Source organism: Hippopotamus amphibius, chromosome 1 (genome assembly GCF_030028045.1).
Source record: "Hippopotamus amphibius kiboko isolate mHipAmp2 chromosome 1, mHipAmp2.hap2, whole genome shotgun sequence".
Classification (NCBI taxonomy): Eukaryota; Metazoa; Chordata; class Mammalia; order Artiodactyla; family Hippopotamidae; genus Hippopotamus; species Hippopotamus amphibius.
This window is the reverse complement of record NC_080186.1, coordinates 5,730,232-5,802,320: the sequence shown is the minus strand read 5'-3', so window position 1 is coordinate 5,802,320 and position 72,089 is coordinate 5,730,232. Positions and strand designations below refer to the sequence as shown.

The 72,089-nt window shown below is 43.3% G+C and overlaps 1 protein-coding gene across 2 annotated transcripts; it reads left to right on the top strand.

Moving 5' to 3' along the window:
* Window positions 1-40,424: 40,424 nt before the first annotated feature.
* On the top strand, window positions 40,425-54,213 carry ERRFI1 (ERBB receptor feedback inhibitor 1). Of its 2 annotated transcripts, none has more exons than XM_057695255.1 (4): window positions 40,425-40,577; window positions 50,335-50,528; window positions 50,638-50,714; window positions 51,538-54,213. In XM_057695255.1, the coding sequence occupies exons 2-4, from the start codon at window positions 50,407-50,409 to the stop codon at window positions 52,743-52,745; spliced, it is 1,407 nt and encodes a 468-aa protein (XP_057551238.1). In that variant the 5' UTR covers window positions 40,425-40,577; window positions 50,335-50,406; the 3' UTR covers window positions 52,746-54,213. The 2 variants fall into 2 exon arrangements, with proteins under 2 accessions (XP_057551238.1, XP_057551229.1); XM_057695246.1 differs by having other exon boundaries at window positions 50,617-50,714.
* Window positions 54,214-72,089: the final 17,876 nt, after the last annotated feature.

Here is a 72,089-nt window from a genome sequence, read left to right as displayed (position 1 = left end):
ACCTAGTGGATTCAGGAAAAAGAAGATTGCTTAACAGAGCTCAGTATATCAGCCTGATATTTAAAACTCCCTGACTCTGTTTCCAATTGTACAATTTAAACGTGGACTTTGCAAGGGACAGCAGGGCAATGTTCCTGCACGTACACACAGCGTCCACAGGTCCCCGCCAGGAACCATCTCAGAGCTTATGCTACTCTTCCTCCAGAGCGGACACTGCCCTACTGTTTTGGTGGCCACAGCTGCACCCTTAACATATCAGAGCCCCGCTTTGTGGATCAAGCCTTTGAGCCTCAACTAACCTCTTTTCTACCTATAAACACACCTATGCATTCTCCTCGACTTATAGGATCCATGTTTCTGATTCTAGTTGCCATATATCCCCTGATATATTTTTTTCTTTTTTTCCTCTCTTTTTAAAAAAGTTTTATTAGAGTATAATTGCTTTACAATGTTGTATTAGCTTCTACTGTACAGTCAAGTGAATCAGCCATATGTATACATACAAGGGTGAGTCAAAAATTATCCACACTCTGGCTGTAGAATTTATTTTAACTTTTAGAAAAGACAAATACATCCTTTTTCGACATAATCTCCTTGCTTTTCAATACAGGTTGTCCATCTGGCAACAAGCTTTTGTATTCCTTCATTAAAAAATGTTTTAGGCCGAGCTGCGAGCCACGAATGCACTGCGGTCTTCACTTCTTCATCAGAAGTGCATCTTCATCCTCATGGAGCTGCTTTCAGGGGACCAAATAGGTGAAAGTCTGATGGAGCAAGATCAGGACTATAGGGAGGATGCTTTCACACCTCAAAATGAAGTTTTTGCAGAGTGTCGACAGCGTGGGCAGACGTGTGCGGACGTGCATTGTCATGTAAGATCACAGCACCCTCGGAGAGCAGTCCTCTGCGTTTAATCTGAAGTTTAGACTTAAGCTCTTCAATAAGCACCTCACTGTAACAAGTACTGTTGATTGTTAAACCTTTTTCCTGATAATGTTCCGGTACTGGCCCTTGAGAGTCCCAGAAAACTGTAAGTATCAACTTTCCAGCTGATGGTTGGCTTTTGAACTTTTCCTTGGTCGGTGATTGAGGATGTTTCCATTCCATACTCTGCCGTTTACTCTCAGGCTCGTAGTGATGAATCCATGTCTCGTCACCAGTGATGATTCTCTTGAAGAAACTTTCACCTTCCTTAGAGTATCCGTCCAAATTTTGTTTGCAGTTATCCAAACGCTTGTTTATGCTCTTCCGTGAGTTGTTTCGGTACCCATCTCACGCAAACTTTTCGAAACCCAAGTCTGTTGTGGATTACGCACACTTCTGCCCACATTGTTGACACTCCGCAAAAACTTCATTGTGAGGTGTGAAAGCATCCTCCCTATAGTCCTGATCTTGCTCCATCGGACTTTCACCTGTTTGGTCCCCTGAAAGCAGCCCTACGAGGACGAAGATTCACTTCTGATGATGTATTCACGGCTTGCAGCTCAGCCTAGAACTTTTTTTAGTGAGGAAATACGAAAGCCTATTGCCAGATGGACAAAGTGTATTGAAAAGCAAGTGTATTGACTTACCTTCGTACATCCTCTTTTGGATTTCCTTCCCATTTAGGTCACCACAGAGCATTTAGTAAAGTTCCCTGTGGTACACAGCATCCCCTGTTGTTTTTGATTTCTTCCAGCTCGCTCTCTCTCTCTCTCCACTGCTCTTTCCCTCACCTACAATTAAGCTCCAGCACCCAGCACCTGGAAAAAAAAAACAAAAAAAACTTTACTTTTTGCAGGATGTCCCTAAATCACTGTGCTCTCCCTACTATCTTCTGGTGCTAATTTCAGCTCCAACCGAGTTCCGGAACCCATCTGCTTCTCTTTATCTTCACTGCCAGGATGCTGGTCCAGGCTCTCATTTGTTCTCACCTGGACTCTTGATTTCACAACACAAAACTGCATTCCACCCTCCCTTTCTCCTGAGTGTTCTCAGGCACAGATCCTCCCTATCCTTTAAAAGACCCAGCGTGGACTCCTGTCCCCCCCCCCCCGCCCCCTCTTTCCGCATTGCCCGGAATATTCTGCTCCCTGCCCCCACCCCCAACTGTTTCACTCCTACTCATCCTCCAGGTCTGAGCTCAGACATCCTCAGGGACCCTTCCTTGACCTCAGATGAGGTCATGCTCCGTGCGGGGCACCGTATCTCTTCCCGCAAAAGCACTGACTCAGTTTGTGACGATTCATTTACTTTGGGTCATTATTGGAGCAGTGCCTACCTCTCTCACAAGACCCTAAGGTCCACAAGCACAAAGCTTCTGTCACCTTGCTCACATTCATGTCTACACTGAATGGTACGGGTCCTAGCCCTTCTCGGGAACTCAGTAAATATTCACTTTTGTCCAATGTCAACCTTCCAGAAGGAGAGTGCTCCTGATTCCCATTCTCTACTCATCACAACACCCCTTCCAGTCACACCGATTGCTGCCTCACGGTCACTCCTACCCACCTTCGAGACACCATGCCCTCCACGTCCTCCTGACTTCCGGGACAGATTTCTGCCCTCCTTATCTCTTTGGCCTGTTTCCCTGACTCCTCTCTGCTTCCTCCTTAAATGCTGATTTCCCCTCAAGTCTGACCTTTTTGCTCTTATCTGTTCGTATCTATTCCCACTCTACACCACTGATTGTTAACCTTTGGATACCTCTCATAATCGGATCAAAGTTACGGACACACTCCAACCCAGCATGCCGAGTGGAAACTCACAGAACACATTGCTTATAATGTCTGCTGGTTATGGTGCCTTGAATCCTACTGGATAAAGGCACTATATCACCGTGGATTCCAGTTAAGGACCCCCCTTCCACCTGCTCTCCTGGCACCGTCTCCCAGTTCTACCAACTACCTTTATCTGCTGAATCTCTTTCCAGCTCTGAATTCGCTTGAAATCAAGCCCTGATTTCAAATGGTTCTTTCTATTGCTTCCTAGATGTCCTACAAGCACGATCAGCAGGGAGACTCATTTCCTCAAACCTGCTATTTTTTCCTGCTTTTCCCATCTCAAGCAGTTGCCCCAAGCTAGATATTTTTCTGAATTTAAAGAATATCTTTTTTCATCCATGGCATTTCTACAAAACCAGCCAGGATGCTTCTCAGGAAAAAAAAAATAAGAAAAGAAGAAGAAAAAAAAAGAATCATTAATTTTCTCAATCCAATTTTCTTTTTGTTGTTCATTTTTAATTGAAGTATAGTTGACTTACAATCTTCTGTTAGTTTCAGGTGTCGATCCAATTTTCAAATAATTTTTCAGCGTGCATTCAACCTCCTGCCTGAAAGCAAACCAATTCCAATACAGACTAATGAATAAATTAAACATACACATGCAAAGAAAGGAATGATGAAATCATATTAACTAACCCCACCCATCCCTTAACACCACCTAGAATATAATAAATGTGCTAAAGAACAATTGAAGAAGAAGAGAGTGTCCTGGGCATGAAGTAGGGAAAAAAAGAACTGCCATGAATGCAGCCCGCGTCCCAACCACAGCACCTCTGGAAGCCCTCTTAGTTTATAAGCCACCATAATATGTCACCTAACGCTCCAAAACATCTTGGCCGGCCTCCTCCCTGACCCCTTATTTTGTCAAAGTAACCCTTAGCTCTGCTGTGGTCATTCCACCAAGCGTGTGTCTCCACTCCGTTTTGACTTCTCAAATTCTTCTCGAGGCCCAGGGCAGATGACTCATGTATGGGCGGCCTGTCACCATCCAATGACCCCTCTTTGTCTAAAGCAGAGCCCAAGCTCCACCTTCCTGAGAAAGCCTTCCCCAATTCAATTATGTCAGCAACTGCTTACCGAGACCTGTTGTGTGTACAGAGCTGTGTCCTATGGGGCGGGGGGGCTGCTGAATGTACTAGAATAGAGAGGAGATAGAAAGATGAAAATGATGTAGCCTCCAACTCAAGGTGTCTAACATCCAGGAGAACAGTTTTTTAGAAACAATACTAAACCCAGTGAAATCTAAGCTGAAAGTCACAGGCATTATAGTCCAAGTGGAGGCAAAAATAGCTTCTCCTTTCTCTGAAATTGCACCTTATTTGTACTCCTTTGTGGTCCTATGATTCTCATGTGTTAAATATCCACAACTGGTTCGGAAAGCTTTCTGAGGGCAGAATGTACATTTTTCCTGTCTCTAAAGAAGCCTCAAGAACTGGCCTTTGAAGGGAAGAGAGGTAAGGGGGAGAGAGAAGAGATCAGAGATCAACCCATTCAGAGGACAAGTGCTGGGACTTCCCTGGTGGTCCAGTGGCAGAGAATCTGCCCTCCCATGCAGGGGATGTGGGTTTGATCCCTGGTCGGGGAACTAAGATCCCCACGCCACAGGGCAACCCACCCGTGCGCCACAACTACTAAGCTTGTGTGCCTTAACTAGAGAGCCCACCTGCTGCAAACTATAGAGCCCACACACTCTGGAGCCCACGCACCACGACTACAGAAACGCACATGACCTGGAGCCTGCAAGCCACGACTAGAGAAGAGAAAACCCGCACACCACAACTAAAGGGACTTAAATTTAAAAAACAACAAAGGAAAAGTGGTAATAAAGGGAGTTCAACTCATACTCATCCTGAAATAGTAGCAAATAATAACCGAGCCTCAAATAGACCATAACCTTTATTTTTCAAGCAATGCATCTTTTACGCGCCGAAGGACACGCATCAGAATTTTCAACCGTGACATTGTCAATTCCCTGGGCCTCAAAGCACCTTCAGTTGAAAGTTAAGAGAAAACGTGTCCTTCAAGATCTCTCAGTAGCGATGGAGAACTACATTTGAGGAAACATGAGTCAAAGTATCCGCGTGTAAACTCCACCGTTATTATCCCGTGAAGGTAACAGCGGTGGTCCAAAGCAAAGCAAGCCACGTCAAGCTGGAGCAGAAGCTGCTCTGGGCGGCCGGCCCGGGACGTGTCCAGCTGGTCCAGTAGGTGGTTTGCTCTGGCCTGTGAATCACTCACGACGGAAACTGCAGTTCTCCACCAAGACTGTAGGCGCTAAGATCCGGTATTTGCTTTTAGACCGTGGGAGCGAAGACTAATAAGGAAAATACGGCAGAACAGCTGGGAAACAAATTCCCTTCTGACTGCACAGAAAGCGTTACTGCCAAGACATTTTCCATCCTAGGGACAGGGGTCTACGAGGATGTGTGCTTTCCTGTTCTTCAAATTCATGTCTTTGGCCTCACATCGCTTTACACACACCCCTCCCCTCCCCCTTAAAATGAGACGGCGCTTCGCCGCTGTTTTGTAACACAAAGCATGACAAAGACATATCGTTGGACAAGCAAGTAAAAATGTTTTCATTTCAGTGTTTTTCTTGTCTCCTTCGAACCCTGCCCATTCAGCAATTTTGAGAGCTCAGATATAGAATATGTCAGTGTTAGCTTGTAGAGTGGCATGTGATTTTACCTGTTCCTACCAAGACAATTTCCTAACTTCATATGATTCTTGCCATCTGTGCAACTGAAATGAATATTTGGTCCTCATCAACCACTACCGGACAGAGAGAGAATTCTATAAGCCTAAGAGAAGGTAAATTAACACTCACCCTTTCTCTTGATTTCAAGAGAGGGTGAACAGCCTTGCCAGGAAACCATCAATTCTCTTGGAAAACCACTTGGATGCCAGTAAAACCCCTGAACAGCTGGAGTAAACAAGCTGTCGGAAGAATTACGCGTTTTAGGAACTATAGTTGATCGTTCAATGCTTTGAATTAAAAGGTTTTTTTCTTTTGGACAAGGCAATTGGTTTTTAAAAAATTGAGCTCAGTGGTAAATCCATTTTTCTGGGTACAAAGATCTAGCAACGCATTTTCCCTTACTAACATTCATTTTTGCGGCGTATGCAGTCCTGTGATTTCAGCACCACTTTTCCTGAGCTGGTTCCTCCTGTGAGGTGTCAGTTATCAACAATATGCATTGGGGTGCTCCTATGGAAAGGATGCTATTCTTGTAGAGAATCTGCAAAATGTAAGCCTAGTTGAGGAAAAGTATACAAACCAATTATGCCTAGACATAAATTATTTTTTTATCCCGACAGATCTGACTGACTTGAGCTTTTCAGCATAATCCTAGCTGTTGCAGCTTTCCTGGCCTACAGTTTTGCTAAAATGAAGGAGTAAAGCTGCAGAAGAGAAAATGCAAAATTAGTAATATCTCACATGGCAACTTCAGTTAACTGGAGGTCTGCTGAGAAGAAGGGAAAGGGAAAACAAAAAGATGTGTGGGTCAACAGTCAAAACAGGGACTTCCCTGGTGGCGCAGTGGTTGGGAATCTGCCAGACAATGCAGGCAACACGAGTTCGATCCCTGGTCTGAGAAGATCCCACATGCTGCTCAGCAACTAAGCCTGTGCGTCACAAATACTGAGTCTGTGCTCTAGAGCCCATGAGCCACAACTACTGAAGCCTGCACATCTAGAGACAATGGTCTGCAACCAGAGAAGCGACTGCAATGAGAACCCCATGCATTGCAATGAAGAGTAGCCCCCACTCGCCGCAACTAGAGAAAGCCCGGGTGCAGCAGTGAAGACTCAATGCAGCCAATAAATAAAGAAATAAATTTATATTTAAACAAGCAACAAACAAACAATGACAAAAGAGTCAAAACAGTAGTGACAAAAGGGAACGAAGTATCATCTATGTGGAAGAGCAGACACAAGGAAAAGAAGTGGTGATTCCCTGGGGAAGAAAAGAAACCTACTGTGGAACAAGCCAGTTTGGAGGCAAAAAGCTCTAACACTCTCCAGAGACCTCACACACCTATCCCTGTAACAGGATAGAAAAGCCACCAGCACATAGTAGGCCCTCAGGATGCCTCATTGATGAATGATGGAAAATGACTGTCTCCTGGAAAATGACTCTTCTCATGTGTCCCAAAACTTGCTCTCCCTGCAGCCTCCCCATCTCCTTATTGGCAACTCCATCCTCTGGCCACCCAGGCCAAAACCCTGGGAATCATCGCTTTTCCCTCATATCTCACACCTGATCCATTAGCAAATCCTCTTGGCCCTTCCTTCAAAATAGATCTAGAATCTAACTGCTTCTCAGCACACCCACCGCTAACACTCTGGGTCAAACCACCTCCATCTTCCGCCTGGATTATCGCAAAGCCTCTCCATGAGACTCCCTGCCTTCTGTCCTGCTCCCCTGAGTCAATTCTCCACACTCAGGTCAGAGGGATCCTTTAAACATGTAAGTTGGGTTTACACCCCTCTTCCACTCAGACCCTCCAATGGCCCCCTTCTCATGCAGAATAAAAGTCAGAGTCCGTGGTTCCTCCTGCCCTCTCCTCTTCCACTCAGACCCTCCAATGGCCCCCTTCTCATGCAGAATAAAAGTCAGAGTCCGTGGTTCCTCCTGCCCTCTCCCCAGCCACTCTGCTACACCCCAGCAGCCTTCTTGCTGGTCCTTGAAAACGCCAGCTCTGCTCTGCTGTTCCTTCTGTCTGGAATGTTCTTTCCCAAATATCCCTCTAGCTCACTCCGTCACCTCCTGCAAGCTCAAATGCCACCTCCATGAAGCCTTCCCTACTAACCTATTAAAAACGGAAACATGCCCCCTCCCATCTCATCTGGCGTTCCCCATCCTCCTCTCTTGCTTTCTTTTTTTAATTTTTAAAAAAACTTTTATTGAAATATAGCTGATTTACAATATTGTGTTAGTTTCAGGTGTATAGCAAAGTGATACATTTGTATATTCTTTTTTAGGTTCTTTTCCATTATAGGTTATTACAAGATATTAAGTATAGTTCCCTGTGCTATACAGTAAGTCCTCATTGTTTATCTTTTTAAAAAATATTTAGTTAGTTTTGCCAGCTCTTTAGTTGTGGCACGTGGGCTCCTTAGTTGTGGCATGTAAAATCTTAGTTGTGGCGGGGGTGTGGGATCTAGTTCCCCGACCTGGGACCAAACCTGGGCCCCCTGCATTGGGATTGCGGAGTCTTAACCACTTCACCACCAGGGAAGTCCCCTGCTGTTGTATTTTGTATATAGTAGTGTGTATATGTTAATCCCAAACTCCTAATTTATCCCTCCCCCACTTTCCCCTTTGGTCGCCATAAGTTTGTTTTCTATGTCTGTGAGTCTGTTTCTGTTTGGTATATAAGTTCATTTGCATCATGTTTTTTAGACTCCACATGTAAGTGATATCATATGATATTCATCTTTGACTTACTTCACTTAGTATGACAGTCTCTAGGTCCATCCATGTTGCTGCATATGGCAATATTTCACTCTTTTTTGTGTCTGAGTAATATTCCATTGTGCACCTATATTAATATTACATCTTCTTTACCCATTCATCTGTCAATGGACACTTAGTTTGCTTCCATGCCTTGGTTATTGTAAATAGTGCTGCTATAAGCATTGGGGTGCATGTATCCTTTCGAGTTAGAGTTTCCATCTTTTCCAGATATATGCCCAGGAGTGGGATTGCTGGATCACATAGCAACTCTATTTTTAGTTTTTTAAGGAACCTCCATACTGTTCTCCATAGTGGCTGCAGCACTTTACATTCGCACCAACAGTGTAGGAGGGTTCCCTTTTCTCTCCTGCTTTCTTATTCTCCAACACTTGCCATCAAGTAACAGACTCCGTGTCTGGCTTCGTTATATCAGGCTCTCCCTACTAGGATATAAACCCCGCGAGAGCAAGAACACGTGGCTGTGTGTTCATCACTACGTCCCCAGCCCGCAGAACAGTGCCTGGAACAGAGTCAGGGCCTCAGTAACTGAGTGAATGAGTATGTGATAGACTCAACGTTCTTTCTTGGGCTGGGTGACTGTACCACTTCTATTTCAATGAACACATACCCGGTACCTCCTGCGTGAGGCACACCCCGTACTCTGCAGGAGCTGGGGGTGTAGAGGTGACCAGTAGAGGCATGCTGCTGTCTTTGTGGAGCTAACAGTCTGGTCTAGAGAAGGAGACATTAGAACATAGCAAAGTGTCAGGAACAGAGATGTCCAGGAAGCAGGTCACAAGGACCCTCAGTCTAACCTTAGCCTAGGGGGTCCGGAAAGTCCAACCATGAAGAAGTGACATTAACACTGAGACCCAGTTGACAGTACAGTTGGCCAGATGCGAAGAGAGGAGAGGCTATCCCAGGCAGTGGAAAGAGCAGGACAAAGTCCGGGGTTGAGAGAATTAGATCCAACTCATGGGAGGATGATGAGAGAGGACAATGGCAGAGATGGAGACAGAGACACAGGCACAGACAGAGACAGAGAGACACAATATAGAGAAACAGCTCCAGGAGGATCCTGGACTTTATTCTTGGGCAGTGATATGATCAGATTTGCAAGTTTTTAGCATTTGTTCTGTATTATGAGAAATGAATTGGAGACAGGCAAGAATGGATGGAGGGAGATAACTTAGCTGGCCAGAGCTGATAAGAGCTTGCGCTAGGCTAGTAGGTGTAGGAAGGACGTACCAGGAATGTAGTATGGGTTTCTATAAGACCATCATCCTACTCAGGTCCTCTGTCTCCCTCAAACCATCATGATTCAAATCAACCGACAACCTGAACATGAGAGGGTGGAGTTGTAGATGAACTAAGATAAAAATGATTCTATTATTACAATTTTGTGTTATTTTAGAAACATATTGCAAACTATGTTAATATTATCTTATTATTCATATTGCAGGAATAATCCAAACAAAATGTTTTAGAGCATTTGCCAAATTAAATGTGCCATCAACAAAGAACAAAAATGGTGCTCTTAGTGGTGCTGGAGAAGATAAAGCCCAGGGCTTCCCTGGTGGCACAGGGGTTAAGTATCCGCCTGCCAATGCAGTGGACGCGGGTTCAATCCCTGGTCTGGGAAGATCCCACATGCCGCAGAGCCACAACTACTGAGCCTGTGCTCCAGGGCCCGCAAGCCACAACTATTGAGCCCACGTGCCACAGCTACTGAAGACTGTGTGCCTAGAGCCTGTGCTCCATAACAAGAGAAGCCACCACAGTGAGCAGCAAGGAAGTAGCTTGCAGCAAGGAAGACCCAACACAGCCAAAAATAAATAAATAAATAAATAAAAGAAGGTAAAGCCCAGAAAGGCATTTTATTCCATTTTACAATTGAGGAAGGTCAGAGAGGTTAAGTCACCTCCCCAAGGTGATATAGCAAAGAAGGGATAGGGTTAGGACTTAAACCTAGTCTTTTGGACCCCAAGCCTGGTTTCAATCCACTGACTTTTCCATACAGAGTCCATCAGAGACCTTTGATGTATGACCCTGTCTCATTTAATGCCTCCTTCAGGATTTTACTTATGAAAAATAATTTCACTTGTTTATTAAGTAAGGCTCTGTGGACACATGATGGGTAAGACCAGGTTCTGACCTCAAGGGACTTAGAGCCTTGAAAACAAACAATGATGACACTGCCTGCAAAATGCTAAGAGTACAGGATGGTAGGAGCGAGTCTGGGGAGCACAGATCTGGGTGGAGGAAGGGGGAGGGTCTAGGGGAAACTTCCTTGGGTAATTGTCATCCAAGTTACCCAAGGGGGCCTCTTCCCAATGACCCCTAAAACCTCGCTCCAGAATGAATTCCCAACGAGGATGCAATTTGCTGCCTGTCTCATATTTTCTGTCCAAAATAGTAATTACATGTTATTTCTAGAAAGAGCTTTAGAAAGTGATTTTTGCAAAGTGATTTTTAAAATAAATTTATTTATTTAATTGATTTGATTTATTTTATTTTTGGTTGCATTGGGTCTTCGTTGCTGTGTGCGGGCTTTCTCTAGTGATGGTGAGTGGGGGAGGGAGGGTGGCTACTCTTTGTCACTGTGCTTGGGCTTCTCACTGCAGTGGCTTCTCTTCTAGAGCATGGGCTCTAGGTGCACAGGCTTCAGTAGTTGTGGCACATGGGCTTAGTTGCTCCACGGCATGTGGGATCTTCCCGGACCAGAGATCAAACCCATGTGCCCTGCATTGGCAGGCAGATTCTTAACCACTGTGCCACCAGGGAAGCCCCTACAAAGTGATTTTTGCATAAAGTATCTCATTGGATTCCCACAACCATTCTAGGGAAACAGGCCACACTGGTGTTATGATTTCTATTTTTTAAGTGAAGAAAACGGGGACTTGAGAGGTTGGATGACGCTGTGCAATTTCACATAACCAAGCAGAGAGCTCAGCCTGGAACCTAGGTTTCTAGACTTCTGGTCTACCACTGTTTCCATTAAATCCCAAATGTCTCAGGTAGTTACATTCTCTCCTCCCTGACCAGCTTCTTCCCACCTATTTTCTTCCCTTCAGGCACTGCGTACAGCCTGGGCCCTTAAGCCTGGGAGCTGGCTGGCGAGAACATTTACGGAATAATTTACAAATGACCGGAAGATAAGTTAGTGCTTCGTAGGTAAATTCCTAAAGGAACCAATCAATTTAATTCAAAATAAACATACCCCGGTCTCACTACCATTAATTAAGAACTTTCCAACAAGACTTTGGATGATAATTGGGAAGGGAAGGGAGGGAGAAAGAATGACAGGAATGGGCAGTGCGATTTACTCCTTTTTCTTGGCAGGGAACAAGACGTACTCCTCAATTCTAGGAGTACATGTTGTTTTTATTTAACTAATTAGTCACAGGTTAAACGAAGCCACTGAAAAAAAAAGTGGCAAGAAGAAATCCACACGCAGATCCTGAACATCAGAGATAGACATACTCGAATTGCAAACTATGAAAAGTAGGAAAACAAAATCATCTGAAATAAACATGGTCACCTCAAGGGCACTTTTACTTTCAGGGCAATCTCACGACAAATGTGAAAGGAGTCCACAGCTCTTAGAAAGGCTAAGGTTTGTGAACTAGATCACTAATGTTTCCAAATTTACTCCCAGTATGCGTGGGCTTTGCTGGGTCAGTTATTATGAGTAGTCTTAGGAAATGAGGGGATACCGTCTTGGATTTATGGGGTAAAGACGGTTCAAGGGACTTTGGGGCCCTGGCCTCACCTGCTAATGCTAGAAAGCACTAGAATTCATTTTCTACAAGTCCCGTCTGACAGTGCAGTCAGATCCAAGCCCTTTTTCTTTTGAACAAAGGAGCAGCCATGCCCAAAGCCCAGTCCAACCTGAAATACCAGATTTCCTAATGAGAAGTCAGCCCAGAGGCCTGCCCTAGCAACTTCCTACCCTGTTTAACCCCTTCCTTCCCTCCTGCAGGGCCCCAGAATTCTACCTTCAAATACCACGAAGATTACTTGAATTTAAAACACGTGTGTGTCTCAGAAAATTCTCACACTTAACTCCTTTTTAGATACGGCTGCATATCGTTCTTCACACAACAGCTTCATTCTGAACAGTCCCGAGTGAGAACACTGCAGGAGATGGTAAATAGTCCCACACGTCACTACAAAGTGATGTATTCATCTTTATAATTCATGTAGATAAAAAAAGTTAATTAATGGCTCTGATCATTTTTCAAACTATATCACCATGAAATTTTGAGCTGGTTTGCAAATAATATAGGTTAGATGTCTCTTAAGTCACCAGAAGTCTCTCTACTACTAATTAAACTTTACTCACTCCCATCCAATAATTGAAACTGCTAAGTTCCAAAAGGAGTTTCTTTGATTCCAATTGTTGAGATTCCTGTTGTCCTTTTTAAAAGTCATTCTTTAGGCTCTGGAGTTTAAAGTCTTGTGATCTTTCTTAATTTCACTTAATATATGTAATAGCAATATTTCTTTCTCCTCTTCTGTGTAATTTATGTAGGGTTTTTTTTTTTAAGTATTAGATATGAAAAGTTTTGGTTGTTAAAAATCCTGTGAACAGAAAAATAGTAGCATCTGAAGCATATATTTTTTATTAAAACCTAATAGAGAGTGAAATTTTTTCTCCCCTACAAGAGCAAGGTATACCTTCCTTGCTTTTCCTCTTTTCTTCTTCCTTTTTTTTTCTTTTTTTGCCTATGAAATTAGGAAAGATAAAAAAAACAGACAAATACGCTGATAGCAGAATTATAGAGGAAATGAACACTCAAACACTGTTGGTAAAAGTATAAATGAATAAAAACCTATTTGGAAGGTAAGCTAGTAACTAGTATTCAAAGACTCAATCATTTCCTTTGAGTTGATCATTCTGCTTTAATCTACTTATTCTAAGGAAATAATTAAAGATGCACACAAGTTTTGGGTAAAAGATGTTCATTTCAGCATCATTTATAAAGGTGAAAATCGCAATCATCCACGGGAGAACTGAAAAACTAAAGTGCAGTTCCCTGATTTCTAGTGGCCAAGGAACCAGCCCGAAGTCTTTACTTCTTACTTCTGGATCTACTCTGTACATGAATGTAACTTAATCTGTGCACTGGAGTCTTCAGAAACCAAGTCCATAGTTAAATAAACTGTAGATAATCGACCGATCTACCATGATTTTAACATGATCCAATTTGTTACCTTACAAATAAATACAGCCATATTTATTTATTTATAACATTCAACTAACATAATTAAATGAATAATTAAAAATAAAATATTTGTAAAGCACTTTCTCTTATGAGATCTATGCATTTCACGTAACGACTTCCTTGCAGAATGAGCAACGTGACAACCCGCTTGTCACAACCAGTGACTCTTCCAAGATTTTTACATACATTGATTAGCTGAATCTTCACTCCAGCCCCAGGAAGTGGGTGCTATTATTATCCCCCTTTTACAGATGAGTAAACTGAAGTATGAGAGCTTAAGTCATTCACCCAATAACCCAGCTAAGAAATGGCAAAGGTAGAATCAGAATCCAGGCGATCAGCATGGAGGTCTCAGCCACCTGCCACATCGCTATTAAAGTACAATAATTAGCCACAAATGAGTAATTAGAACTTATGTTACTTAGGTTAATATTGAAAACACGGTGGGCTTTTGGTTAAAGTGAAGAAAAGGAAGGAAAGAGATGATCACGGAAGGTTTATCAAGGAAGTGATGATGCCAAAACCTTCACTGGGCCTCAGGGAAGGGAAGTGGCTGGTGAAGAACATTCTAGGCCAACAGCTCCGTGTGATCAAAAGGACGGACTCAGGAGTGGTCGGCTTGTCCCCGAGGCTGGAATACCAGCGACAAGGAGGAAGGATTAGAGACGGATGGCTGTCTTTTGTCTCTATATTTTGTGTCTCTTTATTTTATTTTTCCTTTCTGGGAAATAAAGATGGAAGAATTTTAAGTGGCAGAAGGACATGACCAGGTGTGTTTTCTAAGGAACCATCGCTCTGGCAGCAGTGGGAAGGGTGGGTTGGAGAATGGAAGATTTGAGGGCCAAGAAGGCCAGTTAGAAGGCAAGAAGTAAAAGTAGCTGCAGGGCAGTTGGATTGGAGAGGAAGGGACAGATTAAGAGCTTCATTTAACAGACAGAGTTCAGGGCTTTGATCACCAATTATATCTGAGAGATTAAAGGAACAGTGATGTGACAGATAATTGGTTAATGAAAAATTACTTACATACATATATCTGCATGTATTTCAGAGGCACCATGCTGAGTAAACTACTTTTCAGAAGACCACGTAAGTTCCAAAGAGGGGAATTTACTTTTTTTCCTTCCTCGAATTTCCCCTCCTTATAACATCCTGAATCACAATTGTTCTGTTTTCACTTTTAATTACTGAGTCACCTCAAGATAAACACAGTATGAGAGATAGAATTGGTTTCTCAATCATCTTTCCATAATCAAGTTTCCTTTGAATTTGTTAAGGACCCAAGAACGCACATTGAATACAGACAATTCCTAGTAACCTTTTTTTTTTAAAACCTAAACATTGTTTTTAAAGTATAGACCCGATTCTGACATAGAAATGCAAATACCATAAAAATCCCCATTTTACCTCTTTCAAATTTTATCCTTTAAGTAGTCAGTTTCCTAAAATACATCTAAAGGAATACAATTACAAATTTATGTTCTGGAGGATAAACAATCAGTTTGAGTATCTTAGCCCAGACTTAATGTGCCTTTGTCTCGTCTAATTTGCAATTCTATTCTAACTCAGGAGAGCAAGTTGTCCAAATAATTGTCAAACACTGAGAAATATGTATTTAAAGTAAATAATAAAAGCCTTTGAAAACTACTAAAAACACTAAAAAACAATTATCCCTGAAGAACCAGAGAGCAGCATCTGAAAACACCATACAAGTAAGGATGACACACCAGAGAGGCATGTTACAAATCCACTGTTCTCAGAGACAGGACACAGATCTCTGCTAAAGCTGCATGTCCCGACCTCCATGGCTAGGAGGCTGAATTACAGCCTAATTAGAGCTAGAGAAGAAGGCTTTGTCTCTTTCTTCTCCCAAGAGATGCAAAGGTAAAGCTGGAATTGTAATTTGCTGGGCGGCCTGGACCAAGCATAGTTTTGCACCAGCCTCTAAAGTAAAAGAAAAGTATATAAAGGAAAAGCCTTAATGGAAATATAAGACATCAGAACCCTGACAAAGAAAGCTAGTTCAAAAAAACGACAGAGTACATGTATTTTCTAAATCCAGTAACATTCCCTTTTAGCAATAAATGCTGTTACTGAGTAATAACGGGGTTAAGAAAAAGTACACCAGCTTTGAAGTCAGACAGACCACCACCACTTGGGAGCTGTGTGACCTTGGGTAAGTTACTCAACCTCTCTGACACCTCATTTCCTTCATCAGTAAAATGGTAGTAATTATAATTATAGTTTTCAAGAGATGATATAAAGATTAAATGAAATAATAAATGTAAATAAATAAAGCCTCAAACACAATGCCTGGCATATAACACAGATGGTCATTACAATAGTGTGCCAGAAGGTTCCTCTTGACTTTGTAAAAAATAAGTTATTAGAGATTTTTTTCCCTTTTAGCACCAAGTGAGGCAAAGTTGACTCTTCTCCTCCTGCCTGTCCAACCCTGCTTCATCTTATGATTTGAGTCATGGCAAAAACAAACAAACAAACACACACAAAACTTGAGTGCCTACTGTATACTGCTAGGATTAAGCTAAGTGCTGTGGTAGATATGAAAGAAGAGAAAGGATGATCTCTGCCTCTGTGGGTTGTGCAATACAAACAAGAAAGTGAGCCCTCCATAGATGAAACAACTAGAATAAAGCTCAAAAAATAAAAGGTTCAGAATGAGATTACATGCCACCGACTGAATCATCATGGCGACTCACAAGAAGGAAGCGTCGATGTGGGTTAAAACAGTGATGCTCAAACTCTCTGTGGTGAGGGACCACTTTTGTTTTAATTTCCAGTCCATCATGAACCCACAAGTGGTCCTGTTGCCTGTGGCTGCAGCACAGCTCAGGCTACATCCAATGCATCACTTGAGTTTGACAGCACTCAGGGTGCTCTACACCTCATCAAGACAGATTCATCAGTCATGTGCTTGGATGCTGGGGTGAAGCTCAATTGCCCAAGAGCCTTTAAATACTATTTTCTATTTCTCTGCTTATCCTGTTGCAGACCAGTAATGAACAGTTTCTGAACTAGTTTCGAAGTTGTAGCCTGTGGGCTACTCTCCAAGCTGTCCTGAGCTGGACTGACAGGGCAGGGTTTGGATTGTTCCAGAAGGAGCAGTGGCAGATGGAGAAAGGTCTGGGGGCTGGGATAAGCCCTGCATGTACTGGGATAATTATTTTTATCACAACTCGAACAAGTCATTAGAATTTGTGGCAGAGTCTAAAGAGGTAAAGCAAGCACCTCTACATCTCATACTGTGAGGAAACAATGCATTCAGTAGAGATCCAAAAACAATAAAAAGGAGAGGACTTACAGGGAGGCACCCCCAAACGGCCACAGGATTGGCTTGGGTGCTATTGAGGGGCAGAGAACAGACTTGCGCCCCTCGGGAGGAACATCAACATTCCGTGTTTGTGGATCCGTCTCTTAGTCCTCCCAGGGAAAGAGGCAGGAATGGGTTCAAGGTCTGGAGCATGCTCTGCCTGTTACACACCAATGAGCGCAGGCTCTCAAGCCGCACTACCGGCATTCAAATCCTGCCTCCTCCATGTACTTGCTGGGCCATCTTGGGCCAGCGGCTCCGTCTTCCTTCACTTTGGTTTCTTCAACTGTCACATGGGGGCAACAACAGCACCTTCCGCACAAAGGGTTGTTGCGAATGAGGAAATGCACGTAGCTCCCTTGGAACAGTGCCTGGCACACCGCGAGGGTTAATGCAAGGGTTGCTACTATTATTATTGTTATTAGACTTTACTCCTCCGACAGGTTCATCCCCAAGGCCAATTTTAGAGGTATTTTTCTGAATATTATTTATTTATTTAATTTATTTTGGCTGCTCTGGGTCTCAGTTGTGGCACACGGGATCTGGGCTCTTAGCTCTGGCAAGCATGTGAGATCTAGTTCCCCAACCAGGGTTGGAATCTGGGCCCCCTGCATTGGGATTGGGGAGTCTTACCCACTGGACCACCAGGGAAGTCCTTAGAGGTATTTAAGAAGTCTTCCTCCAACACCCTTGAACTCAGATGATGAACCCCTGATATTCAAAAGCCCCCAATCCAACAATTCAAAAAGATACATGCACCCCAACATTCATTACAGTACTACTTACAATAGCCAAGACATGGAAGCAACCTAAGTGTCCATTGACAGATGAATGGATAAAGAAGATGTGGTACATGTATACAGTGGAATATTCCTCAGCCTTAAAAAAGAATAAAATAATGACATTTGCAGAAACGTGGATGGACTTAGAGATGATCATACTAAGTGAAGTAAGTCAGACAGAGAAAGACAAATGTCATATGATATCACTTGTATATGGAATCTAAAACATGACACATGAAATTATCTACAAAAGACTCAGATATTAGAGAACAGACTTGTGGTTGCTGCGGGGGAGGGAAGGATTGGGAGTCTGGAATTAGCAGATGCAAACCATGATACATTGAATGGATAAACCACAAGGTCCTACTCTATAGCACAGGGAACTATATTCAATACCCTATGACAAACCATAATGGAAAAGAATTTTTAAAAGAATATATTTATATATATATTCTGAATCACTTTGCTGTACAGCAGAAATGAACACAAAGTTATAAATCAACTATACTTCAATAAAATTTAAAAAAGAAAAAACAAAAACAATGTTAACTATACTTTGATACAAAATAAAAGCATGATAATGTTTATACTTTTACATTTGAAAAATCTTGAAAAAAAAAAAAGCTCCTAGTCCAACAGAGTGCTTGGGAAATCTTCTTTCCTTGGCCCCCTCTCCCAGTTAGTTGCTACTCAGACCCCTCACAGCCCAGGTCCAACGTCACGTCCTCACATAAGCTGTATTCATTAGGACTGCATGCAGCCACGTGGAATGGAAACCCAGCTGTGGCTGCATCAGATATGGGCTGATTGTCAGCATCTACAAGAAGTCAGGGTGTAGAAAACCTGGGACCGGTGCAGCAGGTCCTTGATGTTATCAAGACCCCAGTCTCCATTTACCTTTCGCCTCTACCATCCTTAGCATGTGACATCAGTCCCCTTGTCACTGCATGAACACCCTCATCAGGCAGAAATTGGAAGGAAGAGCCGAGGACAAGCAGGTAACACCTGTACCTGGAAAATAGCACCCACCCAGCGCTCTCATTGGTGGAAGCTGCGACGGGTGGACATCCCGAGCTGCAAGGGAGGTATGAAGTGGAGTTTTAAAAGCTGGGTAGTTTTCTGATCCAAACAAAATAGGGATTCTGTTCATAACAAAAGAGGAAAGAATGACTGTTGGAAGGACAACCAGCAAGGCTGCTTTCCTTGACACCTAAAATTGTAAGATATTTTCATAGCATCATACTCTCCTCCTCTGTGAGTCACATGTACATTGTAATCCAATAATTTCATATGTGAATAAATTTTAATATCTCTCTTACAACAGAACATAAGCTTTAGGAAGATAGGAACCATGTGTCTCCTGTTCAGCGGACCCCAGGACCCCCAGGGCCTAGCCCAGTGCCTTGTATACAGTAAGCACACGATAAATAGATGCAGAATTGGCACACACACACACCAGAAACCACTTAATAAATGCTAATGGATATATTTATTAGCTGTAGACAATTAACTTCACTTTTTTCTCATTTAAACTCAGACTAGAAATATTTATATGCCTTATAAGGTTAATGTTATGAAGAATATGTGAAAAGAAAATCAAGAAGCACTGGGAAAATATGTTGGGTAAAAACTTGATCCATGTAGTAAGAGAAAAAACAGAACCTTATTATTCATAGGGGATATGGTTTAAGGTCATGGGAATAGAGAAATGTCACATAGGAAAATGTCAGGAATATCACTATATTATTTGGTATTAAGTACTGGAGGTAGAGACATATTTAGATATGGCTATCTTTTTCTTTTGTCCTCTTTCTCCCCTCTCCATAAAAGACAGACATGTTTTTATAAGCTGAATTAAAGTACTCAGGGGAACTCACTTACCAGTAGAAGGTTATCTTTGTTCATTCAGTTAACCAGCACTCGTGGGAACATGCACTGCATTAGGTCCCAGAAGAGCAACAGTCATTAAACAAACTTGGTCTTGACCCGCATGGCACTCATGTGCCCGGTGGGGTATTAGGGCATGACAATAAAGCAGTAAACAGAGTTACTGCTGGTGATAAATGCTGTGAGGTGCTGTGACATAGAGTAAAGAGAGGCAGGGGACATTGAAGCCTCCACCCAGGAAAGAGAAGGCAACCATTAGAATAGCCAGGGAAAGAACAGCTGGTGGCCAGAACATCATGGGCAAGGGGAGAGCTTGATATGGTCCATTTCTCTGATGGCATCTCTTACCACTCACCTTGACTCGCTGGCCAACACCACTGGCCCTTGAACATGCCAAGCATGCTCTTGCCCCAGGCCCTTTGCACGTACTGCCCTCCCACACGCTATGTAATAAACATTCTTCCTCTGCACCTTCCTGTTATTCACTCTGATTCAGATCTCTGCTCAATAAATAGGGAAACATGATACTACAGTGACATCCCTTCCTGCATTAATTCAACACATATTGATTGAGCACCTATTGTGTGCCAGGTACTGCTTCCCGCCCTGGGGATATAATGTTCAGATACAAGATTAATTTCCTGCTCTCACAGACGCTGCATCCTAGTTGGGGAAATGGACGGTAAACAGACAAACATAAAATGTCAGATAATGATACGTGTAAGAGGATGAGAGTTTCTATTTTAGATATGGTGGCCAGAAGAGGCCTCTTTAAGCAGAGAGCTGAATGATCTCAGCAGCCACGAGAAGACCAGGGGGAAAGACAACAAAGGCAGAAACACAGCAAATGCAACGTCCTGAGGCAGAAGCTATCTTTCAGAAAAAACCACAAGAGGGATTTCCCTGGTGGTGTAGTGGTTAAGAATCCGCCTGCCAATGCAGGGGACATGGGTTCAATCCCTGGTCTGGGAAGATCCCACATGCTACGGTGCAACTAAGCCCATGTGCCACAGCTACTGAAGTCCGTGCGCCTAGAGCTTGGGCTCCGCAACAAGAGAAGCCACTGCAACGAGAAGCCCTTGCAATGCAAAGGAGAGTAGCCCCTTCTTGCTGAAGCTAGAGAAAGCCCTTGAAGCAATGAAGACTCAACACAGCCAAAAATTAAATAAATAAATAAATAAATAAATATTAAAAAACAAAAACAAAAAAACCACGAGAAGATATCTCAACAGAGCTGTTATACATCACTGTTATATAAAAATCATATAAAAGTGTTGTGTCCCCCAATAAAAATATGTTTAAGTCCCAGCCCCCAGAACTTTACAATGTGATCTTATTTGGAAGAGAGGTCTTACAGAAGTAACTAGTTAAGATGAGATCATAGTAGAGTTAGGTGGGCCCTTAATTCAATATGATTAGTGTCCTTACGAGAAGATCATGTGACGATGCGGGCTGAGATTGGAGGGATGCAGCTGCAGGTCAAGGACCGCAAGCATGGGTGGCCACCACCAGAAGCTGGAAGAGGCAAGGAAGAATCCTACCTGGAGTCCCAGGGAGGGTGGCCCTAGCGACACGCTGAGTTTAGACTTCTGGACTCCGGAGCTGTGCGCCAGTACAGTCCTGTGGTTTTAAGCCACCCAGTTTGTGATGCGTTGTGACGGAAGCCCCAGGAAACAAATGCAGATGCCTGTTAGACATCCAAAGTCTGGAGAGGAGGGTTTGAGAGAAGAGTTTGGGGCTAAAAATGGCAATTTGGAGATACAATTATAACATCATGAGCAAACAGACCGGCCTTCGCTATAGAGCAAAATCCAACAGTCTGCTACATACAGACTACGGGAATTACATAAATGTGAGCAGAGGCCAACCTTTGAAGTAACGAGATGGTCTACATTCTCAGACACCTGCGCAAATTTAAGAAGAGCAGAGCGATCACCATAGTATCAGGTTAAATCAATGCCAGAGCAAGAAGCATTAGCAGATAAAATCACCATTTAATGGTAAACCATTAGACAATAAAAACATAACACTAAATTCATGTTCCAATGAATATAATAGAAATGTCTTAGGTGATGGAAACACACCCAGGATCTCAATACTTACCCAAGAGACAGAATTACATATCAAAGAATTAGACAAAGAAAGTAGCTCAGGATCATACAATAAGTGTGATAGAATGAACAGGTATAAATGGAGAAAATTAGCAAGTCAACAGTCAACTTCCTTTACCAGTATACAGATGCCTCACCTAAAAAGGTTTCAAATTCGAGAACAGAATTTGGTTACATTCTTAGATCCAAATAAAAGCCAAAAAAATGAGCAAAAAGAAAAGGTACCTTGAAGGAATCTAAACCCACCCCCTCTGAAACAATATCTAGAATGAGATAAAATTCAGAACATGTCAGACTATTTTCACAGTGACTAAGATACATATAATACCTCAATTTAGAAAATGCCATCTTAAATTGTGTCTTGTTCGTTAGGTTCTTGGGGGTGAGAAAAGTCTGCCTGGGCATCCTGTCATCCAACTCTCAGACTGCCGTGTTTGGCTGGGCTCACTGCTCAAGCTCTGTGCATCCCTCCCCAGAGCTCAGGCCCCATCTGGAGGGAGCAGGCTGGGCTTTTCCTGGAGAAGCTGTTGTTCCCTTTACAGAAACTTCACTAAGTTTTTTTCTTCTTTTCTTTTTCTAAAAAGTCCCCAAAGATGCTCATTTTTAACGAAATCTCATTGCATCTAAACTCTCGGTCCAAATTTTTATTCCAGCAGCCTGATAATCAAATTAAAAATGGTGTAGAATCCATTTTCACAAACAATGATTCTCAGACTCCAGTGAGTGTAAGTGGGTGTCTGGCAGCGGGAGGGATTTCCTGCCTCCTGTGTTTGATGAAATCTCTAGTTATGACATTGTTATGTCACTAAGACGCCTAGCTTGCCAAACCTCATCCAGGACATGTATGTGGGTTTTCCCGAATTCCCTTCGGCAACTTAAATCCTCGATGTGATTGCCAGCTACCAGGGAAATTAAACAGGGAATATTCAGGAAATATAAAGTGACTAACAGTTTGTAGTTGCACAATTCTTTCTCACGGGCATTTTCCACGGCTGGGAAACAAACTTGAGGGTACAGTGGAACCCAGTAATGTGTTCACAGACTCTGAGGTTCAGAGTCTACAGACACAGGCAGACATTTCTGGTCCTGTTCCTGGAAGGACAGGGTGTTTTTGTTGTGCACGTCTCTGCCTGGGGCTTGTTCAATGATGTCCCAACAGTCACGATTAAACACAATCAGAACTGCGTTAGCAAAGGTCAGTGTTTAAAAGTTTTATAGGTACACGATCATCTTTACCTCCTAAAACTAAGGAATTTCTAATCATCTGAAATCAAGAAGAACTGTCAAAAGAATCACAGTTAGATCTTTGTATTCAAACTTAACATTCCACAATCATTTGAGATTTCGTTATACCCTCATGACATAAAAAATAAAATCTGAATAAGAGGGGCTAGTTTTTTACACATAAAGGGGAAATGTGAGGAGTTAGCCGAATCTGGACATTTCCTACCAGTGTGACAGGACTTCTAGAGATGAAGGTGCCCAGGAAGGGAGTGTGATTCTTAGGGCAGTAAAAAGATGACCAATGTCAGCTGTCCAAGCTCAAGCTCAAATGTATGCCACCAGAACAACCGAAGGCCAGAAAACACAGCACGTCCCTGTTTGAAATGGACTGAAAAGATATCTTCCACAAAATGGAAAACAGAATTCTTGGACCAGGATCATAGACTTCTGGAATCCCCTCTAGTTTTAGACGTAATAGGAACCAAAACCTTCCGTGAAAACTTTACCTTTTGTAATAGGCTTGTTTTATCTCAGACTTTCCTCAGGCAGGTAATTGATATTTATATATAAACTGAATTATATATTAAGGTGTTTATTTGCAAAATAAGTAGCACATGCTTTCTTTATCCCCATTCATCCTGGAACTAACCAAAAAGGGGGTGGAGGGACTCAGAATCTTTAAAATCCTGCTTGGGTGAAGTGTTCTTTGTACTTATAGACCCATCTCACAAACTCATCAACTGTTTCACTCTGTGCTTGTCTACCCTCCAGGACTTACACTGGAGCCAGATGGAAATTCCACTGACTAAATTAAAACACTCTAATTGGGCATCAAATTTCTCCTGAAAATGTTCCTTCCCAGCATCCTAGATGAGGTATCGTGTGGGTGTCGGATGTACGACTAAGAGGAAATTCATTCTTTCTGTACAAATAAATCATTCAGATTCACTTTACTAAACTTTCTTATTGGTTCCTGGAAATGATCAAATGTAGGGTGTGGGGATTTAACTGCTCAAACATTCAAAAGGTTTATTCAGTGAATGGGGAAACAAGAATAGTGGAAACGGAACAGCTAAATGGTTTCTAGATAAGATGTTTCCTTTGCAAAGCAATACTAGAAAATCAAAGGCTACATCTGGGATACAGACGTGCACAGATGCTCTTACCTTCAATGGATGTGTGCAAGTATTTTTGCAGTTCAAATAATTTGTTTTGAAGAACGAATTTTAAGACTTTCTGTTTCAACATTAATTCCTAGTTTGTAGTATCACCCAAAACATGCTATATAACATTAACTTTATAGTTAAGGAATTCCCATCAATATATTATTCAAGCCCATGAATTGCAATGAATGTAACAGTTCTCTATTGTACAGTTTTTATGATGATTAAAAGATAACTTGAACCTCCAGGTTTTGTTCAGAATAGTTGACCTGACCTAAATGCCACTTATGATGTTTATTTTTGTTTAACTTTTATTTTATATTGGACTATAGTTGATTCACAGTGTTGTGTTAGTTTTAGGTGTACACAAAGTGATTCAGTTATACATTCAGTTATAGCTATTCTTTTTTAAATCCTTTTCCTGTTTAGGTTATTACAGAGTATTGAGTAGAGTTCCCTGTGCTATACAGTAGGTCCTTGTTGTTTATCTATTTTATATATAGTAGTTTGTATCTGTTAATCCCAAACTCCCAGTTTATCCCTCCCTCCCTTTCCCCTTTGGTAACCATAAGTTTGTTTTCTGTGTCTATGAGTCTGTTTCTGTTTTGTAAATAAGTTCATTTGTAACTGATGATGTTTATCTAGACGTTAAAAGGCTCTGTATTCCTCAGATCAAGGTCAGCCTCAACAATGACAAATCACGTGAATAGCCTGTATCCTTGACAGGAAGTGATGCAAATAGCACTTTCCCTCCATGGTCTTCCTCCCCCAAACCAGTAACATCATGAGAAAAACATTAAATAAATTCTAATAGAGGGACATTCGACAAAATACCTGACCAGTCCTCCTCAAACCTGTCAAGGTCATCAAAAACAAGAAAAATCTAAAAAACTGTCACAGCCCAGAGGAACCTACTGGGCCATGAAGACAAGGCCAAATAGTGTCCTGGATGGACTCCTGGAACAACAACAAAAGAAAAGGACATTAGGTTAAGAACTAAGGAAATCTGAATAAATGATGCACTTTAGCTGCTAATAATGTATCAATATTGGTTCATTAATTTTATTTTTCAATATCATTTTTTAATCTTTATGGGAGTATAATTGCTTTACAGTATTGTGTTAGTTTCTCCTGTACAGCAAAGTGAATCAGCTATATTTATGCATATACCTCCATATCCCCTCCCTCTTGAGCCTCCCTTCCAACCTCTCTATCCCACCCCTTTAGGTCTTCACAAAGCATCAAGCTGATCTCCCTGTGCTCTGTAGTAGCTTCCCACTAGCCATCTATTTTACATTTGGTAGTGTGTATATGTCAATGCTAAAATTGGGCTATCTGCAGTGAGGTGGATGAACCTAGAGTCTGTCATGCAGAGTGAAGTAAATCAGAAAGAGAAAAACAAATACCTTATGCTAATGCATACATATGGAATCTAGAAAAATGGTTTTGATGAACCTAGTGGCAGGGTAGGAATAGAGATGCAGACATAGAGAATGGACTTGAGGACGCCAAGGGGAGGGGAAGCTGGGGTTCCTTAATTTTAAGTATGAGGTTAATCATAGGGGACCCTGTGTGCAGGGTAAGTGGGAACTCTGTCCTGCGTTCTCCATTTTTCTGAAAAACTAAAACTGTCTTAAAAAATAAAGTCTATTTTAAACATCTTTATGGTTATTTTCTAAAGTGCCATAGCTTCCTGTCTGTAACTTATGGTTCAAATAAAAATTATACAGAGAAAACCAAGAAGGAAAAGAATAAGATGAAGGTAATAAAATGTTAGCATTTGAGGACTCAGAGTGAAGGTACTAGAGAATCCTTTGCACTAATCTTACTACTTTTCTGTAAGTATGACATTATCTCAAAATTTTAAATCATTGGCATAAATAAAGAGACATATACTAATATGTGATAGACAAGGAATTAATCCCTTGATATATAAATCATCGGAGAAAAACAAATGCCACAACAAAAAAGAGAAATTAAGTCACAAAAGAAGTATAAGGGCCAATCATCGTGTAGTGTGTGTGTGTGTGTGTGTCTATATATGTACATATGTATACACACATATATATTCAACTTCAGTACCAATAGGAAATGCACATTTTCTTAAAACCATGATAAAATTTTGCCTAATGAATCAACCCTCAAAAAGAAAGAAACAAGCTAACAAAAGAAATCTGAAACTAACCCCAGACTCCAAAGTTGGAGAGTGTATAACTAACTGAACACTGTACTCCTACTAGGTGTCTCAATAATCTGGTTGCCATTTGGCAATCGAAAAATTTTGAGAGATGATCCGTCTCTTTGATTCAACATTTCCTTTACTTGGCAGAATTTATCCTGAGGAAATAAGCAGAGAGATGGAAAATCACATACAGGGCAGTTCATTATAACATTATTTATAATAATATTATGTTCAAAGTCTACTACCCAGGACTGGTCAGAAGTGAATCATGCTATATCCGTATGATGGATTACTAAGTAGCTATGAAAAAATCCCATTGTGAAAGGGTGCTTATTGACAATGGGAATAATGTTATAATGTTAACAATATGTACACTGTTAACAGCAGTTATCTTTGGGTGGTGTCATTATTTTGTGGGCAGTAACCGTCAGACACCGTGAAAAGAGATTCTACATGGGTTGTAGAGCATAAGCACAGCTGTGATTCTATTCCCAATAGAATGCGTTGGCTGTCATGGAAGCTGATGAGCCTGAGGAATAGCTGAAGATGAGAAATGGCAAGGGCTTTACAATAAAACACTGAGTTTTCCCAACTTAAAAAAATTCTATATATTCATCGATTTTGCGAATATCTAAGTATCTGCTTTAGTCAAAATAGTATGCTAGGGGCTCTGTGAGGGAAGAAGAGAAAAGTTGGATAAGTTGGATAAGGGATGTTCTCTGTCCTAGATGAGCTTCCAATTTAGCAGGGGTGATCAAAACAATTTTACAAATAACCATAATACAAGGCAGAACATTGGAGGAGAGAAAGAGTATGTCCAATTGAGATGAAAATAAAGCAGAGGATATCTGAGAGGAGATCTGAAAAGAGCCATTTTTTAACTGGCTGCCATTGCCGTGGGAAACACTAGGCATGAAACATGTAAGGATAGTACAGATAACAGCATGAAATGGGAGAGAGATGGGGGGAAAAGTCTTCTTCAAGAAAGGGAGTGGAGGGAACTAAGAATTGGAAAGATAGACTAAAGGCAGAGAATAAAAAGCCCATCTGAGAAATGTAGACGTAACACGTTGAGCAAGTGTGGTTATTAAAGGTCTCCCAGCAATTTGAAAGTCTGAGAAAATCTGCACTAATAAGATGAATTTGACTCCCATTGCTGACTTCCATTCAGAGAATCCCTCCCAGGGCAGGACAATTCAACTGCAAACAAAATACTCTCAAACATTTTATAAATACATTGCTGGACTGGCAAAAAAGTAAGTGAAATCTTTAGAGACCTGACAAAGGAAGAAAGCCTGACTCCAAGTAGGTGAGAATATGATGAAGCTGGCATCAGCCCTGAGGGCATCTGCCAATTCCTGATGGCCTAGAGCAGAGGTCAGAAAAGTATGGCTCAAGGGCTATGTCTGGTTTATCACCTCTTTTTGTAGATAAAGTTTTATTGGAACCCAACCACACCCATTCATTTAGGTATTGTCCATGCTGCTTTCATGCTATAATAGCAGGGATGAGTAGATGCCACAGAGACCATATGGTCTGCAAAGCCTAATATATCTACTCTGTGGCCCTTCACAAAAAAAGCTTGCTGACTCCTGGCCTTGAGTTTTAATGGGTTGAGTTTATGGGATTTGGGAGACAAAGCCAGGCACCTGCATAGAGTGGGATGCCTTATGAGAGACTGAATAAAGTTGGGACCCTAGAAGGTGACACCTTCAGTAGATGAATTAGGAAGATGTTTGTCCTGAAGAGGGAGATGGAGGAGATACTTGCTCATTCATATCTTAGCTGTGGTGGAAAGGAAAATGCTTCCCCTGTGAACTCCTACCACAAGCCCATCCTCACACATGTCAGAACCCACATTATTTATGTGGTGGCCCCCAAAAAACTCTTAGCCAAAACTTCAGTTTCTTCAAGTGATCCTGGCTCAGTAGTACCCCTAAGTGCCTAGCATAAACAAACAGGAATCCTTGAATTCCCATAGATAAAGTTTCAAAGAATAAAAGCTTCAAGTTGAAAAGCATAAGATGCATGAGGAAACAAGTTACTAAAAGTAAAACTAAGCAGAAAAAACAAACAGCGAGAGTAGACCCACAAAGACTGAAGATATTGGAATTATCAGATACCAAATGTAAAACATTATGTTCACTATAATTAAAGAAATACAAGAAAATAGAGAAGGAAAAAGAGATTATTAAAAATGAACAAGCAGCAGGGACTTCCCTGGTGGTCCAGTGGTTAAGACTCTGTGCTTCCAATTTAGGGGGCATGAGTTTGATCCCTGTTTGGGGAACAAAGATCCCACATGCTATGCAGTGCGGCAAAAAAACAAAAAACAAAAACCATATTTGAAACAGAGCCAAATACAACATCTAAAAATGACAAGTATAATAGCTGATATTATAAAATCTATTAATGTTAAGTAGCAGGTACAGTGAAAGAGAGTAATAACAGGTTGGAAGATAGATTTGAAGAAATTACATAAACTCCAGCACAGAGAGACAGAAATAGAAAATACAAAAGAGTTAAGAGACACAAAGGACAGAGTACGAAGGTCTATTACTCATCAAAGTTATAGAAGGAGACAAAAGAATGAGGAAGAGGCAATAGAAATAATGCCTAACATTTTCACAGTTCTGATGGAATACAACATTCCTCAAATATAAATGAATGAATTCCCACAAACCAGTTGTAAATAAACTGCAATGATCATCAAAGAGAAAGTCTTTAAAGACAGAGAGAAAAGATGATACCTACAAGAAAGGACAATTTAACTGACAACTAAGTTTTCATCAATAATGACAATATTAAAAGACAATGAGGGACTTCCCTGGTGGTGCAGTGGTTAGGAATCTGCCTGCCAATGCAGGGGACATGGGTTCAAGTCCTGGTCCAGGAAGATTTCCACATACCTCAGAGCAACAAAGCCCCTGTGCCACAACTACTGAGCCTGTGTTCTAAAAGCCGAAAGCCACAACTACTGAACCCACCTGCCACAACTACTGAAGCCTGTGAGCTCAAGAGCCTGTGCTCCACAACAAGAGAGGCCACTGCAATGAGAAGCCCGTGCGCCACAACAAAGAGTAGCCCCTGCTAACCGCAACTAGAGAAAGCCCATGCACAGCAATGAAGAGCCAATGCAGCCAGATTAATTAATTAATTAATTAATTAATTAATTATAAAAGACAATGAAATAGTACTTTCAAAGTTCTGAGGAAAAAAAGTCAACTTAGAGTTGTATATACATGAAGCTATCTTTTGAGAAGGAGGGTGAAAAATGACATCTTCAAGCAAACAAAAACTGATAGAGTTTCCACCAATATACCACCCCCTAAGGAACTTTCAAAAGAAATATATTGTAGGGAGATAGAAAACTAACCCTAAAATAACACCTGAGGAACCAAAAAAGCAAGACAGAAGAAAAAGAAACTCCCTAAAGCAAGACAAATTGAAAGTTTGGAATAATATGGTAAAAATGAATTCTAATCATCAGTAAAAATGTCAGTAATCACAGTAACTATTAGTAACTAAACTCTCCACTTAGAAGACAAAGATTATTTTTTTTTAAATCTAGCTCTGTGCTTTTTACAAGACATACCTAAAAGTTAAAGGAATTCAATGATTAAAAGGAAAATATTGGAAAAATATTCACCCACATATTAAGTAAAAGAAAGCCAGTATGACTATAGCAACATCAAACAAAACAAACGAAAGCAGAACTTATTACTAGAAGTAGAGGTTCATTCCATAGAAACAGACTGTTCAATTTACTAGACAGGTTTAACAATCCTAAACTTGTATGCACCAAATAATATAGTCTCAAAATATGTAAGTAAAAAATCAACAAAACTAGTAGGAGAATAGAGAGAGGAACGACAGACTAAGAGCAGGAAGAAAAAAGAAAGCTACTATGATGAGCTATCCAGATTTCCCTTGGGCACTAAAACTCTTACTTCTAGGATTAGTTCCCATACTTCTAGGACTAGTCCCCATACTTCTAGGATTGCTGCCAGGAATGGCCCTTAGCTGTCAACTCTCTTTGCAGATTGCCTCAGCTGAAGAAAACTATCTTGGCCAAGGTTACTCCTACTCCCAAGGGCAACTCCCATCCAATGACTGCTGGTGAGGATGAAAGGAATACAGGCCCAGCTCTCTTGCTCAAGATGGGACAATCTGGCTATAGAGCTTTCCATAGGAGCAGCTGACATCTGTATCACAGCTCAACATCTTCTGCCCAAATCTGCTTCTTCCTCCTCTCTTCAACAGATCCAGGGAGCAAACTCTTAAAAACATCCTCCATCTCAAAGCCTGCTTCTCAAGGAAGACAATCTGCAATAAATATCCATGGGAAAAGCACTGGTAAGAAATTGAAAGTATGGAATGAAAGGTCAGGAAGGGAGATAGGACTGCTATTATATTTGGGTGCAGTTCCTACGGAGGTGATAACAAAAGTTCAGGAACTGAATGAGATGGCTAAATTATAAACAAGTAAAGACAGCTTCAGAGGATGCCTACAGCTAAGCATCCAAGGAAGAGAAGAATAGGCAACCGAGGAGCGGCATCAAACAGGTGTGACAGTGTAGTGTCATCAAGGTCAAAGGACAGAAAACATGAAGATATTTGTAAGGTCATGTTACATGCTTAACTTATAGATAGGAAAATTCTCATTGATGTGAGACTGCTGCTTCCATATTCGATTTTGTGCTACGTGATGTGTACTAACAAGATCCACTTCTCTTTTCTCCTAGTCCACTCTTTAATTTTACTGTAAGAAACTACCATCCCCTCTACTCTCAGTTGACGTGCTTTGGATGGTGCTGATTCTGCCCGTGGCTCCAAAGGTGGGCTCTTATTTGGGTGTGGACATTCAGAACATTGCATTCCCTGGCCTTCAGTTTGAACTAGTGAGTATATGGCTCAGGGTTTTTGTTCAAACCATTAAATGAGCTATTTGGGGTTTTTTTTTGTTTGTGTTTGTTTGTTTTTTTAATGGGCTGATGCTGGCAGCCACCATGCCACTGAGGAACTTCAAGATGAAGTCGGTACAGAAGAGGACAAACCAAAGTCCTAATCAGGGTGACATCATTTGAGCACCTGAATACCGCTGTGCATGTAACTACACATCCTTAGACTTTTCCATTAGACTGAACCACTGAATTCCCTTTTTTTTTCCTTTTTAATCAAATTTGAGATGGGTTTTCTTCCACTAGCAAATAAAAAATTCTAAGTGATAGCATGAGGATAGCTATTCCATATTTGATCTTGTATTCCACTTTTTTTTCACTAAACATGAGAAGGGAAGAATTTGGGGTGGTTAAAAGTAAATTAACTGCCTAGGTTTGAATCCAGTTAGTAGCTGTGCCACCTTGGGCATATTACTTAATCTCAGTCATAAACTGGGTATAGGAATAGCATGTACCTTATAGGGTTGTTGTGAAAGTTAAATTAATATATGTAAAGCCCTAAGACAGTGTCTAATTCGTGGTAAACGGTATGACGGTGTTAGCTATTGGTAGTTATTATTATTTCTAATTACAAAGCCTTCATAAGCATCATTTTAATAGATGAGTGGATATTCCATACTTTACTGAGCCAATCGTCCTAACAGGCCGGTTTTTCACTATTGTGAAAAACACTGCATTGAACATCTTTGAGCATAAAGCTTACTCTATTTATGATTATCTCCTAAGTTTAGAGTACTAGTGAAAATACCAGTTCAAAGAGTCAGTTGGATTCTCAAAGATTTTTAGGGAGGGAGAATCTATAGCCTTGCTCCAAAGAGGCTTCTTTTGCATTTTTATAAGAGTTAGGCTATTTGCACTCGCCCAAATCTTCCTTCCTATAATTTAAGCTTAGACCTATGACCAAGAGGAGATATAAAATGTGGGCAGACCTTGTTTTATCACTCTCCATGTTATTGCCCTTCGCAGATACTGTGTTTCATGCCAAGCGAAGACTTGTGGCAGCCCCGCATCAAGCAAGCCTATCAGTGCAGCTTTTCCAACAGCATTTTCTCACTTCAAGTCTCTGGGTCACGTTTTGGTAATTCTCACAATATTTCAAACATTTTCTTTATTATTATATTTGCTATGGTGATCTGTGATTAGCAATCTTTGATGTTACTATCACAAAAAGATTACAACTCACTGAAGGCCCTGAGGATGGTTAGCATTTTTTAGCAAGAAAGTATGTTTTAATTTATTTTACTGAAATATAATTGATTTATAATTTCTACTGTACAGTAAAAGGATGCAGTTATACATATACATATATTCTTTTTCATATTCTTTTCCATCATGGTGTTTCGCAAGATACTGAATACAGTTCCCTGCGCTATGTAGTAGAGCCTTGCTGTTTATCCATTCTGTATACAATAGACTGCATCAGCTAACCCCAAACTCCCACTCCATCCCTCCCCCACCTACCTCCCCCTTGGCAACCACAAGTCTATTCTCTCTGTCTCTGAGTCTGTTCTGCAGATAAGTTTATTTGTGTCATATATTAGATTCCACATATAAGTGATATCATATGGTATTTGTCACAAGAAAGTATTTTTAATTAAGCTATGTACATTTTTATAGACATAATGCTATTGCACACAATAGACTACAGTATAATATAGACATACTTTTATATGTACTAGGAAACCAAAAAATCACATGACTTGTTTTATTGGGATAGGCACTTTATTGCACTGGTCTGGAACTGAACCTGCAACATCTCTGAGGTCTGCCTGTAAATAAGAGTGTTTAAGATCACATACTTTAATTAATGAAATGGAGTAAATGCTCATAAAGTAGTAAAGAAATTTTAAAACAGAAACAATCAGAAAGCTCCAAATAAGAGGATATTTGCTGAATTTTACTTTGAAAAAATAGAAACCATCAGAAGAATATAGTAGATACTCAGTAAATATTTATTGAATGAATGTGATGATAACCCTAATGTCTGGAAGTGCTTGCCGATGGATGCATCATGATAGGATGAATTATTAGCGAGTAGAGTTTAGTATATTTCCAAATCAGTGAAAAGGAAGTTTTGGTCACAATTTTCCCCAAACAGCCTTCATTAATGACAACACCCTGAAGTTAATGATATAATCCCATGTGTTTTACAACATAAGAAGCAGAGCAAAGGAATGGTCACTTGTCTTAATTTCACAGTCAAATATGCCTTTTTTATTAAAAAACAACAACAAACCCTGCCATCTTTAAGGTATCAGTGATTCACAGTCATTATTTTAAGAAAAATATAATCTGGAAAAAAGATGACTTTATTGCACAGTCTGAACTTGACTAAGGAACAGATCAGAAACAACTCAGATGAAATGATGGTGGCAAATGTAACTGAAGTATCAACCAACATTCACCTAACCTTTTTTTTTAATTGTTTTGTGTCTATTTTGTAGATCATACACTCCCTGCTTTCTTCTTTTATAAAAAAAAAATTAACTTTTGGCTGTGTTGGGTCTTCATTGCTGCGTGAGGGCTTTCTCTAGTTTGGCAAGCAGGGGCCACTCTTCCTTATGTGTGCGGGCTTCTCATTGTGGTGGCTTCTCTTGTTGTGGAGCACGGGCTCTACGCGCTCAGGCTTCAGTAGTTGTGGCACACGGGCTTAGTTGCTCCTCAGCATGTGGGATTTTCCCGGACCAGGGCTCAAACCCCTGTCCCCTGCATTGGCAGGCGGATTCTTAACCACTGCACCACCAGGGAAATCCCTCATGTAACCTTTATAACAGATTTCAAATTCATACGCTCTCTTATAAAAGGGTCATTGAACCTAAAGCCCTGAGTCTTAGCGGTCTCTCCACTAGAAATCTGTAACTTTTGCAGTGTCGTAGGCACCAAGGGATTTATTGTAAAACACCGTGAACCCCCATATTTCCCCAAATAAGGCTGCTGGCCACAAATGCCATTCCTATCACCCCAAGTGGCTGAAAACCAAGGAGCCAACCAAAAATCTGTGCATTTGTCTCTTTCTGTCCCTCTTCTTGTTTCCCATCTGCTTCATAATTACTGACAAGCATCGGCCCAGGTCTCCACGTCCCAGTGTTAGAAGAAGTGACGTCCTAGCCGAAAGTGACAACTCAGAACTAAGAAGATAACCTAGTGCCCTCAGCCTCAAATCATAACTCTTTTGGTCACATAATGCCTATGGCAATAAGAGTGACATCTCTAACACGCAAATTTAAACATTTCACTGTTACTTTAAACCTGATCAACAGCCATCCCCCCACCCACCACTTTTAGCACCAAGTCTGAACTTTTTCACGTGAGATGACGTATACAGTCAAGTAAAATCTGGCCTCTACTTAACCTCTACAACCTCATCTCTTATCTTCTTGTCATTGAGAGTGAACTTGACCTCAAATGTCAACATTCTGAACATTTTCTGTTTGCCTTGTTCTTCTCCCTTCATCTTCCCACTGCTGAAGCATCCTTCAGCTCTCAGTAGAGACCTCACGTGGTCTGAAAAGGCTCTCCTGACTCCCCCAGGTCTGGGTGGTGCCTCTCGTATTATTCCCTTAGCACCCTGCCAGCCCCATCACCTTACAATGTCCTGGGTGCTAGTCTACAACCCCCAGAACTGAAAGTTCTCTGAGGGGAGGGACTGTGTCTCTCTTGCTTACTGATGGGTACCTAGTACGGCCTGGCACATAGGAGTTCCATAAACATTTATTGATGGATGAACGAATAAATGGATGAATGAATAAAATTAGAAATACCAAAAGGAGGGCTAGGGAGGGTTGGATGGGGAGTTTGGGACTAGCAGATGCAAACTATTATATATAGAATGAATAAAAACAAAGTCCTATTGTACATAGCACAGGAAACTATATTCAACAACCTATAATAAACCATAATGGAAAAGAAAAGAAAAGAATATATATATATATATATATATCTGAATCACTTTGCTGTACACCAGAAACTAACACAATATTGTAAATCAACTATACTTCAATTAAGAAAAAAGGTGAAGAAATACCAAGAAGTGTTGGCATTCATTCAGTTCTTACAATATCTAGTCACTGGGTATATCCCACTGCCTTTGCATTCCAGAGAAAATGGTAAAGCTGTTCATATTTAAAAGTTCTGTAGGGACTTGAAGTTTCTGGACAAACCAAACATATTTTTTTTTTAAAGGAAACATGCCTATGGGTGTCAATGAGTGTGGGCTTACAAGTAAATGTTCCTAGACTTATGACCAGTTGTTACCTTCCCTTCAGAGATGCTAGGAAGATTCTCCCAGCCTGTAGCTTAGCTCCCCAGGAAAGGCTAATGCCTGAAATTTCAGTATGACAGATCCCTTTCTTTGGTTTAAGGTTTTATAGACTCTTAGGTGGAAACACTGCAAATAAAGTAAGACATTTTATCTTATGAATCATTTATGCTCCCGGAATTTAACAAAACAACTTCGTGGATACATTAAACCATGTATACTAATAAGCGATAGAGAATTTTGGAATTGTGCAATGAAAGGTGTTCCAAAACTCTAGGACTCCATACTTTCACTGCTGTGGGCCTGGGTTCGATCCCGGGTCAGGGAACTAAGATCCCGTAAGCCATGCTGCTTGGTCAAAAAAAAAAAAAAAAAAAAGAATATATAACAACACTAACAATGAGAATAACAATATTGATTTAAAAAACAGCTAACATTTATTGACCCCTGCTGGGGGCCAGGCATAATCTCCTTCATCTGTCCAGTAACTCTATGGAGTAGGAAGCACTGTTATCCCCATCCCACAGGTGTTGAGAGGTTAGTAGGGCGCCTGAGTCCACAGCTCGTGATAGAGGCGGGATTCAAACCCAAACCCTCCAACTGCAGACCCTAAGCTCTTTATCCTGACACCACTTTCCTTGTTTTCCTTTTATCTGGAAGAAAAGAAAATATCTGTCTACCAAGGGGCCAATTTGGTAAAATCAGACCAAGTTATTTTAGAACAAAATCCAAAGAAGTAAACATCTCAAAGTTTTTCTTGCTTTAATATAATGTAACTTTCCATACATGTTGTGTTTGCTGAACTATTCGCTTGGGTCCAGATAAACATATCTCATCTGTGTCGGTGGCAATGAAGGTGTGAACTATATTTCTGAAATCTCTTAATGAAGAGTTGACATTAATATTTTTAATTAATTAATTAATTAATTTGGCAAGGGGCTAGAGCACACCCTACTGGCCAGCTAATGGGAAATACAGCATTTACTTGGAAGAAAACGTCGCTAAAATCTGAAGATGAAAATGAGATTAGTGTTTTACAGAAATTTGAAAAAAATTGTCTTGTAAGCATCTATATATTAAGTTAACGTATCTATAGGACACCAAAAAATTTCTAAAGGTTACAAGTTCTAGACGTGGGATAAAACTAGGAATATATTAACTGCCAATAACAGCAAATGTTTGTCAAGGGAGCATAAAGTAAATGAGAAAGTGGCTGAATTAAAAGCAAATGATACAAATAGCTCTCTGAAACTTACACTAAGCAAAAGCAGGTAAGCCCTGGCCCTAACACTTAAACCAGTAGATGGATAATTAAAACCAGCCTCTTCAGTCTTTTCCTGGGCTGAGTATACTGCATGTATTTCTTTTTCTTTTTTTTTTTTTCCTTTTTCCCTCCCCCCCTTTTTTTAGGGGAAAAGCTAAGAAGGGGGTGTAACAGCCTTAATTAATATCCCTGGAGAAAATGGAGGTTGTAAAGAAATCTTTTTTCTGTGCAACTTTTCAAGTGGCTGCTAAATTTGAAAGCTCCATGGAGACTTCGATTTGATGAGGCAATCCCTGTGGGTGAATCTCAGCTCATATCAGTGGGAGTGTTTAAAATGATCCACAGAGTTTATTGGAAATACTGTGTAAATATATGTTTGTGTGTGTGTGTGTGCGCGCGTGCGCCCAGGTGTTTCCAAAACATAAAGTGACAACTAAACAAATGACCTATATGAAATGCAATTCTTTTATTGTCATGCGTTTTTTTAATTGCACACATCTATAAACTGGTTTTAAAAAAAAGTGCATAACTACATAGACTGTGAATAGAAAAGGCTCTAGGACTAAGAGAGTAATGCAAAAAGTGTCTCACTTTAGAACATGTCGCTATAAACACAGTCAAAACACAAAAACATCTGTAATTAAGATGAGTGAACACCAAATTGTGACCCTCTTCTACAGGATTCGCATAATTTCCAAATAGGAATGTGGAAAGGTCATAAGCCGCCCCACCACAGACACCCCGTCCAGCATATGCATGCTTACACATGATTTGCGGGGCTACTGGGAGAGGACAGAAAGGAACGATGTCCTTAGGAAAGTAGAGACTGTGATCCTAAGGTTTCTGAGCCAGAACCTCCCCCGGTTCTCACTCTAAGGACAGCCTCTCCTTACTTCGAAAGAAGGGTAAGTGCAAAGTGACCATCTGGGTCAATGTGATGTAAGTCTAACATTCTAGATGTTACGTTTAGGTTTTTTTATATTAAGTAACAATCAGATAATATAAATTCCTTGGGAGGTGGACTCAAAGTTAGATGGTTTGGGAGAGATGTAAAAAAAAAAATTGTCTGACTTTAAATTTCTTCCTTACTGGAGATATTTTAAAACATGCTAGATTCAGTACAAAGAGGGTATGGTTTCCCTAAACCTCTAGACTAGTGTTCTAATCCGTTACAAGTCACAGAACAATCACTTGATAAACACAAAATGCTAATTTCAAGTTGCTTAGCATTTTCCTTTTAAACTCCTCCCCAGATACTCCACAATATTATTGGCATATCAGTGTTATTATAAAATATTATTAATAGAATGTTAGATAAAAGATTTGTGGGGTTAAGTCTTCTCACGTAATTCATCCTCAACTGAGAAAGCCATACTGTATGAGTATCATTGCAAGCAAAATTCAGTAAGCTCTCAGCTATAACTGGTTTTCCCCCCAAAATGAATAAATCAAGATTTTTATTTTGGGGGGGGAGGAATATATTAGGAGTTTGGGATTAAAATATACACACTACTATATATAAAATAACCAACAAGGACCTACAATATAGCACAGGGAAGTATACTCAATATCTTGTAATAATCTATAATGGAAGAATGTAAAAAAAGAATATATATACTCATATACATGCATAACTGAATCACTTTGCTGTACACCTGAAACTAACACAGCATTGGAATCAGCTATATTTTGATTAAAAAATATTTTAAGATGTTTATTTTGCAAGTTTTTAAATAGATCAGAAGAAAAAATAGGATTCATCAAGAATAACTCATGATTTTGTGATTTTTTTTTTTGATAACTTACCAAAACATTAGCCCATCATACGGCTCCCAACCCTGTACTGAGTATCCTGTTGATCTGCTTTCTCTAAAGAAGGGGTGTGTTTGATGGTTGCTCTGGTGATTATCACTGTTTAATGACTAGGAGAATGTAAAAGCACACCAATAAGGCCAAAGCACAAATTACAGCTGTATTGTGGCTACCTGCTATAGCGCAGCCAGGGTTCCTTTTGGATGAAACTTGAGCTCGGCTAGGTCCCCATTCAGTAAATGCTGGCCTGTGGGGTCTGAAAAGATGTTCTCTGGCAAGTTCTCAGGCTGTTCCTTTTCTTACACCGATAACAGCGTATGGGAAAGCTGTAAACATAAATGAAATCAAAATGGGGGGGGGGGGGGAACCTGGATAGATTGTGAATAAAAAGCCTAGTTAATTTGATAAGAAAATCAGCAATTAGTTGTGACTAATTTTCATCATCCGAGAATAATACTACCTAAACGGCACTAAGTAAGAAAAGTTAACAGAAAGGTGGAATCACTGAATTTTGGGGAAGTAGCACAGGTATGAGGATGACCTGAGAACCCCGATAGCGCAGAAGGAGCACATCAGAAGGAGGGGCAGAGTTCTCGCTGCCAAATATTTGTTTATCTTGCAAATAAAAGAGAGATTTTGGGGGGGTGGGGTTAAGGGCTTGAATTCAAAATTAGGCGTTTGAACTGAATTGAAAAGAATGTGAGTAAATAATAGGGGAGAGAAGGCAAATCATTTCATGGGTGTAAAGGCAATAGTTAACCTGATAATGAGGTCCGAATCTCACTCCGTATGTTAAACTACCCCACTTAGGGTAGTGCTAAATGTCTAACTATTGGGCATTACTGCTGAAATGCAAGAAGGGCCTCTGCGGAGACCAAAGAGGTCAGCAGAAGGTCTCTGGCCTCTATTCAATTGGAGAGTACCATTCAGGGGATTTGTTCTAGTTAAAACTGGAGGGTTTCTGTCTGTTTGCTTTTTTTCTTACTTTAGTTACTCTTGGTTGGCTATCATTTGTATTATTTATTTTACGGTTAAACTATAAGCCTAAGTTGCATCACCGGCGCCCCGAGAAGCCTCCTCCCGCCGGGTGGCTGGTGTTTTGTCCTTGGGCATCCGTGGCTGCCCTGATGCCAAGAGATGCTGAGGTCTGCGTGGGTCTATTAAGTAAACACGGCGGACGCAGGGGTGGGGGGCTCCTTCTGGAAGCCCGTGGGCGGCCCTATCCGGGTCAGCTGCCCCCAGGGCCCGGCCTCCGTCGGCAAACATGTGGTCAGAGGAGAGGCGGCCGGACACCCTCCCGGGAAGGGTCCTCCCCAGTGTGACCTCGCTGCCCCCACGCTGTCCCTCAGAGTCCCGCACTGTCCTCCGATGCCCCCGTCTGTCCTTCCTCGTCCTGCGCTGTGCCTCGGTGTCCCACCCTGTGCCGCGCTGTCGCCCTCCGCCGCGGCCCGGGGGCCTCGTGGTGAGCGCGGGACCTGCAGACGCGCCCCCGCCGCCCCGCCCCCGAGGCCGGCCCCGCAGAGGCTCCGCTCGCCTCCCCCCGCCCCCGCGGGGCCGGCCCGCGGACAGAGGAAGACGGAACCCTCCCCGGGGCTGGAGGCGGTGGACACCCGCGCGAGCCGAGGCGCGGCGCCGCCGCTAGGTCGGGCAGGAACCCCGGCCGAGGCCCGGCCGCCCGCCCGCACACGCCACAGGAAGGTTCAGCGTAGGGGGGTTCCTGCGGCTGGGCAGCTGCCACCCGGATCCGGCAGAGGGCAGGCGCCCAGGCCGCGGCGGCCCAGAAGCCCGTCCCTCGGGAGACAAAGACGGATTCCCCGCTGGGCCGCGCGACGCCGGTGGGCCCCACGCCAGCGCCGCGGCCGCGACATCGCCCCTTTAAGCGGCTCGCGCCCGGGATTGGCTGCGCGGGGGAGGTGGGTCGGCGAGCCGCGACGTCACGGCCCCGCCCCCCTCGCTATAAAGTGAGGCGGCGGCGGCCGCGGCGACGGCGGCCGAGTGCGAGCGGGGAGCGCGAGCGGGAGCGGGAGCGGGAGCGGGAGGCCGGCGAGCGGCGAGGCGCCTGCGCGGTGTCCGGGCCCCTGAGCCCGCGGCGCTGGGACAGCCGGGACGGACATGCGCGGGAGGGCGCCGTGGGGCCGCCGCGGCTTCGCTGGGGTAAGGGGCCTGCGGGCCAGGGGGCGGGGAGGGCGGCGCCGCGCCCCTCGGGGCTCCGGGCGGCTCCCGACGCGGGGCGGGTCGCCGGAGCGCGCAGAGGGTCGCCCGCCGCGGTGTCTCCCGGGGCGGAGGGAGGGGCCGGCCCGGGGCGAGCCGGGGTCCCGCGCCCACGGGCGGGCGGCGGCCTCGGGCTCTTTCCCGCTGCCCCCGGGGGCCGCGCCAGCCGGGTCGGCACCGCGCGCCCGCGGGCCCGGTCCTGGGAGCGGCGGGGGCCGGGGTCGGCGCCGCTTCTGGCCCGCGGTCCCCCTGCCCAGTCTCGGCGACGACGCTCATCCCCAGCCGGTGCTCCTGGTTCATCCGAGCAGCCCGGTGCCCTCGTCCTCCTCCTCCTCGTCCTCCTTCTCCTCCTCGTCCCCCCAGGGACGTGATTCTTTGCCGCGAACGTCCTAAATGCTGCCTCGAAAGGGAAGGAACTGCAGAATTCTGTGTTCGAAACCTGAACGCTTATTGGCAGTTTCCCGTGTGTGGCTGTGCGGGGATTTATATGTATATCACAGTCTCGTACAAATTAGATGACTCCTTTACCAAGACTGGTCCTGTGTTGGTGCTTGCGAAGTCTCTATTAGGATTTCGTCATTGCTCGAAAGAAACCAGTCTCCTTACCTGATAAAAAAAAGAAATATGAATAGATTGTTAGTCATAACTCCAAGTGCAGTCAGAATAGAGACTGTAGCTTTAAAAGAGATGTGTTGGTGACTTTAGGTACACCTGCAACACAGGTAGGGCAGGACTGGTTTCTAGGCAACTGTCAGGGGTGAAGAAAGGTGAGGTTAAAATGCTTTTTTTCCCCCTTCCGGAGAACAAGTGTTCTGCAAAGTTTCAAGCTTTTATAAATCTGTTAAGAATGCAGTGGGGATACGTTTGTTCTGGAGACAGAAGCATCTACATTCACCATATCTGGTCTTGCCTTCTTTTTTTTTTTAACTGCATTTCTTTTCTTTTTTCTTTTAACTTTACTGGTTATATAGTTGTAGGTGAAGTTTTTCTTAAACAAAAGCATTTTGGTACCCATTTTAGGAAATGACTAAATTTTGCTAAGACCAAAATAGAGGAAGTCGGTTCCTTGTTAACAGGCTATGATTGGTTAGCAGTATGTTATCAGTCAGGCTCTTCTCCGGGTATTAGCAAATTTGAAGAGAAGTACATATTGGTTTTAGCATGGAGTTCAGACACTGTTTGTCATTGTCTTCACTTCGCATAGAGGTTTCCTTTTCAGCTGTGTATTCTTGTGGACACTGCTAGGTGGGAGAGGTCTGGGACTGACAATTTACAACCGGACAGATGTTAGATTGTAAACTCTTTAAGGGCAGGAACCCTAGCTTGCACAGCTACTGTCTTATGCAGCTTTGCACATAGCTGATGATTGATAAATAATTGCAGGAAAGCATATTTTACATTTTAAAGCTCAGCAGGATTGGACCAGTCACTGATAAAGTTCAGAAAGCAAATCTGGTTGGTTCTTTTTTTTTTTTTTTCTAATGGCTGTTATGAAATGTCTGAATTATTCATATTTTTGACAGGCAGGGAAAACCACTGTCATGATACACTGGGTTTCCTACTTTCAGTTCACAGTAGTAGATGCTGGTCGCTCCTTCTGTGAGATTTAATTATACTGTAGACTTGAGTTTTTGTGTGAAAATAACTCTTTAACTGGTGCTCCTCAGAAGTTGAACCAGGTAATACTTCCTTTCTGCTAATAGTAATGGTAGCTTTTAAAAGCAAGTCACCTAAATTACAGGTGCAATCTAACATACTTCAAACTGACCTGAATGTCTGCATACCATCAGGTTGCTTTCGAAAGGTGAGCAGAGGAGGGGAGAGGTGGTGCCAGGGGTAATTCCAAGAATTGGCATGTCACAGGCTCCCTCTACCAGAGGAACAACTCTGCGCTTAATCTAAGTACATTTGAATGGGTACCTTATCATCAGGATTCCTGTAGCATCTTTGCTGGTGTTTGGCCATGTGTTAGAAAAGCTGATGGATAACTCACTAGGAATCCAATTGTGTCATTCTGGCATTGGCATTATTTGCACAGGATGTCACTGTCGCTTTGTAAAGATAGATAAAATTGGTGAGTTTCAGAGTTCTGAACGTATGTTACTAGCTTAATACAGAAATCTGTTTTAAGGTGGGGGAAATTAATGTGAGATTCAGATTTTGGAACAGAAAAAAGGGATTCTGCAATTTGGAGTTATTGTTGATACTTGAATCCAAGTCCTTATGCCATAAAATTGGGCAGTATTATCAAAAGGCCATTGAGTATATTTTTTAAAATATGGGGCTCTGGCTACCTGAACTAGCCCTTTTCAACTCCAAAGTGCCGTGATTCAACAAAAGATTACAGTTTAACAGAGGAAACAGTAGGAAGGTCAGGATGAGAAGACACTGCCCGAAAGCTCTTGTTAAAGACCCCCAGAATATGAAACTCGATGGGTTACAGATTAGTTTTGGAAAATACTTTTCCCTTCTGCGTGGAATGCTCTTCTCCTGACTCTTCTCACCGGCTGCCTTTTTTTCATTCTTTAGAATCGAATTTTAAAAGTCCCCTGAGAGAAGCCTTCCCTCACCACCTGTGTGAATAGGTTCTCCTGCCTCCTCGTCCTCTTCCTGTTCCCCGCTCCTTCCCTTGGAAGGGGCTACAATCTGAAATAGTGTGCTTACCTCTTACCGCTCTCCTCACTAGACTGAGCCTTCCTCAGGCAGCACCACGTCCCTTTCGCCCAGCGTCGTATCTAGTCCACAATAAGCATCTGATAACTATTTGTGAAAATAAGGAAGCCCTGCCCTCTAAGAACCTGTGAGCCAAACATGGGAGCTGAGTGCAGCCTTCTCAGCAGCGCTTGGTCCTGTCCTTTGTGTCAGTTTCCCCATCTGTAACCAAGAACGTCAGGGGGAGAAATGCGGCTGTTGCCTAAATGAAGACACTCTAGAAAGGAGAGGCGGCCGTGCAGTGGGGAACATGGTGGATTGCAGGGCTGAAAAGTCGCAGTGGCCCTTTGCCGACAGGAGGATGCTTCACCTCGCTTCATTTCCTCCTCTGCTAAATGGAGATTATAATCCCTGCCTCTTCTTACAGGGAAGTTGTGGGATCAAGTGAGGTAACGTGGTAGAAAGTGTTTTGTCGTTTGTGGAGCACTTTCCAAACACAAGACATTGTGTTATTAAATTCCAGATTTTACAACAGAGCCTGATTATGACACCCTCTGGGGATCCATGTGGGGAGTGGATTAAAAGGGGGATACCCTTAGTATATGTAGTGACCCCTTTTTACGAATTAAGACAGACCTGCATTATATCAAATACCCTGTTGTAACAGGTTATATGATGGTGGGGCATACGTGTGTCACTGAAGGTTGAGGGTTTCAAAGAACTGTCTGAAGTGGTCCCAGTATCGGACTGATATCTTAACCCACCCTTTTTACAGGATGCATAGGACAGACCTGCAAGTAGTAACTTTTACAGAAGAATTTGAGGGAATTGAAGAAAAATAGGAACTTTGATTAGGCTAAACGTTGCCCAGGAAAAACTGTTACCAGGCAGCGAAGCCCCGGGACGGTGTGTGTGAGCCACCCTGAAAACCTGAGCACCGCAGTGGGTCACATCTTCCCCCGGTTTCATCGAGAGCTTGGAGAGCCTGGCTCAAGTCCGGGCCGCAAGCTGCTCAGCTCTGGCCTCCAGCTCCTCGTCTGTAAATGAGGGTAGTAACAGGCGCCCAGCTCCCAGGGCTGTGAAGAGGATTAAATTAGTTAATACTTACAGAGCACTTACAACAATGCCTGTCAGGTAAGCGTCCGGTGAACTAGTTGGTATTCTTACTGGGTTTCTGTTGAGTGTGACACTCTCAAGCCACCCAGTGGTGACCTGAACACTCGTTAAGTGAATCTGCAGTTTGAAAGCCTCGCTCCCATCATCAGGCTGCTGTGCTCCTTGTTGTTATGATCTGAATAGAAATCACAGATCTTTTACAATCAAATCTACCGTGTGTGTCTCGAAGGAATAATGCTTTTCCACCCGGTGTGTCTGTGTGTTCTGCTGATGCTAGTGCTCTGCGGGAAGAGGACAAAGGACAAGTGAACCCGTTCCTGCTGTGTCACCGCAGCCATGTAGGAAGGAGGCCGAGGGAGTCCAGAGGCTGTCGGGCACCGTGGCAGGTGAAGGAATAGGTTTTCTGTTGGCTTGCTGTTTCTTAAAACACTTAGCTAGAAAATATTGTGAATCATTCCAGAACTTAGGTCACCTAGCTTTGTGGCAGTGTGAAGATAAAATATTTTCCTGGTTGCCTCCATTTTTACCACCTACAAATGGGCCATTATGTGCCAGGCGTTGGGCTGTAGGAGGGCAGATCGCCCAACCTCACCACACTGGGCCACATGCGGATCTTCACTGAAACCACTGAGGTTAGTGACATGTTACTGACTTCACGTAACACACTTTTAAGTCATCCAGGCGTTTGGCTCGAGGGCTGTGGATGCTTCCACGGGAGCTGGGCAGGGAGAAGGGCACCCTCCCACCTTGCCGCCTCTCTCCCTCCCCCCAGGTCTCGCCTGTTAGAATGAAACTGGAGAAAAACCCTGAATTGGGGCCTGTGATTTTTTTGAAGAATCTTCTGCTTTCAGTGAATCAGCTCAGGCCACACAACACTGTAGCGCTCGTAAACACTGAATATGTTAGGTGACTATCAAATCCGTAAGTTTTCTCATATTATTAATAAAAATTAAAATCCCGTAAAACAGCTAAAGTGAATGTTCAGTGCAGATCACTTGACCACTAGTGGTGTAGACACTAATCACAGTAAAAATAGTGAGGTTGGGTTTGGTTTTTTTCTCTTTTTCATTTTCCCAAAGGTGATTATTTTAGACATTTTCAAAGTGAAAGGAGAGCTGGTTTATTTGGGGAGGATCTGAAATCATGGTACTTGTCGTGGTTTTAAGGCAGTTTCTTTTCACGAATTTTGGCTCTAAATACAGTTACCTTATATCTCCCTGGACATGGAAGTAGCTAGGCAGGTCATTGTTAAATGCAGCTGAGAAGACCATTTATTACCCTGAATAAACAGAAATCAGGTTCTTAAACCTGACTGAAAGAAGGAAATTACATCACACTTTTAAATAAGGAAGCACTGGGCAGAACTGGATGAGTTGTATGACAAAAATGTGCCCCTCCCCCTCTCGTGGATTGCTCCTGAGATTTATTAATGAGATCTGTGGCCAGGTAAGCATATCTGGGTTACTGTCTTAAGGTAGCCTGGTTTTTTAAAGAACTGTTTCAAAGAGGCTATCCTCAAGCAAAAGGCATGTGACTTCACCTGTTTAATAAAGAATGTGCAATGTGCTTTTGGGTGTAACCCAACCCCCCCTCCCCCCCCCCCCCCCCCCCGCCTTTTTTTTAAGGAAAATGACCTTAAATTTAGCAGCAAAAACACAGGAGGTGCATTATAATCCCGAAGAGACTAGAAGGTGAAATTCATTGTTTCTAGAATAGTAAACATTTAGTAACAGGTGCCAGTTTGGAAAGTTACATTGTTAACCATTTAAGCTTCTAATTTTTTACCCAGCCTCAAACTGTCCCCTTTGGGTTTTGGAGATGAATTTAGTGAAAATTCCTTGCCGGCTACAATGTCCTAGACTTCTTCCGTTATCATTGGTCAATGTCAGCAAGTGTTAAGTTTATCCCTTTTAAACCTGTGCTTTTCCCCTTCTTCACTAGTTTATATTATAAATGACATGAATCTTTCATGTAAGTACTTTTTAAAAAATGAGACCAATGTTTTTTCAAAATCCACTTACTAAGTATGTGTTAGAAATGAATGAGGCCAGGATCTGTTGGGGCCAGAGAGGGGGAAAAAGTCCTGTCCTAGAAAATGAGGCTGATGGGAGGGGACCCGGGTACAGCACAGAATAACCCAAGCCCTAGAGATGCTTCGCTGTGGCTTCTCCCAAGGGAGCGGGTTCATAGAGAGGGTGGTCTGAGAGCTGGCCCTGAAGGGTAAATTGATTTCTGACAGCGATTTGGGGAAAGGAGAAGCGAGAGCTTGAACAAGGTAGATTGGGGCGTTGTTGCAGAGGCCTTCAGTGCCAGACCCAGCAGCTTTCATTGAGAAGCCATTTGAAGAGCTTTGAGCAGTGGGAGATCTTCTCCTGGGCTGTAGATCAGGAACAGCGAGCTGGTGTGCGGGGTGGATTGGGGCGGATAGAAGGTAGATTTCAGAAACAGCATAGAAATAAGCTGTGACCCTTGGTGATTGAATGTACATCTACTGTAACTCAAGTTGAAAATGGTGCCTTTCTGAGATGCGTGATCCCTTCATACCGTGAACTGGTTTGGGAAGGGGGAGGGGGTGTGCAGTAAGTGACAGGCGGAGTTTGGTTAGTAGAATTGGAGATGCCAGGGGACCATCCAAGTGGAAAGGTAATCACCAGACAATAGGAAATGCAAAGCGGAGGCTTGAGCCTGGGCTGGACTCAGGATTCGGGATTCGGGGAGCTGTCGATGTAGAGTTGAAGCCTAGATGGGGATCAGAACTCAAGGTGGGGCTGGGGTTATAAGGAGAGAAAATGAAGGGACAGTCTCAAGAAATAAACGGTTTTTGAGGTGGGGTTTTTTTTCCCTTGAATTAAAGAAAAAGAATCAAGTGGTGTTAACAGGAAAATGTAGTTCATATCTGGGATTGGTATTTAATGGCATTTTTGACACTAAAAGGCTAAAGATTCATGTATTTTAGAAAAGTTACTTTGCCCAAGGTTATTGAGACCCTGGTCTATACCAGGCTGCCTGGATGTACGTTACCTTCTTGATTTTTGTGTTTCATCACACAAAGCCATCTTGGACTTGTAGATCCTGGTTCTCCCATGTAGGTATCTTTTTGTAGCTGTTTTCCTAATGAATCGTAAGGCAGAGCTAGTTTTACAGTTATGAGGGTACAAAATTCAAAACATGGCAGCATCCATTAAATTTCACTTGAGTGCTGTATTTCTTTTTAGCTTGAGGCTGACCAAACTGATTTTTTTTTTAAACAAAGGAGTATATATATTGAATACTTCCAGAGTTTTGAGAGAAGCATAAAAGAATTCCAGGTGGTTGAGTTTACAACCTGAGGAACATGCTTTAAAGGTTTGCTTCCAGACCCCCTACAGGTTCCCCTGTTCTGAGTCTACAGTTGGGAGTTATTTTCCAGAAGAAGAGAGCACACAGTGACACCACCCTGGGAGCTCCCCATGCGAGCCAGTGGGAAGTTTGGACAGTTTCATAACACGGCCCATTCACAATTCCCCATTGAAATGTAGAGGCAGGTCACCTTCGATGAATGCACAAAGACACTATTGTGGTCACAAGCAAGCTGCCTCAGTGAACACAATTCTTTTTATACTTAAAAAAATTTTTTTTCTTTTTCTTAAGAAAGCTAACAAGTAGGTGATGGAAACAATGACCGGAAAATAACTTTTTCTAGAACGTATACATAATGTTAAGAGACCATGGAAATGGAAGTCCAGAATTCCGAGGCCATTTCAGCAGAGGCGATGGTTACACAATCACTCTGTTGAAAGCGAAGATTTAGATGGCATTAGGAGGCTGACACACAGTAATTACTGGTCGTTCTTGTTGGCCTGCAGACAGGTGGGGGCTGGGCCTGCACCATCCCCCGCAGCACTTTCCTGTAATCTGGATGGGCGATCTTCAAACGTGTGCTTTCAAACCACTTAAATACCATATTCTTCTTCCTCTCTGGCCTTTCATTTTTCTATCGCCACAGATACTCTCCCTGTCATCCTGCCAGTGCTTGTAGATTGCTTAGAAAAAGCACCCTAAACCACCAGGCAGGGACAGAGAGGCAGTGCCTAGCAATTTTTTTCTAAAGATTGTATTTTAAATTTTTCTTAAGAGCTTAAACTGGATTTAGGGGAGGTAAAAACACATTTGCTTTGTTCCTAATCTCAAAAACCAACCCTCAAAAACAACAGCAAACAAGACCTCCCAATAACTTAAATTTTTGAAATGATGGGCTTTTTCCCCCCTTCTTAATCACATGTCTTCAGAGACCGATGAAAGAAAGATAATGCTTGACTATTATAATATTTTAAACCTGTTTAAATCTTTGCCTAGTATATTAGGACAGCTGACTTTGGGAGAGTAAAAAGCTGAGAGGCAGTTATTGGGCCCCATCCTCCTTTGTCACTGCAGCATTACTGTCTGCATTCCTTTTTATGTGAAAAAAAAAAAGAAAAATACTTGCAGGGTGTTTTTTTAGACCCTTAGCTTTAAAACAAACAAACAAAAGCCCTGGGCCTTACATATTGTATACATTCAGTTGATAGTGACAATGCTAGGTCGTACAAACATCCAGTCGGGGAGCGTTCACGAAATACTGAGCACCTGCTGATGTCAGGGTGGTGGTGACTAACGATGGGGACAGAGCCTCTTTCCTGAGCTCACAGTCTTGGAGGGGGTGACAGGTTTGTCCCCAGAACAAAACTCTGAGCCGCGTGCCCCCTCCCCCTGCCCCAGCACCCGTCTCGCTCATCTTTCTGTCACCTGCACTCCTCAGCACAGCACCCGGCTCTTGGTTTGTGCCAAAGTACTTGCCGAGAGGATGAGAAAGCGTTATGAAGTGTATGTACACAGCGCACCAGGGGTCAGCGTGACACAGAGAGTTGACAAGTGACGTCCCCAACTTACCCTAAGCAAACAATGAATATGTGGAGTCAGGGCAAACATCGATGCTGGTAATGAGTATGGAATATTAGAGAGAGGTGATGGGGACCGGGGGCTCCAGAAACATGGCATCTGACGAGGGGGTGGAGGGGTCTGAAGTTGAGGAACTGCTGGATTCACAAAAATTGTACTGACTTTGCCTCTGTAATCCATGCCTTGCAGCTAGGCAGGACGTAAATTACTAGGCACTTCACAGGGGAGAATGTGGAGAATGCACTCTTAGTTTGCCTTTAAAAGGGAGGAGGACGCTGTCCAGGCCTCAGCCGTAGCCAGTTATCCTGCAGAACTTGATTTTTACAGGAGAATGGAAATGAGTATCTTCGTGTGTAACGATTTCTTTATTCTTGCACAAGTAATAACTGGAGAATTCATCTTCCCGGGGCCCATCCCGAAATACAGAATCCAAATAGACGCTGGGCTTGTGGGGCCATCAGGGGCCAAGTGTAGACTCTCTTGCATCATCAAAGCCTTGGGTCTTAGCGAATATTAGTGCTGCAGGTGCGAACACAGTAATTTCTGAAGTTACTTTTTTAGCTTTGGGGGTGGGCGGTGGAGACAAGCTCCACCTCAGCGCAGCCACACACTGGAAGGTGGGTTTAGCAGGAGGCTGGAAAGAGGTGTGTGTGCTTCAGCAGGTGAGGCAGTTCTGCTGTGCAGCTGTCAGCCCCTTGGGAGGATGCCTGCCTCGGCTGGTGACAGACTTGTCTCATTGGCTGAAAACCTCTCACATCTTGGATTAGTATTTACCTCCGCTTCCCCCCCAAAATAAAAAAGGATTTTTAATGTTTGTGTTTAAGTACCCTTGTGATTAATTCTGCGTTTAAGCACCCTCATGATAAGTAAGAACTAGGTGTAAAGTCGTCAGAATTGAGTGGATGTCTGTCACGGAATGTTTCTACTCCACAGTCCCCGAAATTCTCTCACCGTGGTGAGTTCTGCGCCTTTCGGGGTGCCCCTCTACTCTCTCACCTCCTCTGTATCCCTCTAGGGAATGGAAGTCACTGGTTGACCGCGCATCCCTGGGCTTCACGCGTTTGAAGACCTCCCAGAATAAGGCACAATGTCCACGGCAGGCGTCGCTGCTCAGGAGATCAGAGTCCCGTTGAAGACTGGGTTTCTGCATGATGGCCAAGCCCTAGGGCACCTGAAGGTCTGCTGGGGTGGCCGCAGTGAGTTTGAGAAGTAAGTGTAGGACCTGGGACCACCGGAGCCTGAGTGCTCGATGTCCGAGTGAGGGAGGGGACACAATCGCTATCTCTTTGTGACCAAGATGTCCATCCTCTCCTTTCAGCGGCTTTTTACACATCGACCCCATAACCATGGCCTACAGTCTGAACTCCACGGCGCAGGAGCACCTAACATCCATCGGTAAGTGTCCTGGAAGCCGGCGCGCCCCTGGCGTCTGGGGAGGAAGGTGGCAGCCCCCCGCCGGAGCTTGTCCTCCAGGGTTGCTTTCTGAACGAGGAAATGACCTGCACCGTTTCCGACAGGAGCCTGACCCCTAGTGGCGACAGATGCTGGAGATAACGGCCTGGTGCCGCAGCTGCGTCACTAGGTGTCCCTGCGGAGGTGCGAGCTCCCAGCCAGGAGGCATAGCAACGCAGGAACCAGGGGCAGGCTCTCGCCTTCCTTACTAGCCTCGAAGCCTGTCTGAAAGTGGCAGAGTCGTAGGAATACTGACAAAAGCGTACAAGAGCGTGTGTGTGTTAGTCTTTGTAACCTGAACACTGCGTTCCTTAGGCTTTTGTCAAGGCGGCTTGTCCCCTCGCGGGCGAGTGGCTGGCTTGCGGTGTCCCGAGCGGCGGGGCGAGGCTTCGGCTCATCCAGGCCCCACCCCCGCGTGTCCCCCGGGGCCCGTCTATGAGAGCCCGGCTGGGCCAGCCTGGCACCCGCGTAAATGACATGCTGCTCACCTGTGCGGATTTCGCGCGCGTCACAGAACCTGTCCGGGGCGTGTGGGCGTGCGCCGCGCACTTGTCCAAGGCAGATAGAAGAGATAATTTGTCCTTTGAACCAGATCAGGTGCGTTCCCCACCTCGGGCCCTAGTTACACCCTCGGCGCTCGTCTGGGTGTGCTCGGTGTTCCAGCGGCCGGGTGTTTGGCCAGGAGCGGCGGGGCGGAAGGCGGCGGGAGCGCGGGCCGCTGGGGCGAGCGCGGTCGGTCCAGGGTAACCTGTCGTGTTCCTTGCAGGGCGCGTTTCCAGGTCCGCGCCGCTGCACGGCAGCCACCTTGCAGAGCATGGCCCCCACCTTGCAGAACACGGCCCCTCCCCCAAGTCCCGCCTGCCCCCCCTCATCATCCCCCCGAGCGAAGGCTGGGGGCAGCAGGAGGAGGACCGTGTGGCCTGTGGATTGAAGAAGCTGGCGGTGAACGGGGTCTGCGCCTCCACGCCCCCGCTCACCCCCATCAAGACGCCCCCGTCCTTCTTCCCCGGCGGCGTGGCTCCCTGCGAGCGCGGCTCCAGGCCCCTGCCGCCGCTGCCCATCTCCGAGGACCTCTCCCTGGACGAGACGGACTGCGAGGTCGAGTTTCTGACCAGCTCAGACACGGACTTCCTTCTAGAAGACTGCGCGCTCTCCGACCTCAGACCCGACGGCCCCGGCAGGCGCAGCTTCCGAGGGTGCGGACAGATCAACTACGCGTATTTCGACACCCCGGCCGTCTCTGCCGCAGATCTCAGCCAGGAGCCTGACCAGGCGGCCGGGGGGCCGAGCGCCAACCCCGCTCCGCCCCAGGCCCACCGGAGACTAAGGAGGTCTCATTCGGGCCCCGCGGGGTCCTTCAACAAGCCGGCCATTAGGATCTCCAGCTACGTGCACAGGGCTTCTCCCAACTCCGACGACGACAAGCCCGAGGTGCCCCCTCGGGTCCCCATCCCTCCCCGGCCGGCCAAGCCGGACTACAGACGGTGGTCGGCTGAAGTCACTTCCAGCACCTACAGCGACGAGGACAGGCCCCCCAAAGTCCCGCCGAGAGAGCCCTTGTCCCGGAGTAACTCCCGCACCCCGAGCCCCAAAAGTCTCCCGTCTTACCTCAATGGGGTCATGCCCCCCACGCAGAGCTTTGCCCCCGACCCCAAGTACGTAAGCAGCAAAGCCCTGCAGAGACAGCACAGTGAGGGGGCCACCAGTAAGGTCCCCTGTATCCTGCCTATCATTGAAAACGGGAAGAAGGTGAGCTCGACGCACTATTACCTGCTCCCCGAGAGGCCACCCTACCTGGACAAATATGAAAAGTTTTTTAGGGAAGCAGAAGAAACACACACGAGCACCCCCATCCAGCCCCTCCCTGCCGACGGCAGTGTCGTTTTGGCCCCAGAAAAGCTGGACTCGAGACCAAGAGTGGATCTGGGAGGCCACGCAAAGCGCAAACATTTTTCCTACGTGGTTTCTCCTTAGACCCTGGGGTCCAGGCTCAGTGGAGATGCCATGGGAGCCAGCAGTTCTGCAGTTCTCCCTCTGCATCTCGGTTCACAGGTAAACGGTGCAGATCGCAGGGGTCAGAGAGTCGAACTCTCCGTCTTAAAGAGAAGGGTTTAGAGGGCTGTGAGGTGCTGTCGTGCTAGCGTCAGAGAAGTCTGCTCAAGTCTGATTTAAAGATGTGATGCAGGGAGAAAGTCTGGGGACACTTGTGTATGTGCGCACATTGTACACCTGTATCTACACCTTGGTAGAATCATAGACCCTAGTTGCAAGTTAACCAGGTAGTTACTGTCTTAGAGTAATATATGTTTAGAATGATAAAAACTCAAGCTGGAGGATGCTCCTGACAGACTGAAAATTGAACAAATGGAAGAGAATGCAGTATTGTTTAGATCAAAACCAAGAAAAAAAAAGGCTATTTTTGCTTACTAAGTTTGAAGATTTCTGGCTCTGAGGCCTGTTCTATTTTTGTTTCATTTATTTTTGCAAGCAGTTTTTCCACAGAGGGCAGGCCACTCGTTCTTTCCGTGACTCAGCCTGCTTCATTTAAATCATCACAGGACCTAGATCCTTTAGGTCTGGCTGTCTGTTCTGTCGAGGGGAGGGATGGCCGCATATTTGGTACCGTATTTTCACCGGTCCATGTCTCACATCTTGAAAAATGGAAGGAAGGTAACAGAAGTAGTCAGTCATTTTTCCCTACCATTCCTGCTCTCTTCCACCCACCCCCCGGAAATGCAGGACGCTTGTGGGAGAGCAAACTAAAGTCTTCACCAGTGCTGAGGACATCAGATGAAGCAGTAATGAAACATTTAGCAGTGTGGTTGAGAGGAGCTGTGTGGGGACGTGTGTTGTGGTTTGTGTTTTGTTTTATTTTGTTTTTTGTCTTGGGTTTTTCTCCTCCCCCTTTTTTAGACTGTATAAATAAACAAATACAACACAAGCTGGCCTTGTGTTGCTGGTTCCTCTTCAGTATTTCCTGGGGATTGTTTGCTTTTTAAGTAAAACACTTCTGACCAACAGCCCAGTATGTCTTAAGAGCAGAGGTCGCATCAGCGTCTGCCTCGGAAACCCTCAAGGCTGGCTGCTCCGCTCGGATTTGGTGAGACACAGAGCTCGCATTCCCATTTTCACAGGCTTCGCTGTATTTATCTTGTGTAGAGCCGCACAAAGGAGATGGTGCTCAGTAACAGAAGTACCTTACTACAACGTTCTTCACGTTAAACAAGCTGTTTACAGTTTAAACTGCTGAGTGATGTTATTTGAGCTATTTAAAGCTTATATTTTAGTATGAACTAAATGAAGGTTAAAACATGCTTTAGAAAAAATGCACTGATGTCTGCATTTCTGTGTACAGTATTGGACAAAGGATTTTATTCATTTTTGTTGCATTATTTTGAATATTGTCTTTTCATTTTAATAAAGTTATAATACTTATTTATGACACCGTTAATAATGTTTCTTGCCTACACTTATAAAATTTTGTGTCTCGAGCAATACAACAACATGACCATTTTTAAGCACAAAGGGAAGATTTTGTGCAGTCTAATATACACTTGAAATTTACCATCATTCCCTAAAATGACAAATAATTTAAGCAATTTACATTTTAGTAGTATACAAACTGTGAAAATGAGCTGTTTGTATCTACCTATAGCTATTAAGAAGGTGCATTTGAAATGATGCTGGTTTGTTGCTGTGGAAACAGATTCCATCTGGGGAGGGGCGTCCCCATCAAGGGGGCGGTAACAGGAAGGAGCCAGCTCTGATGTGGACCTGGTGGACCTGGTGTGTCTAGATTGCCCTGGGCCCTTGGGGAGGCTCTGCTTCTTGCTTGAGGCCAGCAAAGGAAGCCCAGCCTGCCCCCCCAACTCACGGAGTCACAGCTTTGGGAGGTGGGAGGAGGCTGGGATGCTTTCGGGGAGGGGGAGGCGCCTGTCTGGTGTCGCCTGGCCCTTCACCTGGTTCTCTTCCCTTTGTCGCTGAAATCCAGCTGCTGCCCCCCGCCCTTGACACTCCCCAGCTTCCCCAGGTAATGACAAAGCTCTCCATGACCTTAACTGCACCCCTGCCTATGCTTGGTTCCCTCCAGAGTCAAGAGTGAGGACTCGGAAATGGAAGATCTGGGCTGAAAGTGCAACTCCAGCTCTTTCTAATGAGGTGTTGGGCAGATTCTTCAAAATCTCTGTACCTCAGTTTTCTCATTGGTAAAACTGGGGGGGGGGGGTATGACATCTGCGATAGGGAATTATCTGTGACATCAGCGTATAAAGCAGTACCTGGTGCACAGTGAGGCCCCTCCGTCAGTGGATTTTGTGATTCTCTACTGCTCATCCTCTCCCCAAAAGCTGGGTGTGATCTCTGGCATTTGACAGATGAAGAAATGGGTCTGAGTTCATTCAACAGACATTTGTTGAATAACTACCACGTGCTAGATCCTCGGGAAACACACCCAGGCCCTTACGGAATTTGAAACAGCACATAATGACCATTTGTGATAAAGGAATGAACAGTGCTGGTGAGAGAATGACAAAGGGGCCCCCACCTCTCAGAGCTGATAAGATCTGAAGGGCTGGAATCTGAGCCAAAGGAGGCAGAGTGAACTGGGAGGGGCAGCAGAGCCCCCAAGGCTGGAGGAAAGCTGGGTGTTTTCCAGAGGCCGGAAGTTACCCAGTGAGATGGACAAGGGGAAAGGGTAGTAGATGCCACTCTAAGGTCTAAGCAGGGGATGGATGGACGGGATGTGTTTTAAAAAGACCAGTGGCTGTTGTATGGAGAACCGATTGGAAACGGGGAGACTTCAGGACAGAGGCTGCCTGAACTGAGATCTGAGTGTCGGACGGTGGAGATGGAGAAAAACTGGCTTTGCAGACACTTGGAGGTAGACGCAGCAGGTTGGGGAACCTCAGGTGGGAGGCAGACCCAGGTGTGTGGCCGGGGCCACCTTGCGTGTCCCCAGCTGCGGGGGCTCCTGGGCATGGCACTGATACCACGCCCCCTGCAGCTCCTGTTTGATGCTTTTCTCCCTCTGCACTGCCTTTTCTTTGTACTGCGATCAAGACCATCTTTCATTCATTGCATATATGCTTCCTTCTCACCTTCATGCTGTTCCTTGACTTTGCGAGACTATTATCTTTTCCAGTTTCTCCCCGGACAGTGCCGCTAGCGACCAGAACGCTCTCCACAGCACCATTTGCCAACTTGTTCCCCGGCCAGCACACAAAGCAGATGGAATTCCAAGTGCTCCCCTGGCCTGAGGCAGCCCTGGGCCTGCTCTCTTGGTGTTGATAAGACCGTTACCAGGAGGAGACAGCCGGCTATTAGCTGCCACTGAATGCACTGTTGAGTCCTCTCTTAAAGACAGGTCTTAACCAGTAACAAAGCTGTGGCCTAAAGTCAGGAAGTGGAGGCTCATCTCAACCTCCCACATCCTCCAGGAAGGAGTCCCCGAGCTTCCCTTCCTCATCAATGGGAGACCACGGCAGAGCAGGGCCCAGCCCTAAGCAAACAGAAGGAATTCATTATTAGGGACTGTTTCATGGTAGAAAGCAGAAGCTAAGTTCAAGAGGACTCCTTTGTAAGTCAACCCAAAATCTGGATAATATTAAATTCCAAGTCTCTCTAGGCTGCAGTAATCAAGTGTGCATTGCCGACCTTACTAAATTCCACATTCTAATGGAAGTTTAATCTTGTTTACATGTTGCTTATTTCTCTGTAGGGCTTAAGGGATGTCTTAACTATGTTATGAAAAGATCTTTAAGAGGATGTTTCTTCAATGCTAGGGGCCCTAGTCAAAACAAGAGAGGCATAGATTTTTTCTAGCACAATTCATAGAGAAAAGAGAACTACATCTGCCTACTGGTTCAAGAATCAAAATATATATTAAGCTATTCTCTGAGTTTTTTTTTTTTTTCCTCTTTTTTAATTTTTTGGCCACACTGCATGCGCCTTGCAGGATCTTAGTTCCCCAACCAGGGATCGAACCCGTGTCCCCTGCAGTGGAAGCAGGGAGTCTTAATCACTGGACCACCAGGGAAGTCTCTCTATTTCAGTTCTTAATTTCATCACATAATTTACTATTTTAGGGTATAAGGAGACTTTTTCTTAAAAATGAGCTCCTAGCATGGTTATTTTATACGTAGCTTTTTCTTTTTCTTTTTTTGCTTCTCATTTTGAGATTAATTATAGATTCAAAAGTTTCAAAAACAGTACAGAGAGGTCCCCTGTACCCATTACCCACATTTCCCCAATGCTAATGTATAATCACAGTCCATTATCAAAACCAGGAAATTCACATTGCCACAACACTCATATATATACACAGTATTTTATTTAGCAATAGTTACTATCAAAATGGACTTAGGTCCTACTTTTTAAAATTAACTTAGAAATTCATTTTAGCATTCTGTTAGGTATTTTGTGAAAAGCTAAAAAAGCTTTACAAATATACTGCCATTTCTACATTATGGCAATTGAGAATGTAAAACTGACTCATGTTGATTTTGGTTTGATAAGATTTTCCGCAAGATTAGTTTGCATTAGCGCTAGTATAGGTATTACTTCAAACTTGGAGGGTTCGGGAATGATTTTTTCCTTTAAAGGCCTTCAGATAGACAGGTTAAGGTTCCATACCTTTGAATCTGATATATGTAACAAACCAGGAGGCAAACTGTGAATTTCTAATCCAGTACTAAGACTTCGGGGGAGTACGGATTCGTGATCTTAACAAAATAAGCTTGGGGACTTCCCTGGTGGCGCAGTGGGTAAGACTCTGAGCTCCCAATGCAGGGGGCCCAGGTTTGATCCCCGGTCGGGGAACTAGATGCCACATGCATGCTGCAACTAAGAGTTCACATGCCACAACTAAGGAGGCTGCCTGCTGCAACTAAGGCCTGGTACAACTAAATAAATAAATTAATATTTAAAAAAAAAGAAAAAAGAATATAAGCTTGGGTCAAACTAAAATACACTCAGAGACTTGTTTGCTTTGCAGACTAGACCATTTGACAAATGTTCTGACTCTTTTCCTCTCCACATTCAAATCAGACACCTTTTAAGAGACGTTTTGGGGGTTGATTTGGGGAAAGTAGAGGAGAGGATAGGGTAGAACGTTCAAGTGCATCTGAAGTTGGCTAACCTCTCCTTTTACTAAGTGAAGTAATGTAACTCAAGCATGTCTAATGCAGTCTGCGGGTGTGAATTTTCATGCTTGCTTTTCACTTGAATGTATCAGACTTTAAGATACTTCTGCCTAAGCCCGCCCAGATCTGTTACTAGAGCATGTTTAAACAAGCTCACCTTGGCTTTCACGTGATCTGAAAGCCGGAATTCAGTGGCAAACGTAGGTATAGTGTGTATGTTTTCCTGCACCTAAGGAAATGCTTTCACATCAGAGCAGCCCTTGACGGCCCTTTGTTCCTCAGGTCCATGGCCACCTGTCAGGGCCGCAGGTGGGGTTTGGGATGGAGAGGGGGTTGGGGATGGTCGAGAAGGTTTCCCTGCCTAGAAAGAGAGCTACTGGCAGGCCATAGGGCATACACATGGGCATCCTTCACCCTGTGATCCCATAAAATGGCCAGGAACCCCAAGCAAGCCCACCTGTTGCAAGTTCTCTAAAACAGCAACCATGATGGCATGTAAATCTGCTCTTCCCTCCAAAAGGGCGAGGAGCAGGGGGAACCAGCTGGTTATAAGCAAGAGACCAGTCCTTGGGAATGCATGAGTACTTGTCATCTTGACTTTGTGCTCTGATGGAGAAAGGCAGCACCTTCATTCCTTGGAAATAACTTTGGATCCATGTCAAAGAAACATCTTAATCACATGCTTCTTGCGTGTTTCTTCATTTCACAGTCATGAGGGATTAGCCCAGCGCCTCCCCCAGGACTGCGTGACTTCTGTACACTCCCCTCTTGTGTAAGGCGGGATGAGTCTGTCTGTCTGGCCTGAGTCCTGAGCAGCCCTGGGCTCAGCGCACAGGAAGCTGTATTCGGCCTGTGCCAGCTTCCCGGCTGCACTGGGGTTCTTGCAGGCACTAGTGTCCTGTACACAGTTTTCTGTCTAGTAACCGATCACAGTTCTTGGCTAAACAGAAGCCGGGGCCAGATGCTGGGGTTCAGGTCGGCCTGGGAGCCCGGCTGAGGGCACCCACAGAAGCCCAGACGCATGATAAGACTTGTCTACACATCATCCTGGCCCCGGAGCCTCTAATTACACGTCTGGGGCTCGCGGGAGCCCAGGTGGCCCGGCTCACATGATCCCAGAACTGTGAAGATAGTGCGGGCACAGTTCTCACTGCCCGCGCAGCCCCGTGCGTCATTTCAATCCGAATTACCACCACTGCCTTCCAAAGACAACAAGAGATCATTTAGCAGGCAGCTCTTCTCCAGGCACTGCCACAATTTTATCCTCCCATCAAGGTTCCAAGCTCTACCTTTTTGGTCTTTCCAGCTCAACTTTCCCTCTGCTCCCTAACTTGGCACAGCAGAAAACTGCTGGGCATTGCAGTAGAGTCAGTGCAGAAAAGAATCACGTCGGGTCCCCAAGCGGCTGTGTTTTCCTCCACACAAAGTAGCTTGGGCCTGTGAGGTGGCTCGTGGGATGCCACTTTGACTGATGGAAGCTGTTCCTGCATTTCTTTGACCATCTTAACAACCACTGGTCATCAGAAACTTGCCATTTACCAGGGGCTGTGCTGGACACACAGAAATCTCGTGTGAAGCCGTCAGCATCTGCCTTACAACCAAGTGACCTGGTTCAAAAGAAAAGACACTTGGGGGCTTCCCTGGTGGTGCAGTGGTTAAGAATCCACCTGCCAATGCAGGGGACACGGCTTTGATCCCTGGCTCGGGGAGATCCCACATGCCTCGGAGCAACTAAGCTTACGCGCCATATCTACTGAGCCTGCGCTCTAGAGCCCTCGAGCCACAACTACTGAGCCCACACACCGCAACCACTGAAGCCCGAGTACCTAAAGCCCGAGTTCTGCAACAAGAGAAGTCAGCTCAATGAGAAGCTGGCGCACTGCAAAGAAGGGTAGCCCCCGCTCTCCACAACTACAGAAAGGCTGCGGGCAGCAACAAAGACCCAGTGCAGCCAATAAAAAATAAACAAACAAACAAACAAAATAAAATAAAAATTAAAAAAAAATAAAATTAAACCTTTAAAAAAAAAAAGACACTTGGGACTTCCGGGGTGATCCAGTGGTTAGGACTCTGCACTTCTACTGCTGGGGTGGGGGTGGGGGGGGGGGTGGGGGGGGTGCAGCGCAGGTTCGATCCCTGGTCAGGGAACTAGGACCCCACATGCAGCATGGCGCTGCCAAAAAGAAAGAAAAAAGAAAAGACTCTTGTACAGAGCTACAAGAGAAAGTCACTGTCACTGGGACCAAAATCTCGACTGGCACATGCCTGTCAGCGGCTTCTTGAGGAAAGAAAACTGCATCGTGGGAGCAGGTAACACAACAGGGGCTGACCCTGTCATCTGTCAGCTGTGTGGGAGGGTTTTGGGGACAGCAGCCAGAAATCTGTATTTGTTTTTGTTTTCAAAGCTACGGTTTTTTTTTTCCCCTTCCAAGCTCCCTGGATGCTGAGTCAGCGCAATTGTTCCTTTTGTAAGAATCCACACACTGTATTTTTAATTTTTTTTTAAGATTTATTTTTGATGTGGACCATTTTTAAAGTCCTCATTGAATCTGTTACAATATTACTTCTGTTTTATGTTTTGGTTTTTTGGCCACAAGGCATGTGAGATCCCAGCTCCCCAACTAGGGATCAAACCCACACCCCCTGCACTGGAAGGTGAAGTCTCAACCACTGGACCACCAAGGAAGCCCTCACACACTTTAATGGTAATGAACAGATTGGCACTTATCTGGTCATTGATAAGGATCTTATAAAGAAATTTATTTACCAAACTGAAATCATTTTTTTAAATTTAATTTTTATTAAATAAATTAGTGATATTAAAGTTTATTGGGGTATAGTTGATTTAGATATGGTACCCATATACAATGGAATGTTACTCAGCCATAAAAAAGCACAAAATAATGCCATTTGCAGCAACATGGATGGACCTAGGGATTGTCATACTGAGAGAAGTAAGTCAGACAGAGAAAGACAAATATTATATGATATCACTTATATGTGGAATTTAAAAAAAGGCTACAAATGAGACTTCCCTGGTGGCACAGTGGTTAAGAATCCACCTGCCAATGCAGGGGACACGGGTTCAAGCCCTGGTCCAGGAAGATCCCACATGCCACGGAGCAACTAAGCCCATGAGCCACAACTACTGAAGCCTACGTGCCTAGCCTGTGCTCCACAAGAGAAACCACCGCAATGAGAAGCCTGTGCACCGCAACAAAGAGTAGCCCCTGCTCACTGCAACTAGAGAAAGCCCATGCAGCAACGAAGACCCAACACAGCCAAGGAATACATTAATTTTTTTAAAAAAGGCTACAAATGAACTTATCTACAAAACAGAAACAGAGTTACAGATGTAGAAAATAAACTTAAGGTTACTGGTGAGCAAGGATGGGAGGGATAAATTGGAAGATTGGGATTGACACATACACACGACTATATATAAAATAAATAACTAATAAGAACCTACTGTATAGCACAGGGAATTCGACTCAATACTCTGTAATGACCTATATGGGAAAAGAATCTAAAACAGAGCGGATATATGTATAACTGATTCACTTTTCTGTACACCTGAAATCCTCATTTTAAATGTTTTCCTCTAAAACCTGAAGTATCCGTTTACAGACATCTATTCATGTCTTTTTTTTTTTCCTCTTAAAGCGTATTCTTAATGATTCCATGTATTCAGTAATCCTAAAAGGACAGGATTCTGGACACAAAGTTTTCTCTGAACAGCCTTATAGGCAAAAAGAGGTGTTACCATCCCACCCGGCGTGCATTATAATTCTGGCCTTGCTTAATCCCCACCCAAATGCCCATTTCCAGCTATACAACTCATATTATTCTTTGTGAATCATACACAAATGCCACACCCTGAGTTGCACATAAAACTTTGCTGTATTATTTATACATCAGTGTGTACGGACACAAGCTCTGACTGACTTAGAGGCCCATTTATATTTTCCTGGAATTATTTATTACCTGGTAACTGGTTCTAGGTGGGAAAGTTTCCTTCTAAAATTTTATAGCCTAATTTTGAGGATTTCAACTCCTCTTCCGGTTACAAGTCCTGATGTTGGCAGGTCTTTTTCCTTAAAGTTTATTGTTGTTGTTTTTAATTGTTATTTATTTTTTATTTATTTACTTATTTTTGGCTGTGTTGGTCTTTGTTGCTGCGCTTGGGCTTTCTCTAGTTGCAGTGAGTGGGGAATACTCTTCATCGCGGTGCATAGGCTTCTCATTGCAGTGGCTTTTCTTGTTGCGGAGCACGGGCTCTAGGTGCATGAGCTTCAGTAGTTGTGGCTCATGGGCTCTAGAGCACAAGCTCAGTAGTTGTGGCATGCGGGCTTACTTGCTCCTCAACATGTGGGATCTTCCTGGACCAGGGATCAAACCTGTGTCCCCTGCATTGGCAGGAGGATTCTTAACCACTGTGCCACCAGGGAAGTCCTCATTAAAGTATGAACCACAGCCAGGACAAGCTACGCTGTATTTTCTGGAGTGGTGCAGAGCCCCTAGTTTGTGGCTCATAACCAGGGACGTGACTAGAGTTGTGGGGAGTCCATCCATGGCCCAACGCACGTGGGCCTCCTGCCTCCCTGCTTAGACCTCCTGAGATCTCCTAAAATTAAGAATAAATCTAGGGATTCCCTGGCAGTCCAGTGGTTAGGACTCCACGCTTTCACTGCTATTGGCCCAGGGTTCAGTCCCTGGTTGGGAAACCAAGATCCTGCAAGCTGTGTGGTGCAGACAAGAAGAATAAGGAAAAAAAAAAAAAGGATACATCTATAAGTACAAACCAAAAATGTCTATCGTTGTACTGGACTGTTTCAGGAATTCATGAAACATACAGAGCAGATAGGTGTGGTCCGGTGGAGAAATAGCATCAAAGGAAAAGGAAGGTTAAAATATTCACAGGCAATGACTTCTGTGAAAGCAGTTCCAAGAGTTCTGAGAAAGTTCTGTTTATGGAAACAGAACAGGAAGCAGCCCTGGGGCAGTAGTCAGGGTGATTATCTGGGGAACTACTTTCAGAGTATCTGCTGGCCAGAGGCCCCGCCCCCTCCCCTGTGCTGAACCGTGCCATTGAGTGTCTGCTTCCAGGCTAGAGTATTAGTGTCCGAGAGACAGGCAAGGCCCCAGGGGGCAGGAAATCTCCACGTGGGATGGAAAGCCCTTCCCTATGGAGAGGACCCATCCCCACAGCACACCCCGTCCAGAAGCATGGACCCTTCCTCTTCCAAGCACATGTGATCAGAGCCTGGATCCACAGACAGCAGAATGGGGGTTTCAAACACAAATATCAGCATAAAATTAAAAATCACCAAATATCTGAAAACAAATTAATGTCAAGAAGAGAACAAAAGTCTATAAACAGCGACCAGCACCCATGCAAAGATTTCACAAAGCAAACATGTGAAAATAATCCTCAGAGATTAGACACAATATTACATGACACAAAAACAAGGTATTATGGAAAAAACCCAAGGAACAGAAAATGTGAAGAAAAGTAAAGAGGCATTTAGAATCTGAGGAGACAGGAACAGAGAGTGGCATGAAAGAAATAATTAAAACACAATAGAAGGGACTTCCCTGGTGGTGCAGTGGTTAAGAATCCAGCTGCCTGTGCAGGGGACAGGGGTTCGATCCCTGGTCCGGGAAGATCCCACATGCCGTGGAGCAACTAAGCCCGTGTGCCACAACTACTGAAGCCCGCGCACCTAGAGCCTGTGCTCCACAACAAGAGAAGCCAATGAAATGAGAAGCCCGTGCACTGCAACGAAGTGTAGCCCCCGCTCGCCACAACTAGAGAAAGCCTGCATGCAGCAACGAAGACCCAACACAGCCAAAAATAAATAAAAATTTTAAAAAATAAATAAGAAAATAGAAGAAAATTTCCCAGATCTGAAGAAAGATGACAGGTTTTCATGCGGAAAGGGCCCTCAAGTGACAAATGTTTTACTTGGAAATAAGACACATCCACACACATTTCCCAAAACTTCAGAATACCAAGGGAAATGAAAACAAAACAGAACAGAACAAAACAACCCTTTCCAAAGGAAAATAAGCAGAACGTTACCTACGAAGAAGTAAGAATTATATGAGCCTCAGCGACACAGGATGCTGGAAGAAAATGCAGCAATATCATCAAGGTTCTAAGAAACAATGACTTTGAACCCAGAGTCCTGTACTCAGCCAAATTAGCATTCAGGTGAAAGGTCACGATGACATATTTGGGGCACAGAAACCTTAGGAAGTGTGTCACTCTCAGATTTGCTCTCTAAAGGAATTTCTCAAGGATTGCAACACAGCAAGACAGAAAGAATCCCAGGAGGAAGCTGTGGTATCCAATGGGCAGTGGCAAACAGGGAAGCCATTACAGCTTATAGTGAAGTTTAAATAATTTTTATGCACGCTCATGCATAGCTAAAAAATGAATAATAATAGAGAACAAAGATCCCTAATTCAAGAGAAGGAGAATGAGGAGGGAAGGGAAAACAGACTCAGGTGTTTGTCTTTTTTGGAGGAGAGGACAGAATTGACTAATTCTGGATATTATTGAATACTATTAGTGCACATGAGAAATCTAGAGGAGGGACTCCCCTGGTGGTCCAGTGGGCACGACTCCACGCTTTCAGTGCAGGGGGCCCCGGGTTCGATCCCTGGTCGGGGAACTAGATCCGGCATGTATGCCACAACTGAGTTTACGTGCTGCAACTAAAAGATCTCACGTGCCAAAACAAAGATCCTGTGTGCCACAACTAAGACCTGGTGGCACCTAAATAAGTAAGTAAATAAATAAATAAATAAATAAGAAGAGTCAGGGTCCCTAGGAAACCATTAAAAATGAGTTGTAAAATATAGAGAGTGGCATGGGAATTAAAAAAAAAAATCTAGAGGATAGGAGAAGTTGATTTCTGAAGTAGGTTCCCACTTCTCCATTCTGTGCCCACTGAATAAATCTTGTGCTGCTCCAGTCTCAAAAAAAAAAGAAAAAAAAATCTAGAGGATAAGTTCCACCTCAGGTAATAGCACAGAAGCTTGTATCAGATTAACTCATTCTGCTTATGACAATTAAAAACTCGGGAAAAATATAAAAAACAACTATGTGAAGGTACAGTGCCCTAGAAGGAAGGAATCTAGGGGTCATCCACGCGTAGCCAGCTTTCCCTGAGAGTGTTCCTTAATTCTCTCCGCACACAAGAAACAGAGTGCAAACAGAAAGTGGCCGTCTTACAGGCCTGAAAAGACAGAGTTGGATTTCAGGGCTGCCAGAGTAGCTGGGAACTGAGGGAGGGCAGATCCTGAAAGGAGGAAGCTTCCAAATCTGTGCACAGACACCCCTTCAATCCTTGGCTGTCTCCCAAACTGTGCACGTACAGGTCACGCCTCCAAGGAGCCCGGCTGAAAGTGACAACTGGAGGGGCAAAGGACTAAGCAGAGATTTCAGCAGCTGCTCAACTGCAGACACAGACTGTGGAATTCAAATCCACCCAAGTTCAAGGTAAGTCCCTGGGGCTTACTACTAAAATCCCAGAAGGGCCATGTTTTAGAAGTGAGGCCCACATCCCAGACTGAGGGCAAAACTGAAATAAACCTACCCTAACAAAGCCTAGAAATAAGCTGCCACAGAATCAAGGTTATCTGCCAGTAATTTAACTGCCTTCTAGAACAAAGTTCATCACTTTTCAGAGGAAGATGACAGAAACCACTGCATTACAGTGTATCACCCATAATGTTCAGCATATGATCAGAATTTACGAGACACACAAAGAAGCAGCAGAGTGCATCCTATAATCAAGAGAAAAAAAGCAGTCAATAGGATCAGACTCACAGATAAGCCAGATGCTAGAATTAGCGAAGACTCAAAAATAATTATTATAAATATGTTAAAAATTTGACAGGAAAAGATGGATATAATGGGTAAAGATGTAGGGATGATTTTTTAGGAATGATATAAAAACACTAAATAGAACAAAATATAAATCTTAGACCTGAAAAATGCTATATCTGAAAAAAAATTTAGGAGATTGATAGATTGGATACTGCAAAAGAAAGGATCATAATGTGAAGATAAAAACAGGTAAGCAGACGGTATTCAAACTACAGCACAAAAAAGAAAAAAGAATGGAAAATTGTCTCAGGTAGGATAGCCAAAATTGGAGGTACAGCTTCTAAAACACTTGAAGAAAAAGAAAATGAAGCTTTAAGAGAATGATCAATCCAAGAAATGGTAAGAAGGAGGAGAAATTTAACATGAAAAATTATGATAAAAAGCAAACATAAAATAAGATAGCAAGAATAAGTCAAAACATTTCAGTAATCACAAAAGGGGAATGAATTAAATTCCCATTTACACTCTTTGACATAAATTGCAGCAATATCCTTTTAGATCCATCTCCTAGAGTAAAGGAAATAAAAGCAAAAATAGACAAATGGGACCTAAATAAACTTAGAAGCTTTTGCACAGCAAAGGAAATCATAAACAAACAAAAAACCTACAGAATGGGAGAAAATATTTGCAAACGATGCAACCCACAAGGGATTAACTTCCAAAACATGCAAACAGCCCATACAGCTCAATACCAAAAAAAAAAAAAAAAAAAAAAAGAAAAAGAAAAGAAAAGAAAAACAACCCAATCAAAAAATGGGCAGAAGTGGGCAGAAGACCTAAATGACATTTCTCCAAAGAAACATACAGATGACCAACAGGTACATGAAAAAATGTTCAACATCGATAATTATTAGAGAAATGCAAATCAAAACTACAATGACGTATCACCTTACTCTGGTCAGAATGGCCATCATCAAAAAGTCTACAAATAATAAATGCTGGAGACAGTGTGGAGAAAAAGGAACCTCTTGCACTGGTGGTGGGAATGTAAAATAGCAGCCACTATGGAGAACAGTATGGAGATTCCTTAAAAAACTAACAATAGATTTACCATATGACCCAGCAATCCCACTCCTGGGCCTATATCCAAAGAGAACTATAATTTGAAAAAAAAATACACACACACACACAATGGAATGTTACTCAGCCATAAAAAACAATGAAATAATGCCATTTGAAGCAACATGGCTGGACCTAGAGATTATCACACTAAGTGAAGTAAGGCAGACAGAGAAAAGCAAATATCATATGCTATCACTTATATGTGGAATAAAAAAAAAGATAGAAATGAACTTATTTACAAAACAGAAATAGACCCACAGACATAGAAAACAAACTTATGGTTACCAAAGGGGAAGAGCAGGGGAGGGGTAAATTAGGAGGTTAGGATTAACATATATATAACACACTACTATATATAAAATAGATAGCCAACAAGGACCTACTATACAGCACAGGAAACTATACTTAATATTCTGTAATAACCTTTAAGAGAAAAGAATCTGAAAAAGAACATATATATAGAGAGAGATATATAGATATATATCTCTCTATATATATATCTGAATCATTGTGCTATACACCTAACAGGACATTGCAAATCAACTATACTTCAATAAAATAAATTAAAAAAAAACAAACAACAAAAACAACAACTAAAAAGATAAGGGTAACAAAAAGAAAGAGACTTTCAGATTAACTTAACAAACAAACTGATATGTTATTCACAGAAGACATGTAAAAAGAAGGTTATATATTGGTTGGACTGCTTTGAATACAAATAACAGAAACATCAACTAATGGTGGCTAACAAAGTGGGTTTATTTTTCTTGTAGAAGCCTGGAAGTACGTGGCTGCTGGCATTGGTTCAACAGTGTAGGGGTGGTATTTCAGTAATTCTCTTGGCCTTTTCTTCATGGTCACAGAATGGCTGCCAAGGCTTCAGGCATTACATCCACATTGAAGGCAGAAAGGGGAGAAAAGCAACACTGGTCACACGGCTTCCTTTTTCGGGAAAAGCAAAAATCTTCCCAGAACTCTCAACAGACTTCTGCTGGTGTTTCAGTAATCAAAACTGTTGTCAGCTGGCATGAGAGGAGGTCACCCCAGCTTATTTAGTAAAGGTAGACAAGAGATAAGGGATTTCAAAATGAATGTTCCATAGCCAGTGAATAGTGTCTCACACAGGTTCAAAATACAGGGATGGAAAATATATACCAGGCAAAGGCTGACAAAAAGGTAACAAGGACTGAGCAGTTGCAAAGCGGTGAGAAGCTACCAGGTAGCTCTGAGCAGGACATGATCAATGGACTCAGCACACTTTCCAACTCCTGTATTGTAGGGGCTAGAACGTAAAATCTTAATTTCTGATGCTCTTTTGCAGCTAGATTCTAGACATGAATTAGGTTTTGCCAACTGCACGGACCTGCATGAGATTTGGTAGCTGGAACTGAAGCAGAGACTGTCTGCTGGCAACCAAGGTCATGGAGATGAATGTAAAAGCTTGGCGGTGGCCAGACAGCATTTCAGGGTTTTATCAGCAGCTTTGTGGGTCCACATGGTTGTTATGGTAACAGCTGCAGCAGCAGTGGCCTCCTAACCCTGGCTTCCTTATGCCTGAATCAAAACTACGGTGATGTGGTCTTCAATGCAATAGTTCCAGGGGAGGCTTCCTGATTACCACACCCCCAGTTTTCCTAGTGATTTTATAAGCACCTAATTCCCTGTATTAAACCCCTTTCTGCTTAAAATACACTGAGTGATTTCTATTTCCTGCACTGAACTCTGAAACTGATAACACACACAATCACTCAGGTCTTAGAATGACAGGGTCCCTCAGGTGACTTTCAGAAGCAAGTGTAAACTCTCTCTGCAAAGAACTCAAACTCAGTCTGAACCTCAAAGCATCCTGCAGGATGAAAAACAAAATAAAGGAAAATGAACACTTTCCAAACAAAAACTACAAAACACACAGGGAAACAAAGCACCATAAATGAAAGTGACAGGAACCACAGACAGCAGAGACAGAACTGCAAAGACTTTGAATTTCAGAATTATCAGACACAACATAAAACACTTATGTTTGGTATGTTTAAATAAATAAGCATGTGCATAGAACAAATAGATTTGAAAAAGAATAAAACATTTTAAAATAAAATTAATATGTAACAATTAAAATTAATAATTCAAAGGACATAGCCACCAGACTGGACAGAGCTAAAGAGTTAATGAGGGGCTTCCTAGGTGGCGCAGTGGTTAAGAATCCGCCTGCCAATGCAGAGGTCACGGGTTCGATCCCAGCACCAGGAAGATCCCACATGCCGCGGAGCAACTAAGCCCATGTGCCACAAAAAATAAAAAAAAAAAAAAAAATAAAAATAAAAAACAAAAATTGTGGGCTTCATAGGTGGTGCAGTGGTTAAGGATCTGCCTGCCAATGCAGGGGACATGGGTTTGATCCCTGCTCCGGGAAGATCCCACATCCCCTGGAGCAACTAAGCCCATGTGCCACAATAAAAAAAAAAAAAAAAAAAAAGAGTTAATGAGGACTTCCTAGGTGGCGCAGTGGTTGAGAATCCGCCTGCCAATGCAGGGGACACAGGTTCAAGCCCTGCTCTGGGAAGATTCCACATGCCGTGGAGCAGCTAAGCCCATGCGCCACAGCTATTGAGCCTGTGCTCTTGAACCCATGAGCCACAACTATTGAGCCCACGTGCCACAACTACTGAAGCCCACGCGCCTAGGGCCCATGCTCCACGACAGGAGAGGCCACTGCAGTGAGGAGCCTGCGCACCACAATGAAGAGTAGCCCCCACTCACAGCAGCTAGAGAAAGCCCGTGTGCAGCAACAAAGACCCAACGCAGCCAATAAATAAATTAATTAATTTATAAAAAAAAAGTCAATGAGCTGAATGATGGATCTGAAGCAATTACACAGAGTTCAGTACCAAAAGACAAAAAGATGGAAAAAGAGAGGTTAAAAGATATGAAAGATATAATAAAAGGAAGTTAATTACATTATCTGGAAGGAGAGACAAGGGAATGAGGAAGAAGTGATATTTGAAAAGATAATGAATGAGAATTTGCCAGAACTGTTGAAGTATACCAAGGCTCAAATTCAGAAATCCTAATAAATCACAGCAGACTAAAAGGAAGGGAGGAAGGAAGGGAGGGAGGGAGAGAGGGAAGAAATAAATTCACAAATCATGGATTTGCAGTGAGACTGCAAAACAACAAAGGGAAGGAAAAGTTTTAGAAGCAGTCAAAGCAGGAGAAAAAAAGAACCACCTACAAAGGAACAACAATTAGACGACTAAATTCTCAACTGCAACATGGGAGTTAGAAGAAAAATGCTAGTTTAAAAGAAAACATTGTTGGGGACTTCCCTGGTGATCCAGTGGTTAAGATTCCAAGCTGCCACTGCAGAGGGGATGGGTTCACATGCGATGTGGCCAAAAATAAGAAAATGTTATTGGGCCAGATTTTTACAAAATAATTCTTCTATATGCTGTTCACAAGAGGTGCTTCCAAAATGTAAGGATACTAAAAATTTGAAAATATAGCAACAGGTAGACTGGAAAGTAGTAGCCAAAAGGAAGCTGGACTAGCTTATTAAACATCAGACAAAATAGATATTAAAGCAAAATCAATAAAGAAGACTACTACACAATGATTAAAAAAATTCAGTTTATCAGGAGGAGATAACGTTTCTAAACTTACATGCATCTAATAATATTGTCAAGGTATATAAAGCAAATATTTACACATTTACAAGAAGAAACTGGGAATTCCCTGGCAGTCCAGTGGTTAGGACTCTGTGATTTCACTGCCAAGGGCCTGGGTTTCATACCTAGTTGGGGAACTAAGATCCCACCAGCCATGCGGTATGGCCAAAAATAAAAAAGAAAAAGAAATATGAGAAGAAACTGGCAAGGCCACCATTAAACACACTTTTCTTAGTAACACACATCTATCGAGAATATAAGAAATAGGTAAGGACATGGAAGATTTAACTAGCACAGTTAACATGCTTGGTTTAGTGAATACATAAACACTGTACCCAGTGATTAAAGAATAGACATTTTTAAACTAAACTTTTAACTGAATGAGAACATGCATAGAGAAGAGAACACAAATCAAAAATATATGACAATGAAATCAATTACTGGAAACAAACTGTAAAAAACACAAACACATGGAGGCTAAACAAGACGCTACTAAATAACCAAGAGATCACTGAAGAAATCAAAGAGGAAATCAAAAAATACCTAGAGACAAATAACAATGAAAACACAATGATCCAAAACCTATGGGATGCAGCAAAGTCAGTTCTAAGAGGGAAGTTTATAGCGATACAATCCTACCTCAAGAAACAAGAAAAATCCCAAATAAACAATCTAACCTTACACCTAAAGAAACTAGAGAAAGAAGAGCAAACAAAACCCAAAGTTAGCAGAGAAACTGGGACATCTGTAGAGACATGGATGGACCTAGAGACTGTCATACACAGTGAAATGAGTCAGAAAGAGAAAAACAAATATCGTATAACACATATATGTGGACTATAGAAAAATGGTACAAATGAATCGGTTTGCAAGGCAGAAATAGAGACACAGATGTAGAGAACAAACATATGGACACCAAGTGGGGAAAGAGGGGAGGGTTGGGGGGGAATGAATTGGGAGATTGAGATACCAAATTGTACATTCTAAATATATGCTGTTTATTGTCTGTTAACTGTATCTCAATAAAAAAAAAAGAAAAAAATATATATATATGACAATGGGGCTTCTCTGGTGGTGCAGTGGTTAAGAATCCACCTGCCAATGCAGGGGACATGGGTTCAATCCCTGGGAAGATCCCACATGCCACCAAGCAACTAAGCCCTTGCACCACAACTACTGAGCCTGTGTTCTAAAGCCCACGAGCCACAACTACTGAAGCCCACGTGCCTAGAGCCTGTGCTCCACAACAAGAGAAGCCACCGCACTGTGAAGCCTGTGCACCACAACGAAGAGTAGCCCCCCTCGCCTCAATTGGAGAAAGCCTGTGTGCAGCAACAAAGACCCAACACAGCCAAAAAAAAAAACAAAATAAATTCATTAAGAATATATATATGACAATGAATTCTCACAGGGCGAACTCACTATAGAGCCAGGACTTGGATTAAACCAGGAAATAGAAACTTACGGCACCCCAGACCCCCCTTTCTTGCTGCTCTTCCCCATCCCCAGTCACAATCCACACTATAGGGAACCACCACCATGACTTCTAACACTACAG

What these genes read in the sequence shown, in the direction of transcription:
- ERRFI1 (XM_057695246.1), top strand. Translation starts at nt 50,407, where the DNA reads ATGTCCACGGCAGGCGTCGCTGCTCAGGAGATCAGAGTCCCGTTGAAG. An exon ending in GGCCGCAGTGAGTTTGAGAA is followed by an intron (nt 50,529 to 50,616) that starts GTAAGTGTAGGA and finishes TTTGTGACCAAG; the next exon opens with ATGTCCATCCTCTCCTTTCA. An exon ending in GGAGCACCTAACATCCATCG is followed by an intron (nt 50,715 to 51,537) that starts GTAAGTGTCCTG and finishes TGTTCCTTGCAG; the next exon opens with GGCGCGTTTCCAGGTCCGCG.